A 72,089-nucleotide genomic window follows, 5' to 3' on the forward strand; every position below is an offset into this window, starting at 1 on the left:
CACAAATCATCAGCTTATTTTAACATCATCAATACTTGCTAACCGTTACTTCTGTTGTCTGGAACATACTTTGCAGAGGACTGATGTAGTTAGAGCTCTGCTTGCTACAGACACACGAGCCTGTAGTTTCCTCATTTGTCTTCCCTTTTAAATACTGGTTCTACAAGACCTACTCTCCAATTATATAGTGACAGTCCTGTATTAACAGAACCCTTAAAATATTTTCTGCCACACTTGCACACCTGTCTTCATAATTCTGGATGGATGATCAAGTCTCACTGGAGTTTACCAGACAATTTCAACATTTACATCCTCAGTCCCACCCCAAGTGTCTGCTGCAGGAGCCGCGTCAGGAAAAGCTACTGACTTCTGAACAGCCACAGTTCAGGAAGGAAACTCCCCCTTGCACAGACACCTACCCAGAATTAGTACGTTTCACCATCTGGAGGTGCTCTTTGAAATCTTTCAGTTAGCTTCATGAAGTTCCACCATTAACAAGCATGTCTCCATTAGTAAAGTCAGTCTTAAGAGCATCCCTTGAAATATTCCATCTACAACAGCAGAAGCTCCTCCTCTCCAATCTACCTTCCACAGTTCAATACACCATTTTGTTTGTATCCATTCGCTCATGAGAACTAGATTCCTATCCTGGCATTTCCTGCCTTTGATAGAAGCCGTGCAAGAAGTTAATGATGTTCTGAGTCAGCACAAAGCACACTGGCTGGCAACAGTGCATAGAAGATAAGAAGAGTATTTGTCTTTGGAAGTACCTTTTTATTTTAGTGTTAAGTGCATTGTCAGATTCAAGGGCTTTTTTCTTTGTGTGAAAGAGATCATTGTTAAACCTCACATGCTTTTAGGTTGCATCTGTCAGACTACACTACTGTATTAATGCCAAGCCGTAACTCAATTAGGACCTTACATATACCTTCATTTCATGTACATGCTTTTTTTGCAGGGCAAGCTTAATACAACTCCTAAAGCAGAAGAGGTTGTAAAGCTGCACAACTTGTCAAAACACACTCAAACACTTAACCTGAGGTCTGCCCTGCCAATGTGCCTCTTTTGGAGGGTTAAAGTGAAAGATCAATTACAGACAATTACAGTTATGCCAGTTAGAGGCATAACTTCAGATATGTCAGGGATAAGCATGCTGGTTGCCTGTACTGATTCCAAAAGACTGATCACCTCTAAGCCTGGGTGACCTGGAAGCCAGACAGTCTCAGAAGCACAGCAAGGTAGGTCAATTCACATTATACCTACTGAAAGAGAAAAGTTATCACAGATGTGCTGTTTTAATGCAAGTTTTGAAGTAGTTCTTAATAGCTGAAAGAGTGAGAGACATCCAGCCTGGCTCTGTATTAAAGGCTGCAAAGGATTCAGTTCTAGAACACACATTGAGGGGAAAAAACACAGCACACAGTCACCAAACACCACCTACATACACATTCGCAGAATTATTTCTGAGGCATTCTGAGGACAGACTTCAGATCAAATACCTACTTTTAAGAAAAATGATATCTAATGTTTCAGATTCAAGGACTTGGTTTTAACTGTACATGCAATTAACTGAATATTTTAAGGAATTACTGCCCTTTGTTTTTTGTCAGCAGTGGTTTGGGCTAGCTAGCATTTTAAATGGACACAAATTTTCTGATCACTAGTTACTGAATCTAAGTTGGCAGGCAGTAACACTTAGTTCTACAGAGATAACAATATTCAAATCCAACTGCATGAACACGTCCAACTGGTTTAAACCATCCATGAACCCCTTCAAAACACACATTATAGCCACAATACAGATAACTTATTTTCAGTTACTTGAAAATGGAACAAGATAAAATGATTCACTGGGATCTCCTAATGAATTGCTCACTTTTAATCACAACTGTCCAGGCACTGGTATATATCAGTAATAGAAAAATTAAAAGGTTAAAAATAGTGTAGAGTTTAGCACAGAAGGCAACATTTGAATAGAAGCATATCATTTTAATTTGCTTTGAAGTTTAAAGCAATCCAAACAAAAAAGTTACCTATATAAATACAGAGTAAATGCACATTGTTTACAGCCAACTACATGTAAGAATAATAGCAAACCTCACGCGAGCATTGAAGTATTCTCAAACTGTCATTTGTGAGTGTTTAGCTATGACTCCGAGGGCATAATTACATTCACATATGCAGGGTAGGCAGACTCTCCTGTAGAACTGAACTTACATAATTGAGTCTTAACCAGACAGAAAGTTGGAAAAGAAAAAAAAAAAGAGTAATACATTTACCTAGGCACACTTCAGTGTTCAGCTTGTTTTCCAAATTTAAACAGGAAGCAACATTTATAAAGGCTCTCCAATCTTTTGTCTCTGGAAGCATTCTTTTAAAATGCTACAGGTCTGAGGAATGTTACAAAAACAGAATAGCAGAAACTGTCATTAACAAACATCTCAATTGGAAAGGAATTATATGGAGTGCATTATGTAAACAGGGAACTAGACAGGTGCAATGTCAACAAACAAATGCACAGGTTGATGTTTCAGTTACAATTAAAACAACTAAAAAACCTCCATAAATCCCTAGTGTAAACCTACTTTAAAACAACATAGGCTAGTAGATCAGAAGTTCAGACAGAAACAGCAGGTCTATCAGTCACTTTAAAGGCTAGGCTCAGCTCTCTGCCAACACACCACAACTCACCTGTTTTCACACAGCTCTACAGGGACCAGATGCATAAAAGAGGAGCTGAGCAGTGTGACTGCATTGACTAAGTTATTTTTTTTTTTTTTAAGGACTTCCAAACTTGGGCCAGCTTGCCATGTCCCCCCAGTACACTGCCACAGACACCCAGGGCCCACCAGTGCCCTGTAACACAGGGAGGCAGCCACCCTGGCAGAGGGGCTCCTTTTCCCTGAAGGATGCATGCTCCACTGCCATCTCTTGACTGGCTCAGGAAACTGTAATCTCACAGCGTTTCCCACGTCTAACTGGTTGCCGAGTCAAAATGAACAGCTTGCAATAACATTTAAGTTTCATCTCGGCAAGGGAAATATGAACAAGCTAATTAATTACTGTGAGCTTTTCAGAGATCCAAGATCTTTGCCTCTAGCACAAAAGTGCGATGCATACACTACATTCAAATATAAATCAAGATGACCATCTAAGTTATGAGAAAGTTTAAAATGCACTCCTTTCAGTTCTGTCATTAAAGATATTACTGAATGTAGCATCTTCTTATTCCCTTTGACTTTTTATAATAAATATCAAGAAAACTATATAAATAATTTAAAGATCTTTGGGAATATTTCAGAGGTAACTTTGTACTGGTAGTTTAAAAATAAAAAAATCCCAAGAAACTTTGGGTTTACATTTTATGTAAAACAAACCAAAAAGAAGATCACCCCTGAAGTTTAAAACATTGCTTAAACACCCATTAAAAAAAATGGAATAAGCTGATTGTCTACTTTTAATTGTTGTCTCCCATATGCAATTTATCCTTGTTAACATTTTCTGTTTATCAACTCCAGGGGGTCTGCTCTCACCCAAAGCACGCACATGGTACCCAGTGAATTAATGGGAGATGAACATGTAACCAAGGGACAACATATGCAATAAACAGAGGAGAGTAACTCTCATGAAGCCTAGGCTAATCCAAGTGTTAATTGTATTCATGAGCTCCAAAGCCAAATATCATCTTTGCCAACTTATATTTTATCTACAACTGAATAATCTGGATGGCCTGAAGAGTAATCCACTTTCTACAGAACAGAAGTTACAGTAAGTAGCTATTCCTGCACTTGGCCGAGTTATCTGAACAATGGCATCACAGCGAGACTTAGGTCAGAGTCATGAATACTCCAGACTTTTCCTAGACAGATCACTAGAAAAAAATCCACTTTAGAACACAGATTTAGGCACTCCCCTTGCTTCTTTAAAAAAAAACCAAATTCAACTTTGGTCACATCACAGACCACACTCTGTCTTCCAAAAGAGGTAAGATAACATTTTGCAAGGAGAAGGAAGTTAATACAGCTAAGCCTCCACTGCAAGGTCGCTGTGCAGACTGTAGGTGGCTTTTAGAAGGATGAACAGTCAGTACAGAGAAGTACAAAAAAATACTCAGATACTTTGACACTGCATGGAGAACATGATGAGGGTCAAAATAAAGGAAAACAAATGAGAAAAACCCAGACTGATTTGTTCTGTAAGCTTCCAGCTTTTACATACAGCTTACAGAACTACTGCAACAGAGATGCTATAGATCATACTGCATAAAATGTTTTATCCTGCACAGCTTACACAGAAATCAAACCACATGCTTTGTTTAAAATCAAACTGCATGTTTCGAAGGCAGTTTGACTACAGATAACCAGTAAGAGGAAAAAAAAAAGTCATAAGCCATAAGAAGGCCACAAAGTGCATAAGGAGTCGTTCATAAAATAAAGCCATTGCACACAATGCACAGTTTAAGTGTACTGAAGTACCACACTGGAAGAATTGATAGGACAGTTCTGTCCACACCAGTGTAGCAGCATTTATAGGAAGAAAGCAATTGTCTCCAAGTTATAATGATAATTTTCCTCCTAAGGATCCTGGGTACAGACTGAGAAGTACTCAAGGTGCGCATAAAAGATACCTGTTTGGAAAGCTGTAAAAGTTCTTGTAACATTAAGCTTCTGATTTTGACATCCCAGCTGTATGGTTTTAGAAAACCCTGTAAGTTATGACAGAAGAAACTAGCTAAGCCTCACTGCTGAATTCAATGCATTGTTTGGCAGTTGGCCTATAGAACAAAACCAATGCCTGAATATTCAGACAATCTGGAGGACAAGGTTATGCTGTCATTTGCAGTTCAGTACACAGGCTCAAAAGTTGGAAAAAGTGATAAAGCAATTACCAAGGGGAATGCTTACAAGAAAATCTCAGTTACAATTTTCCCCACCATTCTGCAGAGAGGCTGTCTGTACTGAAAAGACCTATCACAACCTCAACTGTTTCCTGCTCTCTGGTCACCTTAGCCATGGTGGTATGTGTTCTTCCCCTGTACTTCTATATAGGTACTGGTAATCCAAGTCAGGATTTGCCAGACCTACGGTAACACAGCTTGTTCTTAGGTGGCATGAAACTATTTGAGTGAATCCTGTTTTCACAAATGGTAGGCTGAACTAGGTGAGATTTCTTATCACATTCAGAATCCTTAAGAGGCTATGAAGTAGCACTCAGCAAATTCTTCCTTAGCTGTGTGAGTGACACAGACTGGCAAGGAGAACTGATGATATAGGAGAATATTTCATTAGGTCTCTCTTATGGAGGGGAAGTTCCAGAAAAGAAAAAGGATGACGCAGCAGAACTCAAAATCCACATATACCAGTATTAAAAGATTGATAACCTGAAGAGTTCAACAATCAGATCCTCTCTCACTAACCTACAACACTGCTTGAACTTTAAAAAAAAACAAAAACACGCACACAAAAAATCCAAAACACACCCCAAGTATCACCTTTTGCAGTGAAGAAATAACTCTGGTTCTGGGTCCCTGCGCCATATTTTCTCTTGAGGTAGCAACACAGAAAACTTTACACGCTGACTACTACCTCAGTCTCTTTATGTATCTTCAGAGTAACTGAATGGAAGTTTCAGGTATGGAAAGGTATGAACATACTGTCTTGCCCATTCTTCCAACAGGTTACTGTGCAGTAAACCAGAACAAAACAGACGCAGTTGAGAGCAATCACCAAGAGATGTGAATAAGGCTGCCCAAGAATATATTTTATGTCCCTGCCCCCTCCCGCACCCATCAGGTCTCTGATGACTGAATGGCCTTGTCTAGATTAACAGATGAAAAGAATGTCACGATTTTGCATTAAGAGATATATAAAGGCATTCCCTAAGGGGCAGTTCCCACTTGTCACATTGCTAAGAGACCATACAATAAGGCAGCAAAATTATTCATAGTTGCCCACAATCAACCTTCCGTTTTGTCCATAGCTGCATGTTCCCGATATAACTTTTCTTTTGCCCACCACATTGGCATTGACATTCAGTGGTCCACTCCAGTCGTTCACTCTTCCACCTTCTTCTAGGAAGCCCTGTCATGCTGCTATCCATCGAGCAAGTAGACTACCACTTCATAGGTTGACATCATGATAGCCGTGTTTGGAATCTGTCTGATCAGATGTGTAGTTAAACCTCGGTAGAGGGATCCATACCCTTCTTCACGCACAAGCAAAGACAGCGTCTGGAAGAAAGATCTGTATTTTGTTCCCTCTTCTCTTAGTCTTGTTCGTACAACCTCTGTGCAAAGAAAACCACATGTGGTTACATTCACCGCTTTTCACTATCTTTCCCAAAAAACAGTTAGTGATTTTACATTAAAAAGCAACCTTTCCCCCTCCCCAAATTCTCAATCTCAGATAAACTCTTCAAAAAATGGAAGAGGGAAACAAACATAGAAACAAACCAAGTATGTGTAAGAGGAAAATAAGTTAAATTTTAGGTAGTATTAAATATCTAACTAAGCAAGGAAAGTTCATTTGCTTAGTTAAAATCCAGAACAGGACTGTTTGGGCTTACATTTTATCTTGGAAGTTGCCACTAATGAAGCACTCAACCCATTAACAAACAAAATATACACAACTACTTTGCAGGAAAATTAAGTGCAACTGAAAACTAAACTAGACAGCGGGTTTTCCTAGAGGGGGGGACAAGAACGTGCTGACAAACTATGTGAAATCGCTGAGTATACAGAACTATTCCAAGTCAAAAAGGACCTTCTCCTGAAGTACTGTGGGCCATACCCTGGCAAATCCTTTGGAGAAAAAATAGTAATAAAAAAGAGCCTACGAAGAGGCCATCCTAGAAATCCACTTAAACCCACCTCCATTTCTGAATACTATACTGAAGTTGGCTCGCTGAATCTGACATGAAAAGCTTTAGCCAAAGAAATAGTTCTTTAGCACGTAAGCCAAAACCTGATACTTCCAGTGTCACTGGAAAGACTCCCTTTATCAATTTGATTCAGGCTCTCAGCTGTATGCACCCCACTTACCATGGGGATATGCTATTGATGTTGCACAAGTTTTGGAAGTGGCAGCAGCCATCATCATCCCAACAAAGTCTGAAGCTTCTTTTGCTGATTCATCCTCATTGTCCATGGCAGAACCAGTCTTATACTCTAGAATTTTTCTCTTAATACTCTCATAAATAACAAAATGAATAACAGTCTCAGATATGCCTGCGTAGGATGCTGACATTCCTCTGTAAAAGCCTTTAATACCATCTGATCGATAAACTTTTCGGACACATTCAAAAGCACTCATTCGCTTTTCTCCACGATTCCTAAAAAGGAGAGAACAAGACAGACATCAAGCTGGTGCACTTGAGACTGGAAAATAATTAAACAGTTTTGTTTGAGTGACAAGAGGACTTCGGAAACATCTCTCATTGATGCTGAGGGGCTCCAATTCAGACACGTTTAAGAACACACAAAACAAAGTGGAAGTATTGAAGGCCTTCAGCACTAAACACAAGGAAAGCGTTACACTGAATCCAAGCCAAACTTGATACGGTGACTAAAGAATAAGAACTATCACATAGACAAGTTTAACAGCTCCAGGCTTCAGTCTTACACAATAAAGGCCTAAATGCTTTCAAACAGCCTCCTAAATGAACTGTCAATGTCAGTGACTTGTGGAAAAAACCCAACCATTTTATTCTGCATAATGACAGCGAATTTATCCTAAATTTTGCTTCAAAAACAGCTCCACAGCATGGTAATTACAGCGGCGAAGAGTTCCAACAGCAAGCCTCACGGCACCACGGCTATCAGCAGACAATAGCATATCCAAAGGGAGCATACCAACCAATACAACACAGGCAACCATTCCTTGATTCAACTAAGCCACTGCTGATGTCAAGGAAAATGCTCATTAGACATGACTGTATCAAGCTATATTTGGTACATAAAATCTTACTTACTGCCATTTTTAGCTTGATTACTGAATTGAGTCGTGCATATTGAAATACATAGCATACTGTACACAGCTATGCAAAGCCGTTACAACACTGACTAGACTATGCTTTGCTGCAGCAGCAAGTGCAGGCACTTGAAGCACATGGATTCTGCCAGCAGAGGTCTCCTGAGTAAGCAAGTCAGAGTAAACCAGCAAATAACCTTGTAAGAAGTTACAGTAACTCATACAGATACTGTCAAAGCAAGACAGATAGTGGTAGCAGCTACTATATCAGTAGTGTGAGGCATTGCTTGATGGCAGAATTTAAGTCCTGATGGTTTGAAACTGCAATGTCAGGCAGCAATGGAAAAAAGGTACCAAGTACAACTAAGAGAAAGACCAGGCACATGTTGCTGCACGTCAGATCTTGAGTAAGCTAGGTGGCAGACACTGCCGAGATCTGGGGTGCTGGCACCAATTTGCTGACAGGCAAGGGGGGAAAAAAAAAGTCAAAGAACAGCTGGTAGGAAGACCAGCTGGACCTACAGCTGCAGCTCTAGCGGCACCCAGTCCCCATGCGTCCCTGTTACACCTAGACAAGTGCAATGACAAATTTCTGTAAGAGTTAGCTCTTCTGATGCAAGAAGGCCAAAGAAATTTCATTTTAGAAACAGAACACATGCCTTCTCCAGCTCTTACTGGGATCAGAGGAACTTTTAGGAACTTCAACAGAAACAAGATCAAGCCATGATAATCCCACAGGCCAAGTGTTTCTATGCCTCTAACTACTGAATTAGAAGAGCTGAGAATGCAGTATGTGCTAGACTAGCCCATGTAATTAGTGTCCTGCACAGTTGGAAGATCCTTAATTAGCTCTCCCACATGAACATGCTTGATAAAATGTACAGACAATGTTTACAAGAAATCTGGAATTTTCCCTAATTTCCTTAAAGCCCTATAGTTTAAGCAATTTAACCGATTAGTCAGTAAAAAACAAGCAGAGACACAAACACCATCAGGTTGCACATAACATCAAAACCCCCTTGGAATTAGCTGTGAAATTATCACCCAACCATATGATGGCATCACAAAAAAAAAAAAAACACATCCCAGAACTAGTTTTACTGTGAGATTTTAACTAGGGTCATCTTGAAGCTGCCAATATCCCTGCTAAAGAGAAAAAATGCTAATATGCACTTAATATAGAAAGCCCAACAAATCTCCAAATAGGATTATGTGGCTCATCCTAAATACATTTATTAAGGATAGCCACAGAAAGAATTTTATCTTGCATGCTAAGCTTTCAGTAAGGAAGTCTATAAAACGAACAAGATAGTTGCACTGAGACACTCGCACCACATCAGTCGCTCCCTAGAGTTTTACATAATGGTCTTTCTTCCTCCATATTTATATAAAATTCTATTTCATTACAAGTTTTATTATAATAAATTTCTGTAATTGATTCTGTAATAAGTCCAAACAACTTCTATTGACTCTCCTGCATTAGAACAATTCCTCTTTTTTGATCTATGAAAACAGTCTTTCTCTTTTTATAGGTTAAAGCTTACTATATGTAAAAAAATGTAAACCAGGATGTTTCAGGCATTTTTCTAAACTTTTGCTAAAATATTACTTCAGGAATGTTTAGCTCAACAGCTATAAACAAAGAATGTATCACTGACTGAAAATGTAAGCATATGGTTGGTAGAATGTTATTTTAGTGAGACTTAACCTTTTAATCCATTCCAGTTTGCTGGCCAGTATACCATAGTGCCTCAAGCAGCCTTAGAACACAGAGATTGAAATAAAGAAAAATGACAGTGTATCTTGTAGACAGAGGAGCACAAAATTTTCAAATTTAAGCTGCTGGATATTTAAAGAATCATTCCATTTTAGGGTGCAGAACAGATTCAGAACACGTAAGCGAAATCTTATCACAGCAGTGATATTTCCCATTGTTACTATACCTTGCATCGAGCTGTAATCGTGTCTTTACTAGCCAAATGGGATTAGTTGTTGTGATCGCAGTAAAACCTAAAATATTTAAAAAAAGAGTTAGATGTGATAGAATCACAACAGCAACTGCATCTAAGTTCGAATCGCACACAGTAAGGTACAGTGGATGCAAAAACTCGGACTATACTGATTTTTAGACAGTACGCGTTGTAGTCCTACACTGACATTTTATGAATCCATACAGCCAATAAACATTTAGCTTATTTTTAAAATTTTATATTAATACTGAGTAAGTTTGATTCTTAGTAAGAGACGTCCCATATAAAATAAGCCCAATTGTGTACATTTCTCTGCCTATCTAATCATACCAACCCTGTTTTGACACCACAGAACAGCAAAGCTAGCTAGACTAATACTAGCCAATTTGGCAAATGTATCAACAAGAATGCATTGCAGATACAGCTATAGCAATTTGAGATGGTATAAAACATTGTGTCAATTTAATTAGCTACCTGAAATACAATCCGAGTTTAAAAGCATGCAGACTGAATAAATACTACTTTTGGTGCAGTTAAAAGCCATGTATTACTGTAAGTTAAGAGACCTTTTAACACTTAACTATAAAAGAGCAGTTAAATTTGAGCACTAAAGTTTTATTTAGAAATCAAAGCAGAGATTGTTGGTTGGCCTAGGAATACTTTTACAAGCAGTCAGTGTTTAAATTGTTAAAGTAAATAGTATGACTTCTAACTATCCAGACAGACAGCAACTATTCAGGCTTGCGTAAGGGCTAGAAGTTAAAGCTTTGATTTTCAGTCTGCTAAAGAAAAAGAAAAGGAAGAAAAAGAGAAGAGGAAAGAAATTAAAAACTGAAAAAGAAAAGAAGTAAGAATCAGTCTTACTTCTGCACAACCGCGGAAAGAAAAAGAGCTAAGTGAGAGGCAGCTCTGGGGGGGGCGGGAAAAAAATAAAAGTAAAATAAAAACATCTAGAGTTGTAATACCACACATGCACCATTAATGAGGTGTCACGTCTGCAGGAGAGAAGAGGAAAAAGGGAAGAGCTGGAACATGGCCAGGCAAGAGATGATAAATTTAGACACTTGCTTTCTAAGTGACATACATCACTTGTATATCACTACAAGGACATGCTGCCCTCCTGCAAGGGAATGGACTGGGGTTGTGGGAAAGCAACAGTTACCTTGTTCAGTGCATATCTGGTGCACAATACTTATACAACAAACAGGCTATTGATAAGCTTGTTTATGAAGGTCATTAACAGCTTACATATATATATATTTAGCAGAACTGCTCGCATACATGTTACTTCTATTCAATCACAATCTAGGTTTACATTGCACACAAATGACTGCAATACTTAAGAGAAATGCCAGGGGATCTTAACTGCTTTAAAGTTTGTTCTACCCTCACCCCCAAATCTTAATTAGGTCATTATGATTTTCAACTACAGTTCTAAAGACGAACTACAAGGTTTAGCAGCTACTAAGATTTAGCTGTATTTCTGTGCCAAAATAGCAAAACCACATTAGAGATTTGTTTAATCTTTTGATTAAATAGATTTTTCAATTGACTCAAACCTCTTAACTAAATAATTTCCTCTGGTATATAAAAGGTTCAGGGTTGGCTTCCCCCCCCTCCTCTGCCCTATGTCTAGGTACACATATAGCCCTACATATGATGTGAGTGAAATCCTAACAAGACAGAACTGTTTTATACCTGCATTTCATGTAGGCAAGTAATTATGCTGAAACTCAAAGCATCAGGGAGCTACTCTGCCAAAACAAGGCACAGAAACTTTTTAAAACATACTACATCTGCAAAAAAAGGTTCTGTAGTTCAGTGCCCTTCTGATCTGTCACTTAATGCCATAGAACTCCACTGCTTCCAACAGCACTTGATGCTTGGTTGAACTAAACTTGTAAGGAAACATTGTTCTTGCATTTTTTTGTCTTTATATTAGAACCAAGAAATCTTTAAATTTTTACTTCAAATCAGAATCTTTCTATATCTATTGTGCAGTGAAGGGCACATCGACTGCAAATGCTTTTAAAGAAGGTGGGAAAGAATTACTGACTTCCTCTACAAACACCCCATTTTCCAGAAAATATTTCTCTCTAAGATACAAAATCAGCTCTTATATCTCTCCTAGTTCTTAGTTAGAAGTGAAGACGACCAAAAAAATCTTTTGCATTCCTATTTAAGTGGCATGCTTTGGAATTTTGGTACAGCTAGACTGTATGTTACAGCATTATCTGCTCAAGCCTTTCTCCTTCCTATTCAACCTCCCAAAAACCAGTCTCTGTCGATCCCAAATCTGGAACAGGAAACACATAAGTGATATCAGAGGCGGTGGTGACTATACTCATCCACTGCTGCAGCCTGATACTTCTAGGCAGGCTGGAAAAGAGTATATTGGAAAGTGCCAGTGAAGGGTAGTTGGCACAGGATGCAGCCTAGCCTGCCCAAACTTGCACTCCCTGGGTTGCTCTAAACATTCTTTAAGCATAACACCCTTAATAGTAGAGTCAGACACTTAGTGACATAACCAACTTTTTTTTAGGGCTGTCATAAGCCCAAACTGCATGACAGTTCATACCAAAGCTTTCAATTTAAAGAGCCTTTGATAATTAAGGTTTCACAATAAAATGACTATGGCTCAATTCTTATAGGTAACGTAGTAAATAGTGGAAGAAGAAAAATGAACTACAAGCTGAGTGATGCTGACACCAAGGAAAGCACTCCAAAACATGAAATATATCATTTGAGATCTTTGATAAGCTTTTATTTTTAAATACAGAAAATTTGTAGCAAAAGTACTTGTTAAAAAATAAGGGGGGGGGGCTTTCAACAACTGCTATGAAGCTTAAGTGTTTCCTTTTCCTTTTTTTTTCAGAAGTCTCAGTGAACTTTACAATGCTTTTCAATGTGTTGTAGCCTCAACAAAGATTCCAGATTCATTAGAAGTGTAGGCTAATTTGACAATACCATAAACCCCTGCACCTCACTTTTATTTTTGTCTACGAAATTGTATCCCACTTTCAGACAGAATTGTCTCAATCTACTTTTTCAGCTATACCAGCTACTGACAGGTAAGATCCCAGGTATTCCTATTATGCATCATATTTCAAAGGTTAGAGGGTGGTTTTTTTAATCTACAAGCCAATGTAATTGATAAAGACACATATGAATATGGAATGCTGAATTAAAAATCCAAAGTAGTAGAACAAAAACAAACCAAAGGAGAAAACAGAAAGACAGATAGATTATATACATATTAAAAAGAAAAAGAAAAGAGGTCTTTGAAATAACGTGGCAACAAAGAATATCAGCTGCAGCATTTTAGAGGCAGCTCTGGGACACTGAAAAAACCAAAAGGCCTTGTTTAATCCAGTAGGGACTTTCAATTAGCCAGAGCTAAGTAAGGTAGCAGCTATCAGTGAAAGGCATTTTTCACCTTCCCCTGAACTGCACAGAAAAAAATAACTCTTAAGAGTTAAGGAGAAGTGATGTCTTTGCACAATGCACATCATCTGAGTTTAAGATAATGAAAAGTGAATTCCCCTTATTCTGTTTATTTAATAGATATTACAAACCCAATGTGTGGTTCTTACACTAGAGGCTGCAAGAGACGCTCAGTTCAGTACTCACGAGGTTTAAGTTAGTCCATATTTCTGCAGGAAGTGACCTGCGGATGGGGAGCATGAGATGACACGATCTCACTCTTTTCACGGGAGAAATGTACAGTAATTGCCTAAAATAGACACAGGCTTTTCTGTATCATAACAACAAGCAGTGACCTCATCAGACACACGTGTACAAATCGAATCCCATTGGAAGGATTTGTGAATTAGTTATTGTGAGATCTAACTGTTTTCAGGTAAAAGTTTAGGAAAAAAAGAAAGAAAAATAATCAGAACAGGCCACAGATATCAAAATAGTTGTGTAAAATGCACTGAGTACTGAAATTTCTGCTCATTTGCAGCAGTTCAATTTTATATCTCCGAATACTTACCTATAGATCAAATTTACGAGTGAACCCTCCTCCTTCCCCACTCCCTCCAAAATATCATTCAAAAAAAGCTAGCCTTATCTTAGGAATGAAAAGATAGATGCCTTATGAAATCAAACTTTCTAATATCAGTAATCAATGAACTAAATGTGCATTTCATTTGGTATTAAGTAACTGTACATACTACTAAAGTTACAAAAGCATGGTAACTCTGTAAGTAATAAAGTGGTCCCAATTTTTTTTTTAATAGAAGTATCTACATTTGAGTTGGTTTGCCAGTAGAGTTCTACAGAGAACAGCAATAGCATTACAAGACAAAGTAGTTCTGCAGCAGATTTGCAACCACATTGTCTGAATGAGGCTACAAATCATTAAAAAGGCAAATCAGAAAGCTATACAAGAATCAAGTATCTCATTCAGTTCTGTTTTTATTCTCTGTGGCAAAAAAGGCTGAGTAAGTGCAACAAGAAGGCAGAGTTTATAGCGAATCTGAGAATTTCGCCTAACTTAGAAACGTACAGAGATAGACTACCTTCACACAAGCAAATGCTCTCATATTATGCTTCAGATATATTCACTGTCCAGGTTTGCAAAAAAGAACCACATGATATGCCGAGAAGTAAGCAAAAAAGATTGCAGAGTATTTCTCCATGTAAATACACAGATATTTTAGGTATGAAGGTGATATGAATTATATGCTGGAAGCTAACACACAGCAAGATAAAAACATTAATTTCTAATTGCATAAGGCATCAGTTACTAATATGTAGCTTAATTCATCCTCCTTGGGATAAAACACTTACTAGAAGAATCTTAATGAAACCAAAAATACATGTTTTATCTTGAGAAGGAAGAATCAGGCCTAAAACCAAACAAAAATGCTTAAAATACCGTACCTCAGCTTCTCACACCCAAAAATGCCATGTGCATAAAGTTAGTTAACAATGAGATCATCTAGTCTGAGATACTTACGTATTAAAGTACAAGTCAACAGTCTTTAAAGTCGACTAAAGTTCACTACTTACAGTACTTTCATAAAATATTACAGCAGATTTTTTTAATTGTGTTTTTGCATAGTTGTGTTTTGCAACCTACAGGAAAAGCTTTATAAGTGCAAACATCACCTCATGCTCATTAGGTATTAGAAGTCTTTATGTAACAGAAAGGTCATATCCAAACAACACCCCTCCCATTTAAGACTGAGTTACTCAATTCCTTACTGAAACCAATGGCAGCTGCAAAAGAAAAAACCAATACCGATTATTTTTTGCTAATTACTACAAGTGTTTATCCAGTTTGCCAGTTCAGAAATCTGAAGTTCCAAAGCAATTATCACGATGATCTTCTGTGTTAACCTGTTTAAGTCAATCAATTAAGAGCTCACATTTGATCTTGTCCCTGTTAACTTTGCCATTTCCTTAAGTTGATTTGCAGCATATAGCAATACAAACCTTGCAGGTAAAACTGTTAATAGCTGGTTTAAGTGCATTTTCTGAAATATATTAGAATTACAAAAACAAGGTTAGCACGTTCCCAAGAAAGCACTGTTAATTTTAACTACAGTCCTTTTCATATAAATCAGAATACCATGAGTACTGAGTACTGGGAATTAAAGAACCTTCTTTTAAAGGTCTTCCAGAGACTATCTGCAGTGTACAGCGCCAAGGCATTTAAAGAGAGAAAGCTGTGACCTGCAGTGTGAGCCTGCACTGGACATTCAGTTTCATTGGCTATACAGTTTAGAAATACAACTGCAGAACTAGGTAAGTGTGAGAAAGGTAACAGCCACAGAAGTTGTTCAATAGTAAGACTTATGTACAAACATAGAAGAGGCCAACAGCAATTAAGGCTCAAATACATTTACCCCAGTCTCCTGCAGTCATTAAGTACAAATGCATAATACCAGCCTTCTGGAAGAGAAGCAAGTTAACAAGCAGATACAGAACCCCTTGACAAACTACAGTGTGTCTGCAAGCAATTGGGAAAAAAATCACTACAGCACATCTCTGTAAGTGTTCTTTTCATTACAGAATGAGGGCAGTAACTTCAAAGATAAGGAACATTCTGAACTTTCGTTTGTCTGCAGCACTGCGTGAGTTACATAAGTTGTCTTCAATTGAAGATAGACTTGTTTATTACCCATACTTCCTCCCTTCTCCCTACCACCACCCCTAAATTTAAAGCCATGTTTTATCCCCTTGACAAAGCACGGAAGACCATTCCTTTTCCTTGGAGCAATTAACTGATTAGGATGAACTTTTCATGAAATTCCCTTCCATCCCATTCCCCATGCTGTTCACCTACAAACAAAATACACATTTCCAGGTGATAAAAAAATACTGCATCATCTGAGCACCTTATTTTGCCCATTTAAGACAAAACAGCTCTCCTAACATCTCTAAGATTATGAAAAACTGCTATGGCATCTCTCACATGTTAGATATGAGCATTAGTATGTTATTTTAAGTATATAGCTAACGTCACTTATTTTCTACACTACATAACAATTTCTTTGTAAGAGATTATTAGCAACTATTAAATAGAAAATTAATCCTATTGATTGTTCTGACATCACCTTTGGAAGTCCATTCCAGATTGCTAGTACTCACATTACACATACTATATGTAAAATTTGAGAGGAATTAGAAACTTCAACAGGCTACCATAAAACTGTCAGAAGTAATCTGTGAAGTGTCTATGACCTACACAGGAAACACTTTTGAAAAATCTGTTTTTGTGTAGGAAAGACACAGGCAATAATAGGTAAAGTGTTGCTGGCCCAAGTTTGATTTCCCCAGCACAACTCTAACTCAGCTCAGTTGCCTTTAACTCCCCTTGTTAATGATCCTAAACAACAGAACATAGAAGTCAAGCAATAAAAATACTGGTAGATGCTAAATTATACCAAAGTTACACTGCAGATACAGAATAACAATTTCCAGAAATGATAACATATGAAAACTACATGAATCTGCTTTTCTATGTCACTTTAGTGATACAGCAAGCCTCACAGACTGGTATTTGAAGAAAGAATGAGGAGGTGTTACTTATAATTTATACAAGTATCTGCAGGCGTATTTCCGAAAGACAAAAATAAGTCAGATATACAAAGCTGTAACAGAAAGTGATGGTAAAAAAACAGATTAAGAAGCATTAAACTAGAGTTCAGTGCAAACAATGGTGTTTATAGCTTGCAGAGCAAAATGTTACTGTTTAGAAAGTTTGCATTTTACATTTCATAAACTCAGAATTGAAAAAGCAGGCATGCAAGTTTTCCGGGAAAAGACTACTCACACACACACAATCTTCATTAACACTAAATGCAAAGCTTCATGCACATATTCTCCAGATAGCTTGTTTAATGAGAGGCCAAAGGAGGTAACCACTACAAAAACAGATCATTCAATCACTAGAACGTTTTCTGTTCTGCTTTTTGCACATTTATTGCCACCTCTCATTTGTAGATATGACTCTAGAATGAAGCTAAAAAGTTACAGATCCTTACCTGCCACACCAGCTGAAATCATGTGTACCTGGGTAGAATCTGGACTGAAAATATTGTTCAGTTTTTCCTTGCAGTTTGAGTAAGCAGCAAAATATATCGCTCTAAAATTAGAAAAAATCTACGTTATGTTACATTTCAGGTGTTGATATCCTTTAGGAGCAGTGCCATTAACTTGATCAACTCAAGATGATCTTGGTTCAAGTCTTACTTCCTCAGTAAAAAAAATTACTCAAGGAGTAAGTCTTGCAGAAGTAGTAGGACTACTTTAGGAATGGAAAAGACAAAAAAGGTCATCCTTTACAACTTTTTCTTCCAGAACAGCTTCAACTAGTTACTGAGGGGAAGGACAGATAATTAGAAATACGGCAGTGACTTTTGTGACACTAGGAAGTTTAGCCAGGGAAACAAAACACTGCCAAACTGAGAAATAAGTATTCTATATTTCTTTAATAGCAGATCAAATTTGTTCTAATGGGCTTAAACTCATTTCAATAGCACAGGCATGTAGCTTTTTTCTAAAGCCAAACAGCACACTTAATATTTATAATATTATTCCAGCATTTAAGATGTAAACATTGGTAACCTGTGGTTATACTTTCTAACTTGCAGTTATAAACACATATTTTAAATGCTAGAACAGCTGTTAGGCTGCGATCCCCATTTTGTTCCTTTAATTCTGTATCGAGAATAAACAGATTTTTTCTCTCTGAATACACTAATTTGTAAACTCTTACTACATTCAAGTCTGTGACAGCATCAAAACAAAGCTAGACATAATTTAACATGCCAATACAATAAAATATGAAAAATGTTTCCTTCCTAAAAGCTAAAAACTTATTTTCAGCACACCTAAAAAACACATTTAAGGTTCTAACTGTTTTGTTGGTTTGGTTTGGTTTTTTTTCCCCTCAACTTACAGGCACCCCTCTACAAGAGAGAAAATGAACATGCAAGTTTTCATGAACAGAACATTAGCCTCATTAGCTGTGCAAACATGTTTTTCTTTATTACAAAAAAGATAAAGTGCTTGCTTCATGGGCACAATTTTGAAAATGGAATCTGAACTAAGTTAAGTATACTGGATGTGTTATGAAACATGCTTCCCTACAGCTTATTTAAACAAAGAGCTGCTGTTAAATCCACTTAGCCAATATTTAATTGAAATGAAGTACTGGATGAAAACCGAGTCAGCTGGAGGGAAATGAGGATGTGCTTATGAAATAAGACTTCACACACTGTCGAGTTGACATTTTTAGTATGGGGCAGTAATGGGGGTTGAACAATCCAAGTATTTTAGCTGGGGGGAGAAGGGAAGGAAATCAGAAGGTTTAACATAATATTTACCATCAAGCAGGGTTTTTGCTACTGAGGGTATTTTTAATAGAGGATAGTCACTTATAAAATTTTATACATTTTTGTATAAAAATTGCCATTAAACAAGTAATACATTTATTGAACATTCAGAGTAGACTGGACTAACAAAAGTACAGGCTCTTCAGATTAGGAAGGGCTGATACCCCACTGATGCCAAGAACAAAGAACGCTACTGGAAATACTACAGCTTCTCTAAACAACAATGCTAGATTAGTGATCAGGAAATACCTCAGGTATTCCTAAATCCTTAAAAAAATCTGCTAAAATGAAAGTACTCCAATTCCTGAATTAAGTTTTTCTCTTACTCTTGGTAAAATTACTTTGGTGGGTAATTAGACAAAACTGAGACCTAACAGAAGCATAATATAACAGAAAGCTTTTTTAGGGTAAAATCCAGTTATTGTTTTCAGGATGGCTGGCACGCACGAAAACTCCTTTACCACAGCTCGTTACGTGACACACTCTGCCAGCTTGGCACAGGCCGATAGGAATAACGGAGGGTGGGGAGGAGACACCACGGCCGGGCTCTGCTGTACTCCCTGCAGGAACGGCAACTTGCTGGTACCACAGCTGGGAAGACGAGAAGGTGCCTGCTACTGAGCTACCAAGCGTGGTGAAACTGCTTTCCGTGGATGAGATGATCTCATTGTAACGCTAACACACGCCTCCATCCCAAAGTTACCTGCCTCCAAGGTACCACCACACCTCACTGGGCACGCAATACCAATCCGCAACAAAGATATGTACGACTAATCACTAAAGCTCCACCTAAATGTAACTGCTCTTGGGCCAAAATAACTCCAAAAGGGGGGAATTGCTGTCTGCGCTCCCAAATTACCAAACTCCGATTTAGTGTTTAACTATGTACTAAACATTTCGGTGCACATAGTTTAGGTCAAGCTGATCCAGCCTCTAAAGTCATCGAAACTGATGACTGAAAGGGCTTCTGATCCCAAGGGAGTCAACCTTGGGAAAGCAGATAAATGGTGTTCTTTTCCCCATCTAAATTATGCAGAAAGAAGCCTCCACGTGAGAAAGTTCTGGCCAAGCTGCTAAGGTGGAAGTAGGACAAAGGCAAAAGTGGTGGTGGGAGACTGCAACCTCCGACTCAAACGGCACACGCACACGGCGGCCCCCCAGGGAGGGAAAACCCCGCTCGGAGAGCCTGTGCGGCGAGCAAAACACATCAGCAGAGCAGTCTGAGGATGTGCACTGGTTTGCGCTAGAAGCGAGAAACTTGTCACCAATCCTGTGCGCGGTGATGAATACGTAACGTACCATGAAGTGTAAAAAGTAAGGAAAGGAGGGGAGAAGGCAGGGGAGACTCCATCCTCACTTCTGGGATCAGTCGACGGGCTGAACCCGTCTTCTCCCCTACAGGGACTCCCGCCGGGCAAGAACTTTGTTCTATGGCCAACCATGCCAGCTGTTACCAGGTGTATTGCTTCAAGCCTGCTTTGCAGTCTCTATTAGCACCGGCAATCTCTGAACCTTATTCTGTCACAAACTTGCATTTTGCATCACAAAGATCTTCAGCTGAAGCTCATTTTGTGTAAGTTGCCAGAGATCCCAGTAGCTGACAGAAGGGACGTGACTCGGTGACACTGTCAGCGGAGGTCCCCGAACAGGTCAGTCAAGTCACCCTCCGATCCAGCGGGCTGCCAAAACGCAGGTAGCAGACAGGCTGGTCTGACACAAGGGTCTCATCTGTCTTGGGAGACTGACTGACAGGCCGATCAAATACAAAGGGTTTGAGGAAACCCCCTTCTTAACGTGACACTCATGCAGGTCTACGCAACACCTCCTCTGTCAGATCTAAGTAGAAGATAGACCAATGCTGAATGGAAAGTCCAGTTTAAGAAGCATCCAAGACCTTAAACCAGAAAAGTTAAGATATTCCCCAGCTGGGTGTACAGAAGACAGGAATGTCTTCTCTTCAGACCAAAACAAACAAACAAACGCAGGGCACTAAATCAAGGGAAGAAGAAAAACTTTGTGGAATATGTTCCCTCTGCATAAAGTCTCTTCTCTTAAACAAAATAAAAGAACAAAACCAGGCCAGAAAACCACAGCATCATTCAGGACTAAGTAGTTATACTCGTTTTGCACAGCTTTGTCTCCATCCTCTTCCTTAGGTATTGTTCTATTTTTGGACTGTTTAGGCTAACACTTCTATGTAAGGGTCAGTTGAAACTGCCATAATCTGCGCTGTGTTCTGATTGCCTGTGTCGGCTGAATGGCCTAGAGTATTTGTGCTGATGCAGAGCAACTGACAGCAGCAATACCACTGTCAATTAGATCAGATTTACATCCTCATCTGCTGCACCCTCTGACACTGGCCCAGTACCCTTTGGAGTCCAACCCACAGCTGATCTGTTTTCTATTTTATACAGCTGTTAAGTGTGTCACCCAATCCAGTCTTGACCTGTTTGAAGTTTTGCAAGGTCTCCTTCTGAAGGGGTACAGTAGTCTGTGCTACACCAGAATTCAGGAAGACAAACCCGGTGTTTTGAGGCTACAGTCCCACAACTGCTTCCTGAATATGACACACTGTTGATTAACTGGAAGCTAAATCTACCTTTGCATTTCCAAAGGTACAAACTTCTTGTTTACATGTGCAACTCCTTAAGTGTTTTCCTTCTTAACTAGGCAAAACTCTGCATAGCACACAACAGTAAATACTATTATGTTAGCATACAGGACAGTAAATGCTGAGACAGCTGGCGCAGGGCTGTGGAACAGGAGCTGCAGAGTATATGTATGGCTCAGCTTCTCAGACTACTAATTACCCCAGGTACCAAGGGTTATTTGCTATGAAGTATTTACAACTGCAGATACAAAATCCGCTTCAATGAACCTTAAATCCCTTAAACAATGTATATCAACCTAGATTTCATCAAAATTGTTTACTGTATGCATTTGTAGTTACCTGGAAGGAGCAACGCCTACTAAATTAGGACCCAGGCCTCTAAACAGAGAGCGAGGACCTTCCTTTTGCAAGATCATCCTAGAAAACAAAAAAGTGACAATACTGTAACATTTATATCAAAATTAAGAAATGCACTGACCACCATAGCCACATTAATTTCAGCTTTACTCTGTGTAAAACTTCATAACTGACAATGTAGTACTGACCATAAAAAAAAAGTTATTTCCTAGAATCAGCATAAAATAAAATTCCATTATTTCTTGACATACCACACAAACCCAGGAACTAAATGTAGAAGTAACGCCTTATGATGTCAACACAAGTTTACCTCAAAGATAGGTAGACATACATACAGGTAGTTAGTTATCTGTCATTGGGAAGTCAAAGAGAGTGTCCTTTTACCAGGGAGACCTTACTATGCATGGAAATGTTTGCATTCTTGTAGGTTTGTACATCATTCAGTAGACAAAATTATTTGATTCTATTCCACATTCCTTTCATCTCCCTTTAGTTCCCAATGTTTGGGAACTTTCTTGGGTGGGAAGGACAGGGAGTGAGGGCAAGAGAGGAGAGACTTATGAAGGTACAGTTACAGCAAGTCAGACACCTTCTGAGAGCAGCTCAGCAAGATGTTTGCTCCACTGCTTATCACGCCCACCCAGGGACATCTTTTGCATTCTATTACCTACTCTTCCAAAAAGAAACCTCAGCATGGCTCTGTGTGTGCTATCCTGGTTTGATTCTACATGACCAACAGTACACTCAGTAACATGTCTGAAGTTAGAGGAAAGCAGCCTTTCAGACAGTCCTGCCTTCCACATTCCCATGAATTATTTAAATCCACTGAGCATTTATCTAGGAACCTACTCTTTGCTTTCTTCTTTCTATAGGATGCAGTGATTATTTTGACAACAGTAAATTGAAATGGAAGCCTCCAATGCAAGAAGTGACCCTTCCCTACGGCTGGCAAGAGATACCCCCCTATCAGTTCTGAACTGTGTGTTTGTACCCAAGCACTGCTGCTGTGCTGCAGAGCCAGTAGCTTTTCTTTTTCAACTCATTACAGGAAAGACAAGCCTTACCTCTTCATGCAAGGTAACTCACTTCAGTTTGAAATGAACTGAAAAAGCAATGTAACCCATGCAAAGAGCCACAGTACAGCCCTAACACCTTGTAGTACCAGCTCCACTATAAACAGAGCTCTGAAAAGACTTCTTCGGTGGCAGGGGTGTCACCATCCATCCATGAGGGATTTACAGAGAAACACAGGGATAGCAGCAGTGAACTTGAGGTCTCAAGTGAGGTATTACTAGTACTTAAGTGTTTGGAATACCTATCCCATCTAACTTAAAAAAAAAAAAAAAGAGTTGAAAACCATTATGCAGCAAGATACACGGGCACAGTAACAGGATAATCATTAGTGTTCCGTTTTAGTGAAATCAACTGTCCAGCAGTCTAGATGCTAATCAGAGATGTTATTTTTAAAAAGTGTGGTAGGACATGGAAGGAGACACAAGGACTACCTGCATCCCATTACAGCAAATTGCTCTAGCAATTGCTTTAGAACCAGATTTAAAGTTAAGAATTAACTACCTCACTGTTGCATAACAGAACTTTGTGCTTACTGATTTAGAAACACTGGCCAATACACACAAATAGTTCTCCTGTATATTTCTTCTTCAAAGAGACATGCAGGTTAACAAGAAGTCAATTACTCAATAAAGAAAACTACACTTGTATAAATGGCTGTTTTGTTTGGAATTTACTATCAGGACAAACAGGTGAAAGCCACATATAGTACTGAAGGAGATTCCAAACCTACTCTGATTTCCAGCAGCTGATTCACTACAGTTCTGCTAAATCAAACTGAAATTTACATTTGTTTTCAGTATGCAAAAATAAAATGGTGGTTCTGCACAGTTACCATCACTATTTAGGAATGCTGGTACATAATGTGTCCTGCTTCATGTCCATAAAAATTAGTTATGATTTCACTATGTGGGTAGTATTGCTCCATGGCAATAACTGGAGAATTGAACACATACTCAAAAGCACTTTGGAAATACAAATTACCTAGATGTGTCTGTCATCCTGAAAGCATTTCTAGTACTTACAGAAGGAATTATTCAGAAGAATCTTACCATATTCCAGAACTCAGCATGGGCACAGCATCAGATTACAGCAAAGCTGAACTGAATTAACATGACCTGCATACGCTTAAAAAAATCACTACTACCATCACATTATGTATTACACATGTATATATGCACATATACATGTACACAAAGCAGCAGGAACCTCAGTGTCTTAAGAGAAGCTTTGGAGTGACATGTATCAGATCTATTTGTTTATTCTGGATCTACAGCGTCCCAAGACCTGACAGAGCAACAGAGTTAGAAAGGTTGCAGCAGACAGGATTATAACGTTGGTAGTTACCGACACCCTTCTGCATTCACAGACACCAGCTGGAGGAGTTCCAGAGCCTACACTGGAAATAAGACAAACTCTTTGCATTAAAGAACAGATCCCAGAGCCTGCATTGTTTATTGAAAGCAGTAAATGCCAAATCCATGGTCAGAAGAGCAGCACAAATGCTCCATACAGCTTCAGCTAACCTGCTTACATCACACGGGGAAGCCTGTCTTCCCATCACCAAGACCTCAGGTGTAAACTCAGCAAGGTTAGTTATGAGAGGCATTCACAGCATGATATACACCAGATATTTAATAAGGGAATTTGCTTTTGTTGCCAGAGAATACAGTCACCTGTACCAGTTCTATTTCCTGACAGCGATGCCTTTGAAGTCACTCTGTTGACATTTAAGTTGCAGAAATGATTCCACAGCATTCTGTTAACTGAAATTCTGACATCAAGTAACTGATTCACTGTGCTTTTAGGCCGAGTATGGTAAGCCTTGGAGCACTGCACTGGATTTGGTACGAGAAGAGACAACCAAACTCTGAAACCCATGAGCCAGAAAATATCAAGTCACAGTAAAGGTATGAGAGTAAGAGGGATCCAGTTTGATTTCCCCACTAAACAGCCCTAGTCCCTTAACCAAGAACAGTTACATAAGGAAGAAATTCTTCACTCTGAGGGTGGCGAGGTGCTGGCACAGGTTGCCCAGAGCAGCTGTGGGTGCCCCATCCCTGGCAGTGCCCAAGGCCAGGCTGGACGGGGCTTGGAGCAACCTGGTCTGGTGGAAGCTGTCCCTGCCTACAGTAGAGGGGGTTGGAACTAGGTGATCTTTAAGGCCTTTTCCAACCCAAACTATTCTATAGTTCCATGACTTTTACTGTCACAGTCCATTGGCATGTCATTTGGCATTTTTTCATATTTACTGTATTTAAAGAACTTGAAGCATGGAGAAGTTACTTGGCCTCTCAGTTGTTTGATACTAACATTGAAGAAAACACATCTAAGCAAAGAGTAAAAGCAGAAGATACATATTCTTGTACCATAAACAAACAAATGTCTAAGAAGCAGATTTAACAAACTCAATAAACACCACAAAACAAGCAAGCCTTACCAGTTAAGTTCACCATAGACTACCTCTGCCTCAGTCTGAATTTGCTTCCTGGGAAGACCAAGTTATTGTAGGTTTTACGGATGAGTTTAAAGCATAGCAGGCTTCTAGCAAAGGGGCATATGAAAAAAACCATCTGTTCATCCTTCTATTCAGATAGATTTCTAAAGAGAAGATAAATTCATAACATTCAGGGAAAACACCGAAGGGCTCAACTTCCACCAAGAGAAGCAGATAAGGCAACTATTTTGGATGGAGCTCTCCTTTTTACAATCTGAGCACTTCCTTCCCACATACTTGTTCCCAACACACTCACCTATCATACTCTTACATGTAAAAAGGCTCCAAATTCAAACAGTTCCATAATAAGAACCACCTTCCATTCAAGAAGCTACCTGAGTACAACCTCCATTTAAGCAAATCCTATCCTCTAATCAGATTAAGCCAAAATCTGCAACTGCCAGAAGGGGCTCTGTACCAGTTAGTTCTCACTGATTAATTGGGGATAGAAGATTGCTGGTCTGAGTCTTATCAAATTTTTTCTAATGCAAGAAGCAGTAGTAGGTGCTTTTTGGAGGAAAACTCCCCTCATTCCCAAATACTGAAGGTACCTCCCCATAACTGGCAAGCTTGAGTCCCTCAGAGTGAAGTGAGCCCTGCCTGTGGTCTGTACAAGCAGTTTAACTGTGGCCATACAACTTTCCAGCTGGCTACTGAATGTCACAAGCACTGGTGGCAAGGAAAGGAAAGGCAGTCCCCATTCAACGAGGTACTACGCAAACAAAACATTCCAGATTATGGAAAAGTCTGGCCTTACCTAACTCTTACTGGCTCTAAAAAAAGAGTTACTTCCACCAGAAGATATCAAAAGGCTGGAAGGGTGTAGAATGATGAAAGCTGGGAGAGACTAAGAAACTGAGTTAATTTTCATAGGGCTTCTTGCCTCTATTTTCAGCAACATCTATGATTTGGACACAAAAGAGTTTAAAGTCTTAAACTAACACTTTTCCAGAATGAAACAGAGCCTGGCACTTAAGCATTACAGTGCTCCCAGAGAATTTTGGGGATGTAGTCTGGAGTTGTGAATTGTACAGGGTACATACACTCTGGGTACTTCAAGATACAAACCCAAGCATGAAGGGAATTTGGAAAAGTGGAATGTGGCAATAACAGTTAAAAGGCAAAATACAGAAAGTATCTCATGGCAGCATCATGACAGGCCTAAGGGTCTGAATCTTTCACATGGATTTGTTCAGCATCTCCCTCTTCCCTCCCCCAAATAAGCCAAAAACCTAGTAACTTGTACACTCACTTCAAACAATGGAGAGGTCCAGGAGAAACTCTAGTTACTCGGTTGACACTAGCACCATTCACAGTGTTGAGATGGACTTCAGAGATGTAGAGCGTCACAGAGGAGGACTGCAATCGTGTTTTCACAACTTCCAGTGGACATGTCAGAATTGCACCAACAGTACCGCCACATCTGCAAAAAGAAAACAGGATCATCACATTCTTAGAAAAGAAACTGAATGATACATTCACATAAGTAACATTCTACTCAACACAGTCAAATTGCAAAAGGTGAAGAAACAGTTGGAACATGTGACAATGCTGCAGTTATTTGTCCTTGAAGTCAGTTTGTTAACCCAACTTGGAGTGAAAATTTAAACAGAAGTAAAGTTTCCCAAAGTAGTGAAGGTGCACAGTCTTCAATATGTGTGGTTCAAATCTGTTCTGGAAAGTAGCTCAGTACCTGAAATGTTTAACTTCTTACAGTAAATTTTAACTTTTTAAAAAATATTTAGTGTCTGCCTGACTACCAAGTGCCAAATATCCTTAACAGCAGAAACGATTTAAGCACTACACATATAGGGCTACACGTTAGAACTGGTAAAAACTGTGGTGTGGCAATTTAATAAAACTAAAATATGTAAGATACCCTCTGAACTCCATTTGTATTCTGGGTATTGTACCATGAAAGCAACAATTCCCTGAGCGTTTCCCAAGTTCTGCCCTTTACAGAAAGACAGGCTAGATACTGTAGAGTAGAACCTGCAAAGACAAAAGAGCTTTAAATAGTTAATAAGGTGAAGACTTCCAGATTTTGTTTCAGTCTGCCACTCATTTCTGTGAGCAAGCCAAGGCAAGCCATGCACAACTTGTGCTGACAGTGGAGTTACTCCCGTTCTGCCAGAGCGGAACACAGCCAAGAACACACTGCCTTTTAGCAGTTCTGCTCAGAGGATTCTTCTGGTGCTTGCTCATAACAAATTTATTAGTATCTGCATTCCTATCTGTTTAGCTACAATCACATACAGCCTCTGAAGAAAAGATATCACATCCATGAATTCTGATTCCGAAGAAAACACTCAATTCCTTGGTATCACCATTACAGAAAAGTGCTTCCCTTGAATTTTTTTATATCAGTAATCTTAACTCTGCCAAATACCCTTCTTAAAACTATGATCAGGATACTATATGTACCCTTAAACAAAACAAGAAACCAAACCATAAAACCAAAAAAGGATTTAAATTCAAGCATTAATTAATGTTACTAACAACTCAGTCTGAAATTAGTACAAATTCTATTTGCATGTAAGTAATTTCAAAGGGCCCAGCACTCACTTCTCTGATGCAATAACCAGAGAGCTGGTGTTCAATTCTGGTAAGATAATTATCATCTTTTTTCTTGTATCATGAGACACTCAGACACCCCAAGAAACTTTCAATAGCTGTAAGATGGTTCAATAGTATTTTTTAAATAATGTCTTCCAACATGCACATGAGAGTTCAGTACAAATTAGAAGTAATAGCCAAGACTCAAGATCTTCTGTAAACTTTCATAGGAAGGTAGCTTTCAATAGCTCTTAGTCTGTTCACTCTCTTCCACTGCAGAGACGACCAGAAATAATGGTAGTTGTTAGCACAGCACTGCATCCTAAAAAACTAATCTGTTCTGCATAAATTGATCTGACTATATCAAACAGTTGCCAAGTAGGATAATGTTTGGTGATGCTCACCTAATGCTCCATTTAAGCCTAGTGACCTAGGGGTAGCCTATTACTAAGCCTAAAGGCATCTTGTCCCACCCCTAACTCCAACATTAGACTGAAGTCTACTCTCTTCAAAGTTTTAATTAAGGAAAGAAATAAAGTTTCTTCACCAGTCTGGAAAAAAGTAGTCTCACAGGAAGATGGAAAACAGTCTTTCAGTGTATGCTGTACACATGCAGTGACAGACTGACACAGCTTTTAGAGCAGTATGTTGAAAACATCTCCGAATAAGCAATACACTTGCTTACTCTTCCAATGGTAAGCTACAATGAGACTTTCTAAAATAGGAGTTGCAGGAAGAGACAGACTACATGTGCTAATATTTGTTTTAGCCAGTGTTGAGAACAGTAGGAGCCTGTAACATGTTAAGGTTCACAACATGAATACCACAGGTAAGCCAGCTCTCAAAATAACCTGTAATGGAGCTTTAGAAGGGCTTGAGCATCTTCAAGCAAAACAGCAAGCTAGTGTGTTTCCTGCAGTTCAACAGCAGACACTGCTGTATGGTAATATGCCTGCACAGGGAATGTAGGAAGTTGGCTTTAGAGTTTATTTCCTTTCTTGTGACCCCTCTGTTTCTGATGCCCTCAAGCCTACTCTCTTTAAGATCTTTCTGCATCTGATTTTGGACAGGTTACATGAGGGCTTGTTTTCAAGCAATAGTAATAGCAAGAGAAAGCACGTGGTATGATTTATATTAATGAGATAAATACTATGGAAGGGGGAAGAAAGGAGGAGGGGAAAAAAACCTTTGCCTACATTCTTCAACAGCACTTGGAATTTGGAGACTTTAATGCTACTGGCTCCACAGCCACACTGCACTGAAAAATTTTTCCAAAGTTGAAGATTAACGCTGACCTGGAGCTTCTATGCTGCATGCTGCCCTGCACCACACCAAATCACCACAAGGGATGGCTGACTGCAGCAGCGCTTCTGTCAGACATTCACTGTGGATGGATTTGAAATAATTCATTCAGCAATGGATTACTAGGGAAAAGGGCAGACGCAGCTGTTCAATGCCCGTTCTTTTTAAGTTGCCCTGCAGCAAGCGTTGTTCAGCAATAACCAGCTAATGTAACAGCAGCCAGCACTATTTTTACATCCATCATAAGGAAGCTAATCAACTGCCTCCCTTTAAGAGCTGCACACCCTTTATATGCGCCACATTTTGCAATTCAAGCAATTTCAAAGTTATAGTACTCTTGGCAGTTCCTTACTGTTGTGTCATTGGGTGTGGGCTTTTTTTGTTTGTTTCTTTAAACAGTTTAAGATGTCTCAACTGAACCTGAGAATATTTTGACTGTTTCCACTAGCGAGTTTGGAATAAAACTTTCCTCTGCCCCTTATCTTCAAGATCTCAAATTGCTACTTACAGATGAAGAAAGTTTTCTAATGCTACATGATTCTCTGTTGCTCAAGAAGGTCTTTGCAAAATCCCCAATTTCTACTTTTGTCAAAATGTGATACTCCCAGCCCTCAAAAACCCCCATATAACAGAGAAAGCATCTGGAACTGAAGTAGTGAAAAAAGTTTCCAAGTGTTGAGGAACCAGACCCTGCTCAGTAGTCACAAGATGCACTGAGTCTGAACTGAGCCACTAGACAGAAGCATAATCCAGGAACTATACCAATTTATCTAGTTCACTTGAACTTTAGGATAAACACTGCAAGGCCTGACAAAAACCTGTTTATGTGAAACTGTCAGTAAACATAGCTTGTAGGTAAATAAAGAGAGAGAATTCAATAACTATGTACCCTGTACAAATAAACAACTTCTAAAAGCATGACTACTGTTCCACCAGCATCAATGACAGTGTATTGTACTTAAAAATCTATTTCCAGCTTTGCTTATTTGACACACTACTAGAAATACCGTGAAAGACTTTCTTCGTGCTTCACGTCCTGGCAGGCCATTAACAGCCAGCCACCAGCTCCAACTTAGCAAAATCATTCTATAAATTGTCAGCAGAGTGCTGCCATCATTCCTGCTACTCCCTCACAGGCTCACATTAAGGGGGAGGGTTTTTTTAGTTTGTGGCATAACACAAATCAGGAAGTAGCACAGTTTGGAGAAACGTTTGTGGTGGGTTTTTTTTTAAGAGTTGGAAAATTATTAGATTTCTTCTCAGTAACACTAGTGGGATTTTGTAAACTAAAGAAATTTCTACTACCTAAAACCACTCTGGTTTTCAACATCTCCAGTCATATACTAGGCCCCAACAACTGTGACTTGCGAAAATACTTACTAATACTTAACTTTCTCCAGGATTAAATGAGTTTCCCTTGGCAGAGCGAATAGGTAAGCAAATACACTCCTGCTGAAAGTATAAACTGGAAGCAAAGAAAGGCAAAACCCAGGACACTCCCGTGTTTTCACCAGTTTCTAATGAACACTGTTCAGAAGACCACTTTCTCATCTTACCTATCCTAAATTTGACACCTGCCTGTAATAAATGTTTACCACAATCCTTTTTCAGCTTTGCCAAGCGAGTATAAGAAAAACTTGCAAAGCTGACCTTCATCAGAAACATCTGATCATACAACGGCATGAGAATCCACCTGTAGGTCCTAAGTAATTTTAAGAGCAGAAGAGCAAATATCAGTAGGTAAATATACAAAAATCAACACACTGGTAAACAAGGAACATTCAAATCCTACTACTTCTAACAGTCAGGTTAAAGAACAAAATCTGCAGCTTAATCTGTACAAGAAGGCACAACAGACATGACACACAGTGAAACAGAGGCAGAGACATGTAGTTATCTAACCCGCAGGATTGTGACAAACTTAAACCAGCAAAGCTAAGAGCAATTGTCTATTTGACATCTCTTGGAGAGAAGAATTTAGGAAGATGGCAATGCCCTCCTAAACTGCAGGTTATTCCACAGAACACCCATTAAAAAACAAACAAAACACCCAACATAAAAAAATATTTAATTTGATCCCTAATGTGCACTTAGAAGTCCATCATCTTCACCATATTAACAGAAAGAAACCTAGAACTATTTAGGCTTTAAATTTGGCTAGCAATTCAACACAGATACAGTATTGACAACTATTTTCCTCAGATAAACCTGTATTATTTGTGAGGCATCGAAAGGAAAGAAATATGCACATGCTTCAAAACCTAATCCTGTTCAGCATTCAAATCCCAGGTTCTATTTCCAGAGATGGCTGCACAACAAAACCTTCTTTAATTTTTACAGTTTTATGCTAACTGCTACAGAATCACTGTCTTTGTCCTGAGTAGTTATAGCATCTTCTGTTACCTTACACACACACCTGCCCTCCTAAGTAAAAGCAGGAACAGCTCCAGCATAGATGGGGGTCTCAACTGCAGCCACTGGACTGTCTGTAAGTGCTCCAAAGCAGATTAATACTCCCCATACCAATGCCAGCTGACCTAGGACTGAAACTGTCAGTGCAAAAATTTTTTTATTCCTTCAGATACATATTATGAGCGAAGGCTGCTAGTCTCAGACTCACCTTTCACAGTATTTGTAACCACAGCCTCAAAGACTCAAAGATAACCCTCGACCCTGTTATCTTGGGTCTACATTCATTCACATATTTTACCAGGTGTTTGTCTTTCCTGTATGAAAATGAAAGTTCCATGCAAATACTGGCTGCCAACAGAAAGAGCAAGAAAATGAGCTAAAATAGTCAAAAGAAACAAACCCCATACCATTTGCAAACGTAACTCTCCTAATGTCTCCACCACTTGCTGCAAATTCAGGTCCCAAATCTATCAGCAATTTCACAGAACTTTCTTACAATATGACCAACTTTCACATCAGCAGGTAAAGTTGCAGGTATTTTATTTAGTTTGGATATTAAGTTTACAGGATCCCTCTTCTGAGGGTATGTAAGGGCTTTAGCAAGTACAATTTTCAGAAACAGCAAGAATATCTCATTAGTCCTGAATTTTCAGGGTTTTCCTGTTATTGTACTGCTAAACTTGTGTATTACACACCTTTCAATCTTCAGTACTAATAGGATGACTAGGGGTACTAACAGCCAGAAACCCTTAACCTGCTTATTCAGCAATTGTTTCTCTGCTGAAACTTAGGAAGTGTAAGTTAGGCTAACAACCTTACACTAAACATACTAATGAAACTCGCTATTTCTAGTTGACAGCATACAAATAAAATTTCCCCAATATGCTGACATATAGAAACCTACAAGTGAAACCAGGGAAAACAACGGGAACAAGCATCACTGGGTTCCACTACCCAAAACAAACATCAACATGTACAGTGTAGCTTCTACTAGGAACCACAGTAAATAAATATTTACAACACTTGTATTAAGCAAAATCAGCTAAAAACATCAGCCATCTAGAAAGAAATACAAGAAACACCAGCTTCACAGTTTCTCAAGTACTGACAGCAATTTTCTTGCCATCTGGTAACCTCATGGAGCAAACACCAAGCTACTCAGTGCTTTAAACACACACTGTCTTACTCAATACAGAAGAGTATATGAACACAAAAATAACCTCGAGTATGGACAGGATGGTACTCACCTTCTCCTATGCCTTACAACAGGAAGACCTTGTTCTGAAAGACAGCCAGGGTTACGCTAGAAATATATTTTAGCGTAGGGGGGATTCTAAGTGCTTGGCAACTCACTTCAGGCTCAAGTGAGTATTTTCTGAAAGGGAGTAAGAAAAGCCCCTATCATCACACTACCTGCTACGTTAACTGTATCTTCTTAAATCAAAAAACTGCAAGGGTAATTCACCTTTACTTCATATATTTCAGCAGTGTCTGATCTTTCTAAACAATTCAGACATTTATTTGAAATATATTTTCTGAGTCTTAACTATTTCAGCCACTGCAGGGATTTGCCAAGAACCCTGGCCAGAGGGATTTCCATTACAGTTCAGTTTGAGACAGTTCTATAACCAGGACAAATAAACACAGACTCCTCCCTGTAGTCCCTCACATATTAAATTAGAAAACAGCCAACTTTCTGCAAGAAACACCAAGAGTAAAAAAAAAAAAAAAAAAAAGAAGTACACCTGGGACTGTCCAACCCTGAACTCCGAGAAGCAGCTGTCCACCTCCTAACCCAAAACAGTCCCTCTTTTTGCTGAGGAAACAAAACCCAGGCAGGTTCCCATGCCCTGATGGAAGTTTGTATGATACAGAATAACTGTCATAAGCTTTCCAGAAATTAAGAACAAATAATGAGAACTTGGAAATTACTTTTTTAGCCAAGACCTGAATATTCACTCAATGTACCAATTACAATTGCAAGCAGGCACATTCAAAACTATTAATCTTCCCTATAAAGCAAAATATTAAGGTCTTTCTACTACTTTTTTGCTGGTTTAAGTAGTCTAATACTAGAAAAAGCATGTAAGTGTGGAACTTACATACCTGAACTAAGATGTTCATTTAAAGCCTACATTTCAGTCACAAGACTTTGCAAGTTAAGGATACAAAATGTTCAATTGATTCTTTCTTTGGAACGGAAGAACCTGGGTTTGTATTGCCAACACTCTGTCTACAGTGGCAACAGTTGCTATTTGACTAAAAGATGGAAATACAGAAGAGATGCAAAAAAATCTACAGAAGAGATACACAAAAAATCCCTGAAACAGAAGAGTTCTGAGCAATGCAAAGTAGCTCAGAAGGGTGGGGGATAAAAAAATGCAACACCATCAAGAGTTTCACCTGAAGCAGAATTTTGTATCATGATCCAACACTACAGGTGTCCAGCTAGCTCCTGCTTCTGCAAAGACAAGATACTATTAACAAATGGAGTTGTGGTAAGGACACAGTTTGCAGAAACAGAACCTGCTAAATAGGGGCATCATGACAAAATCTGAGCTAAGCCATTTCAAATGTGTCACAGCATGACACTGAACTCCAGGTACAATATCGATCTACGCAGGTATGCACCCTGCAAATACTCTTCAGTAGAGAGTGAAGAAGGGCAGTTTTGAATACAGCCTACAAAACTAACTACATTTAAGTGTCTTTAGGTGACAGCAAAGTTACTGCATGGAACCAATTGCTTACAAATTCTATCAGTCAAAACCGCTTTTCTTGAAGGAATGTGTTCTTAAAAGTTAGTAACCCTTTTTTTATTAAAAAGGAATTCTTTATTTTTCTACCTTAACTTATTTCTTCTAAGTGTGATGCTCTTCTCATGCTATGAATTTTCTACTTCTAAATAGATTTGCTTTTATTTTTACATACAGAACTTCAAAGAATATCCTATTTAAAAGTCAAGAAGGTCCAAGCAGTGGGGGGGCAGGGGAGGTTTGCATGTAAAAGTAGTACTGCTTTGTTAATGTATTGGTTAATGCATGAACTAGGTCAGCAAAATCATTTAGATGAGCTTTCTTTTCCAGAAAAAATGCACCACTTCAATGATTGTACTAGAAACTATACTAAAGCCATTCCAAAATCAGCACTAAATAAATTCTTTTTAGACTTAAGAGTTTCTAGCATAAAATATCAGTTGTATTTACAATTAACATGCAGATATGAAACAGATAGGATTCTTAAGAATGAAATTAAAGCAAGCATTATTTTAATAAAACAAAGCAAATAGTAATTGCTAATTCCCTCATCAACACTGCCCCAGTGGCCAGCATTGCTAGTAGTCTATCAAACCTGTTGGAAAGGGATAAGGACGCAGAGACAGGAAAAAAGGAATGAGGGGGGAAAATTATTAGCAATAGGAAACAAACTCCCAGCGTAAATTGTAACAGCCCAGAAGTATTGTAGTTTGCCAGCTGCTGAATTGGTGATAAAACAACCTAAGCAGCTACAGAAAAATCCAAGGATGGCCCTACCTACATTACTAAAACAGCAAAGTCATCAGTTACAGCTTCATTACAGAAAGCAGGAACTGAAGATTGAACTTAGACATTGCAATAAAAAAAAATAAAGGGCAATTGAGATAATCATGCTCTTTCCACAGGTTCCAGTGAAACCTAAACGAAAACAGAGCTTCCTTCCTTTTTCTTTAAGATTCACAGATTAACGATCACTCCAGTGATCTGTAGTTCATCATGCTCGCGAAGAAGTCATGAGGTGACTGAGTAACTTTTCTACTGCTAAATGTGACCACATATACACTATTAGCTTTGCTGAACTGAAGTTACAGGAAACATGTGACTGGCACATAAGGAAACAGCATTCAGCCCTTCCCTCACAGTATAACCCTTGACCCAACTGGCCAGCAGCTAACTAGACCAAACTTCCCTGGGGAAAAAAAAAACAAAACAAAAAACCCCCCCAAGTTCAGCTGGGCAATCTTCAGCCAATTTTAAGTTTTGGTTTTATAAACACATCTCCATCATTATGCATGATTCTGCCTAGTAATCTCCCCTGTGCTGAGCTGTCAAGTTAAAGTGCTACAAGGCAGCACTCCTTCTACTGCTTTTCTGAATGCTTACAAGGATATGAAGTCTATAGAAAAAAAAAGTATGAACTATTACTCTTGGGCTTCCTGCTGCATAATCACTCTCCTCAATGGAGTTCCAGAAATTCAGGGGATAAAAAAGCACCCACATAAGCACTAAATTAGGCACATAACACTGGAAACCTGCAACGTGTGCCAGAAGCAGAAAGTGCTCACGTGTACCCAACTTACTCAGGCCTGGTCAGAGGAAACACTACTGTATTCTTCCATCTCACACACCCCAGTCCAGAGGCAGCAAGTTGATTTTGTCAAGGAGGAGCACAAATGAAAACCCAAACTTCAAGCTCTCTCATGGGATGACACCAAGTATGTTCTCAGCCTGTCTTTTCTCCCACTTCTACACAGCCGTGCTCACTACCCAAACACATTTTTAAAGTTAAGCTAAACAGGACCCCCAGCTTTCTCTAAGGCAGGCACTCCTCCCGCTCTATCTGTGGAGAGACCACAGGCTGTGGAAAAGCATACATCCCGTGCATTACAAAGCTTAATAAGATGAAGATAGATGAACACCTGCGAAGACACAAGAGTTACTTAAAACTAACCAAGATGACATATCTTTAGATATATATATATAAAGAAACTTTACTTCCAGCTATGTTCTTCCCTCTGATTTCTTCTGTCTTCATGGGCACAAAGCTATATGACCACGTCAAGCCCCACGCCTGAGCGGTACACACCAGAGCTGTCGAAATGCACCGAAGTCACACTGCAGTCCTTTGACACCAGCATTACCAGCCGGTCAGTTCTACACCGCCGAGCGGCGGCCAGGCCCGGGCAGTCTCTCCTGTGCACTGGGGCAGCCCCGTAGAGAGGCCTCGGCCTGTTTTCTCCACGGCTATTCCCAGATAAGGGGTGAACCCCTGGAACAGCGATTAGCGGAAGCGGGCTATTTTTAAGGGAATCCTTGGCCCCCGTCTCCCCCACGGGCCCACGTTACGGCCCACGCGCACACTACCGGTAACAGACGGCAGCAGCCGGGGCCGCGCCTGGCAGGCGCCGCACGCCCAGCTCCCGCCCCGGTCCGGGCCGCCGCAGCGCCCCGCCGGGCCGGGCACACAGGCCCACAGCGGGCCCGGAAGGGCCGCGGGGCACCGGCGGGAAGCGGCGCGCCGGGAGCGCCTCAGCGCGGCCTGCCTACCGCCCCCCGCCTTAGCGGCCGCAGCGAAAACCCCCTCTCTCCTGCCCTGCACCCCCTCAGCGCCAGAAGACGGGCGGTAGCCCCTCGCCGCGCTCCGGGGCCACCCATGCAGCCCTGCCGCCCCGCCACCAGGCAGCCACTCCAGGCCGCGGCCGCCACCCCCCAGGCCAGGCCGCGGCGGGCAAGCTCGGCAGCGGGACAGGACCGCGCGGCGGGCGGGCAGGCAGAGCCCACCGGGGCCATTTCCGGAGTTACAGCGGGGAGGAGGGGAGCTCTGGCGGGCAGCACCGACCGCACGCCCACCTGCGCCAGTACCCACGGGGATGGCAGCTAGGCGGGCTGCCCCACCTGACAGCCTGTACGGAGGGGCTGGCACCGCGCCCGCTCCTCCGCCGGTGTCACCTACCCGCCAGCGAAAAGATGCACCAGGGTGTCTCTCTGGCTCATCCTCGCCGCCTGCGCCCGGGCGGAGGGGAGCGGAGCCGGGCCCTTCCGCCCCGCGCTCGGCCGGGCCGCTGCTGGCGGGCCTCAGCATAAATACGCACCGCGGCCGCGCGGCTTCCTGCGGCGGCGGCCTCGCCCCGCCCCCCGCTCGCGGCCGCTGCGGCAGGCGCCGGCCGTGGAGGCCTTCCTCATACATATGCAATGAGCCCCCGAGGTAAACAGAAGCTGCTATTGCTTGGGGCCGGGCGACGTCACCGCCGCGCTCCGCCTAAAAGCTGGGCGAGGGGGGTGGTCCCCCGTCACTTTGGGGGAAGCTGTGCTTGTGGGAAGCTTATGCTGTGGGCTGGATTGGAGCTTAGGGCTTGTCCGATGTTTCTGGGGTTCTGGTGGTTAGTGCTGCTTTTTGGGGTCTTTTTCAGGTGTGGGGGTTTTTTTTGGTTTTTTTTTTGGTTTGTTTTTTTTTTTTTAGTCTTTGTGTGCGCCTCTCTGAGGGCCGCAGTCCACCTTCCTGAGGTTCGTACTAGCCCTGAGGGGAGCCCACCTGCAGGCCACAGAAAGACATATAGGGGCTTTAGCTTCTGTTTCCTCTTGGTTTTGTGTCGTAGGTCGCATCCTCATGTACTGAGGCGATGGGTCTCCCCAAAGAGGCACCCAAATGCTGGCTCCTTGGGAGCATTTCTGAAGTGAATATTGTAACTCATTGGGTGACTTTCATCTTGTTTTTCTTCAAAAATATAGGGTTTAGGGAAAACAAATAATGCTACACCAGAAAATGTTTTAAATTGTGTGTAAAGTTGTTGTCCTGTCAACATTTTGAAAATCCAAGCACCTAAAAGCAAATAAATTGCCAGCTAGGATCTTTGTCAGTGTCCACACACAAACAAAATTCCTTTGGAATATAAGGAGCTGCTTTGTAATAACACGACAATTTATAATCTCTGCATTAACAAAACAAGCATGTGTTTTGAAGCAGTCATTTCTTAAACTAGAAAAACCCAGATCTCTGAGAAGGTGAGCTGATGCGGAAGACACAAATAAGCTGGAAATGTAATGTGGAATTTTGGGGGAGGTGTGCAAGCTGGGTGGGAGAAGGCTTGGAGAAATGTGAGATCGGAGTGGGTGGGAAGTAGTTACATTGAACTGAGATAAGTAAAAATAGGACAATGATTTTGTTGGTGGTGTTCTGCGCTGCTACTCCATACAGCGTGTAGTTGAAGTTAGTGAGCAAATGAGAGAGAATTGTTCCAAAATAGAAAGACAGGCGAGACTTTCGGAAGCTTGGAGCATATGTACACAAGGCATGTTAAACTCAACATTCAGAAAGTGAGAAAGGATCCTGTGCAGCCTGGCACAGGATGTCACACAGGAAAGAGTAAATATATCCAGGTTAGCTAAGAGATAAATTATTTTGAGAGTACTGAAAAAACAGTGATTTTATTAAATGCTGCATGAAAGATGGTAGTATGCCGAATGCTTAGTTTGAGGTCATGAGTCCAATTTTTTTCCAATTCCTTCAGTAGCTTAAGAGGGAACAGAAGATGGGTTTTCTGCAGTCCATGTGATGCCATCCAGTGAACACATGTCCCGGTAAAGTCAAAAGAAGATTAAATAGCAGACAAAGACTCTGCTTTATTTTGCCTCTGTATAGGTGAACTCCTAATCTGGGAGCTATTAACTTCAGCTGGCACTTTTGGCTTGCGCTGTGACAAATGAAAAAACGTAATGAGGTAATTTTTGTGAATGCTTATTAAACAATAAGAATAGGTAGAGCTGTTGAAACACTTTATTCATGTTATTAGATGCTTTCTAATTAAAAAAATATGGGTTTTTAAATAGAAATTTAGATATTCCAGTGAAACATTTAAAAGGCGTGAACTAAAATATTTTCAATATTTATTAGGAGTCTGAAGCACTCTGCAAAATTATTTTGCAGCATTTCTTGGGAGCTGCCTTTAACATTTTCTTCTACTGTCCTTGCTAGGCTGAGCTTTCTGGCTGGACTGCATATCCCATGATGTTTGATGGATATGGATTCTTACAGTGCATTTCCCCTTTCATCCATCAGGAAGAGGTAAGTGGGGAGACAAAATGCCATGTGGGATCATACTTAAAAGCCCAGAACGTAAACAAAAGCATCCAAATTTCATGAGGTCCCATTTTCACAAGATCTTATTCACCCAAGTCTTTGTAACAATCTATTTTTTTTTCTGTAATTTTATTGCAAGACCTGGGTAACTCTTCTACAGAATCCTCTGTCATTTTTACTTCTTGATTCTTTAGAAATAATAATAATAAAAAATGTTCTGTTGCGTTTTGGACTTACTTTTCCTATCTGCTTGGTGTGGCTAAGGTGTGTAATAGGATTTGACAAAGTTGCAATAAGGAGAAAAATGCTTGACAAAAAAATTAACCCTTGTTTCTGTATTTTCTAGCTGTGAATTCTTCTTAGGGATACCATCCACATAGCATGTGCTGCACTTTTCATCTTCTAGTATTTTAACAGAAAACACCTTTTCTTAAATTTCATCAATGGCTTTCTGTGTAAAAAAGGAGCAACAGTAAAACTTTGCTACCTTTCCTCATACAGCTATTTTTTTCCTGCTCTTTTATGGCAGCTTAAGATGGGATAATGTATTTCTCCAATGCATTTTTCCATTAGGTCTCTGAAAATTGTATTTGTCTTTCTACTCAAAGGTACTGTGTTGGATTCTTGCTCTTATTATTATACTTATAATGACCCTCTATTTTATAATGTTTATATGACCACATTACACAAGTTTAAAATATACAAGAAATGAGATCAAAACTCCACATTTGAAACACAGATTTTGGGTAGTGATGGCTTTGTTTACCCTATAGTGTTCTTTAAACAAGCACTTGCTATCTTTTGCCAGTGCCAGGGTTAACCCTCATAAAACAATAGCAAACAACCCCCCTGTGAAATAATACTTGTACTAAGCAACCTATTTTGAAATATTTAACATTCTTAGATGCTCTGTTTATCCAAGTGATACGTTATTGCCTTTCCTGACCAAGCTCACAGAAATATATTTTCAAGAAACGTGAAAACAAGGTTTATTGTTAGATTCTGAACCATTTTAATCCACTTCTTTGTCCTTCTATGAAATTCTCCTGCTGTGGGATTAAATTACTTATTGATATCATGCTGTCATGGATGTATATATTACATGCTTATGTGGAGAGAGGGAAATTTGTATCCCCAGGGGACTCAAAAAATGCGTAGGATCCTTCAGTCTGACAAATTCCTCAAGTTGATGTGAATGAAAAAAATCCAACCAAATCCAACACAAAAACCAAAATCCCTTTCATGTTGATGAATGGAGAAATGAGGTTGAGGAACAGAAGACAGTGACACAGAGCTCACCTAAGGCCCCAGCTCAGGGAATATTATGTGAATAAAGCATGCTGTGTATGGCCTGTGGTGCTCCTGGGGTCTGGAGGCAGAAGCCAGCCACACTTTCAAGGCCTCATGAAACACAACGTATTTTTTCAACTTGCCAGCCCTTAGAAGCTGAAGAGTGAGATGGGAAAAACTAACTCCCTTGACTGAGGCAATCTACAGAAGTTGCTCAATAGACAGTAAGAGTCATAGTTGTTGTATGCTGCTTTTCTTCTTCCTAGGAACTACCGTTTCTAATCTCCTTATGCCTTCTTCAAATGACCATCCCATCTACCGTGCTCTGTTTCTCTCCAGTCATCAGGAAAAGCTAGAGGAGATGTCTTAAGGCATTCCATTTAAATGCATGTATCCAGGAATGATAAATTAAATTTTATTCTTTATTAAAAAATCAAAAATATAAAGATTAAGAATACTTAGAATTCAGGCCTATGAAGTTAAGGTTTTATTTGCTTCCTTTTGTCTTTCTAATACTTCAGGATCATATAGAAGAATGAATGAATGTAAAGTATTCACAAATTTATTGCCACCAACTTTATGTTCTCTTTTTCAAGTATTTATTTCTAGAAACTCAACCCATATGATCTGAGAAACAGTCAGAGCACATTTCTATTTGGTAGAATACAGCATATTTTCTTTAAATTCACAAAGTAATACTTTTTGTAAACGCACTTGGTGTGGGCTGTCCTCAGCATGCATGAGGCTTTCCTTTCTTTCTTTCAGAAGGAATAAAGCACAGTGTATGGTGCACTTCACAGGGAGCGAGTTCAGAGTAGAGAAGGAAGTATGCTTGCTGGAAGACACAGTATGCTGAAACCCATAGCTACTCTGTTGCAGAGCCAGGGTTTGTACAGAGTTACAAAGTCTGTATGCCTGAAGAGCTATCACAGATACTGGGTTTGGGGTTTCCTGGGAATTAAGTATTGGGAAGATATCCCGTTAGGGAATCCCAGCATTTGAACTTTCGCCATGTTCCCTTCTCATAAATGTCATTACAGAAGGAAGCTGTGGCTGAATTTTCCACTGCTTCCAGCAGCAACGTTATTAGGAATGTTATTTCTGATGTGTTCGTTCTTCATCTAAATACCACAGATTTTCATTTGTCAGTCATATATAACATTTCTGGGCCAGGGGTTATTCTCCTTCCTTTCACTATAAAATATATGGTACAGAACAGGCATGTCCAAAAGGTATTCCCTAGCACCTTTCTTAGCTACTTGCCTCCTCTTGACTACTCTTTAAATCAGCTAGGCAAAGTAAAATGCCTGCACCTTGTAGGGTAAGAATATGTACCAGGAGGAACTAAGATGGGCTTGAAGGTTCATGTATGTTCAAGTCACTGTCTGTGGTGAAAAGAACAGAGAACTTGTCTTCTTGCACAGACTTTGTTCAAAGTTAGGAACAGATTTTTCCATCTGCTCAGTTTCCAGTGGTCCCTTGAGCTGATGGAGTCCCTCTGTGTTTATCACCTGCATGTTTAACAGTAGCTTTCTGCTGTAGTGTCAGTTCATTTGCAGTGAATAGTAGTCAGCTGTGAAGAATTGCAAAGCACAAGGTAAGAATTACAAGCTAGGTTATTTATAAGAAGATGAAAAATAAGAATTACATCCAAGAGTTTTCCATTGAGGTTTTTTTTTTGAGCAGTAGGCATGTTTTCATCAATTTCTACAAAGGATTTACCAATCTTGTATCAAAACTTAAATACTGAGTAGTTCCTTTGTGGAGCAAGGGGACCACCCTAAGCTAATTGTAAATTTGGAGCTGTAGAGTGCCAGAGTCCTAGATCAAGAAGAGGGAGATGTAGGAGATGGTTTAACGAGTGTCAGAGGCTGTAGATGGTTCTGTGTGGTAAAATACTAAACAGCAGAAGTTACTTAAGAGCCTAATGCGGAAACTGGTAGGAGAAACAGAAGTGGGAATGGCTAAAGGTAGCTGGTACTGCAGGGGCAGCTGCAGCTCAGATGAGGCCTTGTTACAAGTATGCTAAGCAAGATAAAGCCCAAGGACTTGGCAGCAACAAAATGTGAGTAGGGTGTTAGTCCAAGGGGGAAAACTGTGAGCTGCTCCCACGAGGAAGACAGAAATGAGGTTTTAAATTATAGCTTTTTGTGCTTTGGAAAAGGAATAGTGGGTGACTAAGGCTTCCTATTTTCATATTCTTTTCTATGTTCTACAAAGTGCATTTTTAAAAGTCATTTGATTCATCATTTGTGAATGGATGAAGTACAGCTTGTTAAACAGCCGGCATTAATTTCCTTGTATGTCTGGCTGAGAAATGAGACTTGACCTAGTGTTTATTAATGACACTGAGAAATTGAACTGCTTCATTACTGCTAATGAAGACCTGGCAGAAAGGTTAAATTTAGATGTAAAGTAAGCCTTTGGGAAGAAACTGGATGGGTTTCTTTAGTACGTGGTATATGAGATAAAGATAATTTGTTTTGATTTTTTGCTTTTAAATACCATTTGCCTCATGTTTTATCTAGTTTGTTTCCATAAACTGTTCAAAATGGGGGGAGATGATGGTTATGCTTTCACATACAGTGTTCTTTTTCTCGCTGCGAATATGTTCAGAGAGCTTTTAAATGAAGGTTTTAAACAAAAGAATGTTAAGACATATAAACCCCAAAATCTCAAGACTGCCCTATAAATAATGTGTTTTCTGACTTGTGTGACTCAGGCTTGAGTGATAAATACCATCAGCATAAATGATGAGATTATGCTTTTTGTTGCCAGGAGTTGACCATGTTGAAAGTTGTGGATCTGGAATCATTGCAAGACATTATAAGGTAGGTTTTTTAGCTCGTAAAGTATACTGGAAGTAAATAAAATGAGTGGGGTTTTGCTGCTCTTTTGAAACGGTAGAAATGAATTTGAGTTATGGTCTAAAGTACAATAGTTGGAGGACCTCTACTCCATCCTAGCAAAAGCTGACCACTTAACTCTCAGAAATTAAAAAAGTGCTGTGATTTTATTAATACTCTTCTATCAATCTGTATATGGATAAATTTTTAACTTTCACAAATAATGAAGCAGAATGAGACAAGTCAGTTGTTTAACTGAAGCCATTAGACAGATCACTGATGGATTTAGAAATAGCCTTTTGACAAATACAGTCAGCAGGGAGACTGTGGTAAACAACTTTCTCTATACTTTGTGTAGGTTGCCTTTTTCTTGAGAATGGAGCGGTCTTTGTACCTTGAGGACACATACATTTTTATGTCTGTTGCTCAGTGGCTTGTTTATCTGAAGTTTATAGCTTACAAAATCACGTTGGAAATATCCAGAAGGTAAAGCAGAAGACGACAGGGAAAAAGGATAATATGTAGGGAAAGAAGAAGAGAGGAGCTGCTGATCTTCTTTAAAAACAGGGTGGGGAATATCAATAGCATGAAAATGAGGACGGGGAGAGTGGTATAGGTAAGACTGAGAAAAACAGAAGGCAGGATGATTTGCAAACAAAGAGTGAAGGACAGGTCATATCAGTACCTGGAGGTGCTTGCTGGGGAGGGTATAAGCCCTATGTGTTGAAAATGGGATTTTAGAATTGGGAACATCCAGATCTGGAGAGACAAGGAAGCAGTTAATTCTATTGTGCGTGACCCTTGTGAGAGCTGAGGAAAACATTTTGCAGGACTTAGGCTGTCAGTTTTCAAGACAGGTGTATTAAAACGGAATCAGGTGTACAGAAGAGCCATTCAGGTTATCTGGGAAATGGATGGCTTATCACATCAGAGAACACTTAAAAGATTTGGTTTGTTTAGTCTGGGTAAATAAAGGCTAAGACAAGGTATGATTGCTGTCTATAAATACATCAAGGGAGTAAACTACAGGGACCAGAAAAAGTAAACCACCGCATAAGCTAAAGGTCAATGTTAGCAGAGTTACCAGAGGTCATGAATAAATTCAAGTTGAGAAAAAGTGAGTGTCACGTGTTTTTTCACAGCACCTGGAGTCTATAATGGAAGATTTAAAGTACTGTATGCACGTTATACTCAGATGAGTCTCAAATTGTGAGAATATGGGTAGGTTACTCTATCAAGGCATTCCTCTTTTGAAAGAGGCAAATCCATCATGCGATTGTGTTTCAGCCCATCTCTAAAGCACAGGCTTCTGTCCTTAGCTTGCTTTGAGTGCGATGCGTAAACAATATCCCATGGATTGGAAATTAGTTTCCTGGTATGAAAATTTTGAGAGATTTGAGGAATTCAGTCCTAAATAGAATGAAGCAGAACTTCTGCAGTTTTTAATCAAAAGCCAGAAGGAAGAGCAGCTCATTTAGAAAAGGTGCATTGTCCCTGCCTGTGGCAGGGGGGTTGAACTAGATGATCTTTAAGCTCCATTTGAACCCAAACCATTCTATGATTCTGTTGTTCTGTGACTGCATAGGTTTTGTACAACTGGAGTAAAAACCAGGGAGCTTAGTAGTAGTGTGGTTAGTAACGGTACCTCACTGTTGTGTTTATTGGAAGAGGCTGGGTGTAAGTGGGGAGGGGGGATCACAGCAGTACATGTTGGTCTCTGTGGTCTGTTGGCCTGTAGGGTTTAATGTAAACAGCCTGATTTGGGCAACTGAGCAAATCCAACCATTTTAGATGAGCATGCAGGCTATAGAAGTGTTTTCAGGCCACTAGCAGTTGCCTAGGGAGTCAGCCACTCTGCTGCTTTCACTTGACAAATGTGGCTTAATAATTAATTTCCATCTGAAGGAGATGTTACTGCTTTAGCTTGTCTAGGCCTGGACAAGGAATTTGCTGACTGAGGTGTAAATTAGGGAGCTAAGCTTCATTATTGTTAATGAACCAATGATGGAAGTATTGCAAGGAGGCTTTGATTTTTCAGGAGATAATGCATCTGAAGTTTTGGTACGTAGCTGTACAATATAGTTTTTATTTCCTGGGTTGCGCCCTGGATATCATGCATATGACACACAGCTCTGTTAAAACCTCAATTTTCAAGTGTAGCCACCATAATTAAAATAAAAACTGATCAGCTGCTGCTACAAATGGAGGATGTTAAAGTGTTGTTAATAGGTTGTTTATCTTAACAAGGCAAATGTTGCTTCAAATATTATTTTCAATTTATGAAGTCTTTGTTATTTTTTGTAGGCTATAGAAATGCCTTGTCATGTTTCAGATTGTTCTGGCACTATCCTCTTTTACTTTCAGAAACTGGGGGGAACGGACGGACGGAGGGATAGGGGACAAAGTTTGTTTTTTTTAAAAAGGGTGTTAGGTTATCAGGTTGTAGTTGATTTTCTGCCTCTGAACAACCTGTGGGAGTGATTCCTTTGCCTAAAAAAGGCACTTATAAGGAATGGAAAGAACCTGCTTGTAGTGTAAGCAATGCCAGTTTAAAAGTTGTTTAACAGTGTCAAAAAGGAAACTTATAAGTTGATCAATTTTATTCAAGATTTTGAGGAATAGAGATTTACTTGACCTTTGAAAACATCTTAACAAGATTATGATGAGCAATTAATGGTAGCTCTGGGAGAGGCCATCAGGTCAAACATGAAATCCTTACTTGTTCGGGAGTTTATATAGCACATGTAGGATCCTGCAAGTTTGGGAGATACATTGCGTCCCTCTCTCTTCCTTTGTCAGAGCTGTTATTTCCTCTAGAGCACAAACTCACTTTTTTAAACCTGTTTTCTAATCAAACACAACCCAATCAAATGAGTCGCATTCCCCTAGTTCTTTGAAGATACTCTGGAAAATTATTTGCACATTTTTTGTAAGTTTAGACAGAATGAACCTCAACTAGTTGCATTCATATCCTTTAAGTCCCTAAGCCTTGGTGAAATTGCAGCTTCGATGAATTTGGTATTATCAGCCTTGTGGAAATAGCAGTGGGCTTAGCGATGTGTTACCAGTGAGACCGGATGGAGATGGTTTTGACAAATTTATCTTTCAAGCCTTGACTGGGTTGGGAGTTAGGTTGCTAGTAACTGTGGTGGGAAGAAATACATTTTTATCTGTGACAAATTAATGAGGGAATTTTATTGATTGTCTTGATTTCATGATAAAACATATGTCTAATTGGATGTATTTCTTCCCACAAATGAAATGGAAATTCTGTATTACCCAGCATGATTGGTGACCTACATTTCAAAACTCCTGTTTTTAATCATACTGTGAAATTTTACATCTGTCTTTTTAAAAAGACTCTTTTGAATTTTCATTTCTCAGAAGGCAAGAATTTCTGGCTAAGAATATACTCTTTATTCTTTTCCACAGTGTTCTTCCAGTTATAGTTGACTCTTATCTTAGTTTTAGTTTGCCATGTGAGCAAAGCAGCAGTCTATTATGTGTCCACAAAGCCCAGTCTGTGTGTGATTATGTAATACACATGTGCTTCAAGTATCTCTAAACAGAATTCAAATGTTCCTAAATCCAGCTGGGTGGTACAGTACTGCCTTTGTTTCCTGTTGCCCTTCAGGTTCTGAGGATAGATCAGTTGAAGTTTGATTCCTTGTCTGTGACACTGTTTTATCCAGACTAGTGCACAAGGTTGAAGTTCTGAGATATTTGGCCACGTTTTTACATGAAGTGGAGTCTGATGGGAGGTTTGCTGTCTAACTTGAGGCTTATGTCTGTTTTCCATTAAAGTACATGGTTTGAATTGTATTTTTTAGAATTTACTAATAGTTACTATAAATCAAGCTCTAGTTCCTAACAACCACCTCTCATTGCAAGGAAAGGAAGAGAGAGCCCTACTGCAATATTGGTACAGACTTAATTAAGAGACTGGGTGAGAGGAGCCTCTGTATTGCACCTTTATTTTCTTTGGAGGTGGAAAAGAACATCAGAGAAAAAAGGCTGAATTTTCGTGAACCCACTATGAGTCTGAATTTTCAGCAGTGGGTCCTAGAAGAGATGGCATGGATCCAGCTATGGGGCATACCCACCGCCTACCCAAGGGTCCTAAAGCCTTATCTAACCAGAGACCTGGGCCTTCAACCCTGGCCTAAGCTATATCACAGAGGTTGTACCTGTTCCCAGTCCTGTTCAGGAATTATTGTTTGTATTTCCCAGTTTGACCTTGGGTCTCACTTGTTGCTTTGCTTTTGTCTGATGGTCACTGGACTGTTGAGAGGATCAGTTGTCATCAGTCACCTTGGGTGCTGCGGGACTGTGCCCTGTGGGGGGGCTTGCTGCCCAGCCAGTGTTGTGGCTATCCTTGGCTCCCCTCTAGCCTTCCTTTAGGGAGCACCCTAGCTCTTACTGCTCCACCCCAGTGTCCTTAACAGCCTTTTACTGATTTTTATGGTGTCAATAGTAACGGTACTTAAATGATGAAACTCATCATTCTTGATGTTAGAATCATTCTCAGGGTAATTGGTCCTCCCAGGATGGATGTGGTCCATTCTGATATATAAAGAAGGGTGGATGGGGGAAGCATGCAACTTTTTTCAAGTAACTGTCAAATTTATATGTAGACCCCTGCATCTGTGGGATGGTGGTGGAGATATTAACAGTGGATTCTTATTTTGGCTTTTTCCTGAGATAAATGTTAATAATAGAATGGCAGCTTGTATTTTAGTGAAGTGTGAAGATGTCTTTTGAAGGGCTTTGTCTTCTAGTGTGAATGACAATACTTGGGTGGTTGGCTTCCTCCTTACAAAACTGAATTCGTAGTGTTTAGAGGCAAAAGTTACTGCCCATTCTGTAACAATTATTTCCAGATCAGTAGGCTAATGGTGAGCTGAATCTAAGACCGATATCTGCTGCTTCCTTCAGGTAAACATATCCTTAATTTAAGAATGTACCATTCTCAGAGCTTGGCAAGTAACAAGGATTTATCATGGTAAGAACAGTGATTGCCTGTTTAAATAAACCCTACAAAATAAACCCTCTGGGTTATAATCCAACTCCAGGCTGAGACATAAAAGCATTATTGATGGAATATGTCCAAACTGCCAATGAAATATGTGTGAAAAGCAGTTCAAAGTATACTGGCGAGCATTACAAGAAGAAAGATATGTGGCATTTACAGGAAACAGTCATTCCATATTATGCAAGAGAGTTACTGAAACCAATTGCAGTGATATATTTAATTTGCTTGGGGGGGGTGGGGGGAGTGGAGGGCGGAAATCCCGGGATCTCAACATATGTTAAATGTTAGAAGTGAGACTTTCAAACTTAAATTTAGTATGAACAGATGGGATTTTTGTTTCCTAATTCTGTGAGTTGCCTTTAAGAATTCCATCCTAGAGTGGATCTAAGACACTTCCCCGCACCCTCCCCCCCCCCTGTTTAGTCACATATTAGAAAGGACTGGAGATCTGAGGATACGCTGATACTTTTATCTTCCTTTAAGAATTTCATAGAACAGCAAATAAATTGTGCTATACATGTGCAACTTGCTTCTATAAAAATAATGAAAACCTATAGAAAATAAATCATGAAAACTGTCGGATTGCCAGTGAATGAAGATAATAGACTTACTCTGTTTCTTTTAAAAGACAGCATATAGAGGAACTAACAAAGGCTTGCTGATACATCATGGCAAATATTAACATATGCTTATTGAAAACTGTTCTGCACTTTTTGCATTCTCCTGCCTGTAGTTATTAATGAGATTTTCTAAAAGGAGGAACTGTGTTTTCAAAATCATAGGACAAATATGTCCTGAAACCTTTAAATATGACAAATTTCCCAGCACTGCTAGCTGCCGATGTAATTTCAGAAACTTAGTTTTACTTTTGATATCGTAATGGGTTGCTGTGGAAGTTAATATTCAGTCTCAGCCTAGTTCTAGAAAGAAATAGATAAAAGGATAATTTAGAAATATAGATCAAATTTTTTCCATATTTTTGTCACTGCTTAGAAGAAAAATAATTATTGCTTAAGCAATATGTTGCTCATATATATTTAAACAACACTGATGCTGATGATGTGATGAATGCTGTAAAGGAGCATGTACCATGATGTCAACAATATGCAAGCAGGCAGCAGTCTGTAAAAAAACCCAACTGAACAGCTACTAGGTGATCAGAAGACAGGCTTATGTTTCACCGGGTCAGATAAGTATATCTGCTATTTTGACTACAGTTCTGAGAATTTCAGTAGCTGGAATTTGGGTTGCAGTGTCAATAGAAGCTTGACTTCATTGACTTTAATGATCTTTGGCCCAGCACTAAACACCAAACAGATATTTTTTTTTGGTTATACCAAGTGACTTCTCACAGTGAACTGGAGGTGATGCAACTGTGTGTGAAGTACTTCAGTATGAATAAAACTGAGCAATCCTCAAACAATGTGACACTTCCAGTTCCTCAGACTCTACATAGAACCTAATTCACACTGAATGTAACCAGTTACAGTTCAACATTGGCTAATCTTCAACTGAAATCAATAAATCAGCCTAGACAGGGAGAGATTAGGCAAGTCAGAAACATGTACTGTGATGTTTGCTTTTGTAGTCTTTTTGAGAGGTCAGATAATGGAGACATCAATTAAAGCAGGATAAATATCAGGTTTCTTCCAGTGCTGTAGCCTTTTCCTTTCTTAAATGGGAGTGTGAATTTAGCTTCAGAACAAGCTGAGAAATCATTGGTTATGTTTATATCCAATATATCACAGATTTGGCCAGTGAAAACTTCAGTGTTCAAAGCTGCTTTATAGAAAGCAGTGGGTTTTTTCAACCTCATTCACTTTGCAGTGTTTGTTCCAATTATATCCGAATGACTTCAACATTCAGAGTGAAAGTTGGTTATGATGCATGTGTGTGTGAAGGAAGTACTTCAATTTGAATAAAACGAGCAAACCTCAAACAATGTGTCCCTTCCAGTTCCTCAGGCTCTAAGTAGAACCTAAGTGTACTATCTCCTAAGTGTCTTTGCGAACAATGATAATTTCTTCTGTGGGGTGAAACTACAATATTTATCCGTTGACCTTTATCATCCAGGCTTTTTCATGTAGACATCCTTTTTTCCTCCACTGCCTTGTAATCCAACAGGCTTGGTAAATACCATGGTTTCATCTTCCTCAGATGCGATTTTGTTGTTTGTATCTTTTTTTTTCAGGCCAGCCTTGTTTCATAGGCCCTAAACAATGACGCTTTAGAAGTGCCATCACTGAGGTAAAGTATATGGCTGAATCAGAACGTCTGCTGAGAAGTGGTTTGGCAGTGAGCTTGTCCTCAAAGCTAGAAAGTAGGCTGGCTGTTCTGATTTTAAGGGCCAGTAGTCTTGGGCTTGCAGAAGAGAGAGAAGTTCATGAGGGGCTTTATGGAGTTGCGTTCTGCTCCACAACAGATGCAGTCGTTTGTCTGTAGCTCAGAAAATTTACAGGCATCTTATTAGAAAAGCGAGCCAAAAATGCAACACTCTCTGGTAGTTGATGGTGATTTCTTACATTGTTTTTGATACCGCACAGTTATTATGCAAGAAGGCATAGCCAGCTGTGAGACAGATGGAGCCACATATGTTTCCACACCCAAGAGGGAGGTTTGTGTGCAGAGCTACAGTCAGGAATAAGGCTGAGTGAATGATACCAAAGGTTATTTGTGCAGAGATGTCTGGATCTGTAGATAAATTCACTTGGATTGTATGGGTGATTGGTTGTTTTTGTGTTAACTCTGACTATAATAGAACTTTTCTTGCATCAAAGCCTATAAAGTGCTAAATAGTGAAGAGGTACTTGGAGATTATTCTGGTCAGCATTCTGAATTCAAGAATATTGTGTCACTTGTGCATGTGGTCTCTTTCCCAAACTGGGGTGGCTGTGCCACCTTCCTCCTTTTTCCCATAACCAATGGCACCTTGCCACCACCACCACCACCACCTAGAAATGTCTAGTGTAAAAAGAGATGTCAGTTTCTTTTCCTCTCTCACTCCATGCAGCACTGAAAAGCTCTGCAAAACAAAATTAGAGTTGCTGCTGTGCTGAGCCTTCAGGATCAGCTGAATGTGAAGATCAAGTCTTTGTTTATTTGTGGGGTTGTCTTTTCTCTCCTAAATCAATCAGAGCACAGAAGAGTTGCAAAGACAGGAAAGCAGAGAACAGTCACCAGCCAGGTTTCTGCTTGCTCGCTGTAACCTCAAGTAGAGGGAAGAAAGTTTATTCAACAGTGCTCTGATTCCAGTCAGCAGCGCCCCTGGACACTGGTCACGGCTGTAAGCAGGCAGATCAGGGGGTGCCAGTATTACCCAGGACAGCTAGAGTATGTGCCATCTCATAGCCAACATGTATAAAAGGAGTGCTATCTTTTAGTGTGAGGTAAAGTTGTTGTTTGGGGGTTTTTTTTGGTTTTTTTTACAGTAAGTGTTCAGATTGTTATTCTCTGTTAAAACTTCCTTCTTTAATCTTTTGCCTTTTTGGAGACAATGGGGCTGAAAAGATTTGTCCATGTTTCAGCCTTATGAACAGCTTCTTATGCTAACACAAAATTAGAACAGTGCTGTGGAGAACTGAGCTCCCAGAGTGCATACAGCTAGGAGCTGTCGAGGGCTGAGCGAATGCACCAAAAATAATTTGCAGATAGGTATCTGGATCTTCCTAACAAATCTCCCTCCCCTGTTACAGTCAGTCTAAGGTACCAGACTGCCATTTCTTCCTTTTGTAAGGAAAAAAAAAAAAAATCATTGCTGGGATTAAAGCAAGTACAGAGAATTTCAGATGAGGGAGAAAGCCAAATGTCAGTAATCATAACAGTAAAGCTTCCATTCCTAGGCTATTCAGTGATTTCCAAAATGACTTTAAAAAAAGAATATAACATTTGAGGACAGATGTTTTATATCTTTTGTAATTTATCCCAGAAAAAATCACATACATATGATCTGTAATTTGTTTTTATTTCTCTACTATTTACCACACAAACTTCCTTGAAGAGATGTTAGTCTTTAGAAATACTGAGCATATCTTCAATTCAAGCTGAAATCAGAGAGCTGCAGACAACTGGCACTGCTAAAAAGCAGGCTGTGTTGTCTTGACTAAGACTAGTCTGCAAGGGGTAGATTTTAATGCTCTCAACAAAAGTAATTCTTGAAAGCGGGGACCCTACAGGCTGAGGGATTCTGCTTGGATTGTAAAACATCTTCAAGAAAACTTCCTGGCCAAATAAGATGTTGAAAATTATTTGAGGTGGGCTGTAAATATTAGCGTACCTAGCCTATTAGTGAGTCAATGCTGAAAAGTGGAGGCACAATTCAGGAAGATGAATTGGGTAATGGTGTGCCCGTTGAGCTGGGCACTTTGAGTCACAGCTCTACTAGAAACAACAACCAATGACCAAATATGAAGCTACAGATTCTGCTATATGTCATTACACACTGGGTGTGTCAGATGATTTGGGTGGTGTAGAGGGTCCTACCTTCTGTTGCAGTGTTGTCCTAGAGAACCAGCCAGCCAGACTATGTTTTTTTCACTCTATCCTGTAACATGATTTATTAAGTGTTTCTGAGGCTAGAAGGCCAGATACAATGCTGCATTCCCCTGTGGTAGATTAGCTCAATTTCTAATCAAGATGTGCTGAGCACTGTTTATATTGCCTAATACTACATAGACATTTTTACTGTAAGTTCTCTAGATATATGAAGTTCTGCCTACTTCAGGAAGAGCTGGTAGAAAGGTACATACCCAAAAGACATGATTCCCTTTATTCTAGCCTGTAACAGAAAAATAGAGGGCGAAACACCTCATATTTTGGCACCTATCTGTATTCTTGCTTTCTACCATTTTGGCTTCCTTTTTTTTACTGCTATGGTCCTGCAGTGACAGCAGGAGCTAGAAGAGCTGTCACATTAGTTCCCACTTGGCCTTCCTGGTAGTGGAGCTGCGTAGCTGTTGCACCAGCAGCAAGTCCCCCTGCTTGGAGCCTGCCCAGAAGAATGGGAAAGGCAGAGCAACTAGAGCTACTAGATAGATGCAGAGTAAGATACATCTTCAAAATACCAAACAGGGTATTTCATCCTAAATGTATTGCAATAGTTTTGCCACAATGTCATGGGAATTTTTAATTAAGCTTAAGGATGTAGTTTAATTTAAGCAATTTGGAGATTTGCAGTCAGCAGTTATGTCATCTGCAGTACTCTTCGAACGCTTCAATGGAAATAAGTTTGACTCTGAAGGCCATCTAAGGGATCAAACTTCATGGGGCAGTGAGAGAAACTAGCTCTTCAGAACTTACTCTGTCCTCTTTTGTGAGTGTGCAGACACTGGCAGCAGAGACAGCCAGTAACACCAGTGTGGCATTGCTCCTGCATTACACCCCTCCATAGACTGGCTGCTCAGTTTGTTGCCTCACAGTTTCCAGTATGTGCACTAACACCCCACATAAAGTGTGAGGTAGGTCTTCAGTTTTTAATCACAGGTAACTAGGGCAAGGCCGAGAACAGAAACAAGCCTTTGCAGTCTCCGTGCTATATGTATGGAGGGAAAGAGGCACTGTGGATAGTTAGTAAGCTCTAGTAGCTGAGCGAACACCACTGTGATTCTTGTTAGAGCTTTTGTTATACCAAACGATGTGCTTCCATCTTGAATGAGCTGAACCTTAGCTGCCTTTCTCCCTGTCCTAACATGCTGGTGAGATGTTAAACCACTTATATTCAGTTAGAAGGACCTACATGAAGCTGATGTTGACATTGCCACAAAAGTCTTGCTCAGCAGCTTAACCCCAGGGTCTTTAAAAGCAGGAGTTTCGTCAGCCAAGTGTGATGACAGTCACAATTAAAGTCAGTAACACCATTAGGGGTGAAGTATTCAAGGCTGATGAGAGGCTTTACAATCATCACCAGAATGCCCAGTTATTTGTGTTCAGTTACTGAGGGGATGTTCAAGAAACAAGGCCAAAATGGCCTTTTTACAATACTATGGCAGCAGTTCGTTGTGGGCACCGAGGAATGCCTGTGGAGTTAAACTTTGCTTTTCAGTAGCAGTTCTTCAGACGAGCAGGTTGGAATGATATTGCTAATACCGTCAAATATTTAAGATGAACTTCAGAAGGAAATGAGTGGTAACCTTTGGAATAGTTAAATTATGACCCAAAAATGCATTTGTCATTTGTATATGAAATACACATTTGGCAAAGTGTGTGAAATACTTACCATGCCATAGTGCAGGTAAGCTGAGCCGTCTACCACGAGACCGGTTCTGCTGGACAAGATTTTTTGTCTGGTATTGCTGAAAACTTCTTCTTCCTACAGAACTACAGTGCAGGAAATTAAAAAGCTATATCTGCTTCAAGACAGACTGCAGTGGCTGCTCTAACCATTTTGCATCATTTCCAGAAGGTGTAATGTTAAAAAAAAAAAGAACATGATACTGACAATTAGATATTATGCAGGCAGTCTAGCCAGTTAACTTCCAGCTTTGCCATACAGAACAGCAAAGGAGGAGAAGGACAGCTTTTAGGAGGTTCTAAATTTACAGAAAATTCAGGGAGAAGTGGGACAGCTAAGTTCAGGCCTGACACGCTGCCTGTCCTCTTTCCTTGGCATTTACCCTCAGTTAAAACCAGCTGGATTCCAAAAAGTGGTTCAGTGCTTCCATGACCTCGAACTGGAGCAGTTATAACTGACAACAGTTCCCTTCCTTGTATTTGCCTCGAAAAGCAAAATCCTTTTCCTTTCAATGATGTTTTCAACGTACCTAGGTATGTTGCTTTCATCAATATCAGTGGCTGTTTGTTTGCTGGAGCCCTTTGGACTCTGCACTACTCGTATTCACATGATGCTCTCACATTCCTCCTGGAGGCAAAAATGCATGTTCATGCTGCTTGAGAGTGGAAACTTACTGATTGTACAGACGTTGGCAGAAGCTCTTTTTCCAGTCTCCTGACAGGAGCAAAAAGACAGGCTGCATTTTTGCAAGTGCTAAGTTGATAAAAGCCTTCCTATCTCTGCACTGATATTTCTTCTCAACCTGTCTGTCCCTTCCTCCAAACTCATGACAAGTATGCAAAGCAAGAAGGCTTCTTGTTTCTGTTCTAGTCAGTGATGGAGGCAGAGTTTGGAGCAAATGGAGTCTCATTGTAATAACATTTGTTAGAGCCCTGCAAGTGGAACTGCCTACAGCAAGTGCGCAGATTATGTTTAATGTCTGACACATCCATTTATATTAACATGTTATAGCAGAAGATGGATGTGTTCCTGTGGATTCCCCAATCGAATTAACAGTGCAAACTGGCTTTCTAGTGCTTGGAGCTCTGTTCACACTCCTTGTTTTAACTCTATGCTAGCCACAATTAAGACTGTGGAGAAAACTGCAGTGAAATTGTGAAGTGGCTGCTCTCTACTGTTACAGTTCAAAAACTGCATGAACTTTCATTTTTATTGTAATACTAATTTATTTATTGCCTGTAGTGGAAGTAGATACCTGTGTATTTCAAAAGCTGTATCAATGTGTGGCTACATTGGCAGAGAATAGCTCAATGCATAGGATATTTTCCCCATTTTCCTTTTTCAAGCATTACTGCTAGTAAGCTTATTCCTACTAGTAAGCTTTAAGAAAGTGGTTCAAACACACCTGCTGACCCCGAAGCCATAATTATGCAGATGCTTATGGGGAAGGCTTGGTGAGTTAGTCCTGAAGGTTCAGAGCAAAGGCAGCCAGTTTCTACTTTCCTTCTATCACTTAATGCCCTTTTTATGAAGTCCTATAAAACATGCATTCCAAATGAGATATACCATAGGCTCTTACATAGTCAGACATGCAGATGGATCAGCATTAAAGGTATGTTTCCAAATGTTCATCAAAATAACCAAGACTAGTTTTCAACTTGGTTGTGATAAATTGTATTTTTGCAGGCGTGCATTTGCATCCAGTATGCCTGAATTTGTGATATACATAATAAACCTAGCAGAACAAAGCCTTAATGATCTGTAAGTGTGATACTAAAAGTGCCAGTCTGATATTTGGAAATTAAAATCTGAAAGCAGATTCTTATTATAATTCTTACAGGGTAGTAAGGAGCAGTGAAGAGCTAAGTCCAAGTCTCGCTAGGTTGTAGTGCAGTACTGAATGTAAATGCACTGTCACTAAACCTCTGATGGATATGAATGCCAAGGGAGAGGCGGATTAGTGCTGCACCATTAGTTATGTTGAGAGGTACTTTGAAGAATTTTGAAAAACTATTTTTGTTATCAGCAAAATCCATAAGCCTTAGGTTCAGTTAAAAGGTTCTGCTTTCCCAAGAAGTATTTAAAACTCTATTAAACACTGGGACCCAGCTTGAGCTTCCAAGAAGATAAGACAGGTGAGCTAAGACTTTTCCCCTCCTTGTCTTTTTGTTGTTCTTGGCTGCTGATTGGCCCTGCAGTGACTCACCAGCTGTTCCGCATGGGGAGCATTTGAGCTGGAAGTGAGTGAAGGACAGGTGAGTGGTTGGAGACTGTCCCCACGCTTGTCGGTCAGGTAGTTCCTCGCTTTGGGGAAAGAGTGCACAGCAACATGGGAACAACTGTGCTGTGGGACAGGTGGAGTGGTTACAGTTCAGCCCTGTATTAATGCAGAGAAAGAGGGTGCCACACTTGCTGGGGTTTTCAGCAGGACATTGACAAAAGATTGATTTGTTCTTCCGGATTTTTTTCCCCACTGTTGCAGCTTTCCCCTCTCCTAGCCGCACTCAGTCATTGGCAGGATGTCACAGCACATTCATGTATTATCTGTGCTGTATCACTTTTCTAAGAGGTGATTTTTCTCTGCAAGTGCTACCTCTCTTGAGAACCCCAAACCTTTATAGTCTGTAGTCATTTCAAAGGGACAGAATTGCCAGAATACGTGACAATGAAGAGGCTAGCTTAGCTAAAGTTTGGTAGCCTCTGGTTATAACCTCTGTAACACAAGCAAGGGGAGAGAAAATGTCAAGTAATGGATGGACAGAAAGTCAGACAGCTTGAATCCCAAGACGCTGTGTTATTGCTCAGGTTTTTTGTTCATGAGCATTGAGTACTTTCAGTTTCTTTCAATGGTTTATTTTTTTGTTGGCAAATGATTCTTGTGTTGTTTGCTTTTTATGTAAGAATTATTTTTTTAATGGAAAGAAGTGGGAGAACTTAAAACAAGTTCTTTGTTTTAAAATTTTTATGGAGCCACGGCCAATATGAAAGTGCTTTTCTTACCTGAAAATCCTGAGAACAAGAAAAACTCAGTGAAAATGGAGAACTCTTCAATGCAATAAGTGATGAGAACCCTTGTTTTGGTTAGCTGTTTGATTTCAAGAACAAAAAAGAATTTATGGATAACTGTGATGCTATGGAGACAGTTGTTTGAACTTTGGATTTACTAATACTAACAGCTTGCTGATATCCTTGGGAGGAAAGTCCTTGGTAGCAGTGCAAAAAAAACCAAGGCCAGTGCTTTCATCTGCGTTGGCAAAAGCTTTACTGAAAATATCACTACTGTGAGTACAAGGAGAAAGACTTGTTGTATGGTCTGCCTAGAAAAATAACAGATGAAGGAAGCAGTCTTCTGAGTCTGATATGGATGGAGTTAAGATTAGGATTGGGCACTTGGATTTGATTGCCTTGTGGTGTGGTGAGTTTCCTTAAGAGTTTGGTTGCATCTTTATGTAAAGCTTGTATTTCATTCTGAAGTTAGATTGTGCATTTCTTAGCAGGAGATATATCTTTGAGCTTATTTAGGAAAAGTGCACAGGGGTTTTGGAGAACAATCAGTTCAAAAAATTGCAAAATGGGAATCCAGAAGTCCTGGTTTAGGCCAGAAAAAATATTAAAGACATAACACAGGCTTCCCCTCTTTTTAATACGTAGCAGGACTTGGATTTGGCTGTTAGGTTCTGTCTCCTATCTGACATGCAACAGCTCTGAAGAAACTTGTTGTGTCGACAACTCATGATAAGGCAAAGCAGAACTTGTACTGGAAATGTTGTCTTTTTTTCAGCCAGTTATCAAAGTCCTTGCAGCTTCCCATCAAACATGTACTGAACATGGTGGTTGATACCCTGAATAACTTAAAAACAAAACAGCATTAAGACACCCACATGATTGCTTTGGCTAATGCTAGCTGTTATTTAATTGTAATGTACATTTCCCACCCTTCACCTGTTTCCCTTTCTAGTCTTCCATCTTGCTTTCAAGTTACTATCTGCCAGGCTTTGAACTGTGCTTACCAATTCCCTTTGAACCCAGCTTCAACTGGGAGCAGGCCCAACCTGTGGTAGAAAGGGTCTAAAACTAATCTACTGTAGCAGAGATGTATTTGACTAGAAGCAGACAAGGATGTGCTTTATTATGTATTAGGGTTTCATGCTGCCTTCCAGCAAGGCAGAGCTGAAAACTGTAGCCCTTTTGAAAGCAGTAATGCAATTATGTGTTTCATAAACGCTTTAAAAACCATCTAGTGAAAAACAGCCAGCTCTGTTGTTAGCAGCAGTGCTGAGGAAGGCACAAGACTGTATATTTCAAGGCATCTCAGCAGTGGAATGATTAAAACAACCAGAAACACTACCACCCCTGAAATTGGTGTGTAAGTCACATGTTGGGCAGAGAGCTACAAAAACATTGTAACAGTACCTTCTAGACATTATATATGCATTGGGTTAAAAATTAAGTTAAAATTTACTACTACTGTACTATTGCTACCCCTACCACCTCTAAGCAGATCTTATTTTGAGGGCCTAACAAGTGTAGCTTTTGGAAGGTTGTTACATGTTTCTGCTGATGACTAAATGTGTGGATAGGTACAAGCTCTTTGACAGCATATTTTAAGAAATCTGAGACATAATGCACAGCATAATATTGAAAAACAGTGGATTCATCTGTATTTCTTCTTTGCCTCAGCAAAGGTCCCTTTGAAAGAGCTTGAAAACTGTGCTCGCCAAAGTTCATCTGGAGTCCATGCAGTCAGCAGGATTGTTTCTGCTGACTTCATGAGCTTTTAATATAACAGTGCATATGAAATGGAATTTGTATATTTCATAAACGTTAGAGACAGAATTATCTCTACAATGAATCTGAAAAAATACATATTCTCTGTTAGTCTAACAGATTATTTTTTATGTAAAAATGGAAACTGGCATTCTTTTAAATAATCCCAAAGTTCATATCTAATATTAGTAACAAATTATATAACCCCTGTTGTGTGAGTCATAAAGAAATCTGGATCAGAGATGTCATTTTCCATATAATGGCTGCTTAGAAATCTTCCATTCATATGCTACCGTGTTTTTCCCCAGACTTTGGTTTAAACAGTGTAAACTTAATATCAGAATAATCAGATGTCACACAGGTTCAAACATCAAATGGATTGAGTAGTGGCTGGGATGAGATCAACCTTATCTTTTAGCAAGAAAAAAAGGACAAAGGAATGATGTGCAGCTTTATTGATTCTTTTCTGAATCCTAGCGCTTGGATTCCCAGGTGTTGAAGTGCTTCATCTACTCTAGTCCCAACCAGCTATCACACTGTTTGGCTTGTCTTTGCCCTGATAGAGCAGCGTGCAGGACAACAGCAGCAGGATGACTGCATTCTAATAACGAGGTGTGCTGGCACAGATGTCTGGGGTAGCTGTCTGTAATACTGTTTGCCAGGGTACCAAGTCCACACACACCCAAGCAGTTGTAGTCACTCACATTCTGTTTAATTAAACCAGAGCTCAGTTTCTCAAGTAGAAGAGTTAAATATGTGCATGACAGCACAGGAAAAAAATAAGCTTGCTGATCAAGCATATTTGAGTCATTAGGAAGGAAAACAAAAAGGCAGTTCATAAGCTAGCGATACTTCAGACAAATACAGATTTTATGTTAGATGTGTACAATGCTTCCTGCTTGCTTGGTTCTTTTTCCTCTACAGGTGAGATGTCTCAAATATCCTCTCATGAGAGGTGATACACAGGCAGAAGTTGATCAGTAATGCTGGGTGTAACTTCAACAGCTATTCTGATCTCTTCCTTTCTCACCTCATCCCATTTGAAAAGTCTGTAGGATAACTCCACAGGCAGGGAGGGATTCTGCTTCCTCAGAGAGGTAGGAAAAATGAACAAACCTGTTTGAACGTGAAACATAGCTGAAATGGGCTAGGTCTTGCATTTGGATCCAGTGCAGGTAGTGCTCAGTTGGTCATGAGAGTTTTCCAGTTAGCTGCAATATTTAAAAGTGCATCTAAGAGTGCTGTCCAAGGGTTATCAGTGTCAAACATTAAGCGTTTGCATCAGACATGGAAGTTCATAATTATTTTAAAACAGGATTACACTTGTCATGGAGAACAAAATCATTTTACAGTAGAGTTTGGGATGCGGAAGAGTCCGTAGTCTCTGGAAAGTGTTGGCTGAACAAAAATCACACTGCCGGCATTTGGGAGCATGTCAACATTAATGTAGATGTTTGCTGCACCTCAGGAGGAGATAGAATTGAAGCTTATGAGGCTCCATCACCAGAGGGAACTGCGTATAGGTGAAACAGAGAAATGTATGTGCCCACATCCTGGGTAACCTCATGGTGCAGCTTTATGCTACTCTGTGATACTATGTCTAAGCAAATCGGCCATGGTCACAGTTAAATGGACCAAGAATACTTTGACAAATGTAATTGGTAAGACTAAGTAAGCTCAACCTATTTATCCTGTCACAGAGGACGAATAAATATTTGCAAGTGTATAAATGGAATTACTTTCAGCTGCTCACAACTTAGCTCTGACCTTCCCCTTTCTGCAAAACAGGGTAGTCTAGAAGAGGCATTTGAAATCAGGCATTCGTATTCACAGAGCTACATTGACCGGTTTCAGACTCAAAACACACCTCACAGCATGAGTCTCCAAATGCCTGAAAAAAATAAAGCAAAACTACTTAAATTGTTTGCATTCACTTGGATGAACACCAGCATTTACAAGACAGGTGTTATTGCAGGTGTTTAACTAGAGGCATATGAACTGAGGCAGATGCAACTGCTTACTGAAAGCTTCCCTTGACTCAGTCTGAGATCTGCCTGACTTGCTCAGTCTTGGAATAAGTTAATGCCAAGGCAAGGAAAAAGATTCATTTTGGTGATTCAAAGATCAGCAGCTTGTGCTGTTTCCCTTCAGTTCTATGGGGAACAAGCAGAGAAGAACAGGTTGGTAATGTTGATATATTTCCACGGTGTATATGGTGGTGCTGTTTGACCAAAAAGAGAAGGAAACATAATAGTGTAGCTGGTTCTCAAAGTGTTAACAAAATAAGGTCCACACCTCACTGATCCCCAAGGGGACACTGAAGTTGCTCTGACAACAGCAGTTCTGCTTTCTGGTATAATCTCCTCTCACTGACACCTGGTTTTATTTGTATCACAAAGGTACTTTGTGCACAAAACGTGCTGCTGTGATGTCATTACCTGGCCACCAGGTTGGGAAAGAAAGCAACCTGTGATAGCAAGTAGGTATGGGAAGAAGGTGTTATTTCAGTTACATTTTAAGAGATATTTTTTTTTCACTCTAGTTCCCTGCTCTGTTCTGCTACAAGTCAGAAAGTGTGTTTAGTTTTGGGACAGATTCTCTTTTCACTTGCTCTAATCAACAAGTCTCATTCCAGAATTTGTACAGTGGCATAAATGGTACAAATGAAAGCAACTGCCAATTTTTGGACTTTGAAATAAACAAGGTGTGTGTGCAATCCCTGAACCTTCTTAAAGTCCTTTGCAATAGTTCCCAGCGACCCCAGATGTGTGGTTGTGACGTTCAGTTACTGTGTTAGTGAAGTTGGCTTCAGTTTGGAATACCACACCAGGGCAGCCAGTGTGCATTTAGCACTCTGTGCAGTGATGCTCAAGCACCACGCAGCCACCTGCTCACTTGCCCTCACCCAGAGGGACAGGGAAGAGAATCAGAAAGGAATGTAAAACTCGAGGGTTGAGATAAGAACAATTTAATAGGAAAAGCAAAAGCCGTGTGCACAAGCAAAGCAAACAAGGAATTCATTCACTACTTCCTATGGGCAGGCAGGTGTTCAGCCATCGCCAGGAAAGCCGGGCTCCATTGCATGCAACGGTTACTTTGGAAGACAAACCCCCTATTGTATGTCCCCCATCTTCCTCCTTCTTCTCCCAGTTTATATACTCAGCATGACTTCCCATGGTATGGACTATCCCTTTGGCTAGCTTGGGTCACCTGTCCTGGCTGTGTCCCGTCTCAATTTCCTGTGCCCCTCCAGCCCTCTCGCTGGCAGGGCCCAACAAACTAAGTCCTTGACTTAGTATAAACATTACCCAGCAACAACTAAAAACATCAGTGTCCTATCAACATTGTTCTCACAGCAGAGTCAAAACACAGCGCTGTACTAACTACTAAGAAAACTATCTCTATTCCAGCTGAAACCAGGACAAATAAGCAGTTCTTTGTGTTGAAACACTTTCATCTCAGAGTAGGACCAGCGTTGATCCTCCTCCCATGAGGCAGAGAAAGCTAACACATTAGGAAAAAAACCCCAGCACAAACCAAATAAACCCCCAAAATTAAGTTCCTTTTTCAATATGGTTTTATCTATCTTATTACGTTACATTGAATTAATGGAGGACAGTTAGTGAGCCACATTCTTAACTGTTGCAGATCTCTACTAACTTTGGAAATTATACCCAGTTTGCGGTGGTGAACTTGGCCTACTTGTACAACACATAATTGTAGATATGAATTTGGGTACAGTTGAAATGGGGCTTAAAAATGAAGCCATTGCAATTAATCAATCCAGTTAGGAAGATGAATATTCAAAAAGGCAGGATAATTTTATAACTGATGCTATGGGCCCTGCAAGCTCAAGGTAATTCGATTTCATGCTTCACTGCTTGCACCTGAGCTGTTGCCTAAGGGACAGCAGAATTTCCTCCAGTGTTCATAAATCCAGTCCTGGCTGGAGAATCTCTGGACAATTCACTTGACAACTTTCCAGCATTTTGTTTTCTTGCTTCATTGATATAGAACCTACAATGTTACAGATAATTTACTGTAGCCACCACTTTTGGCTTAAGAAAATTGGTTATGTGACCTTCAGAATTAATCAGGCCTATCTTGAATCTCAGAAAAATTCCTGTAATTTTTTTTTTTTTCTTACAGTAAAATAGATGTGTCTTTAAGAAAGGTTCTGAGTCTGGTAGAACAGTTCCTTTATGTGAAAAACATTCATCAGTGAAGGTTCATGCCAGCTCTGAGGAAAGCCATGCACTCGGGTACAGTATGGAAGAATGGAAACAGCAGCTGGTAGTGCTGCAAGTGCGAGGCATTGAGAAAATCTTGGAACTCGATCTCATGCTTATCTAGATAGTATCCACTTCTGTGCAGGTGAATTTTTGATTTCTTATATCCGGCTTCCTGAAAGTAGGGTCAGATTTCCTGAGATATGTAGAAACATGCAAAATGCTTGTTCTAGAGAAACTGAGAGCAAGTCTATTCAAAATCAAATCGGTGACACTCAGCATCACTTCCACAGGAGTAGCTCTCAGTCCAAGCAGTTGTATTCTTCTGTCCTTTTTTGATCTAAGTCATTAATAGTAAATACTGTAATTTATTTGGAAGTACAAAAAAAAAGGGAGACTGTTGGTTCAATTTTTGTTCAGGCTCCAAGAATTTTGTTACCCCCCTAGGAAGGTAGATTATATGGATTAGAGCAAAGAATCTAAAACTTCTGTATATTTTACATGTTCGGAAGAATTGTGTATAGACAACCTCCATTTATTTTGCTTGGATTTGTCCACAAAGAAACATGGAATGAGTAAAGTTTGAGATGTGTATTCCTCAGCTTCCCCAGAAGAGAAAATATTTTCAGGGAGACTGAAAAGGAAGAATTTTAGAAACCCCTGTTCCTTTTAATTGATTCAAGTTAATAAGATGATCTAATTTTCATGAAGAAGCTACACTAGTTTGAATCACTCAGAGGCAGATATTTGTCAGTCACTATTCTTGGAGACAGATATGCTACATTAGGAAAACCGCATAAAAACAGATAGGACAGAGAAAAGGAAGGAATTAGCAAAGGTAAAATATAAAGTCAATCTTATGCTCATGTGAATACTTCGCTTTTATCAAGCAAAGTACTAAACAATCCTCCCTGCCTTGTTAAAGAACAGAGGGCTGCGGTACTGGCTTGTAAAAACTGCGTGAACAATGTAGCTCTAGGAAATTATGCACATCTAGGAAACAGTACTGCACATCCTTCTGTTTAGTTTCCATTTTGTTTACCTTCTCTTAATTCATCTATGTCTTTGTGATGCAAACACCATAACTGCATGCTGTATGTACTTAGGATGTGGGCAAAGCAAAGATTTATATAGCCACAAAATAATGCTTTCAAAATGTTGGTGATTTTTTAAACAAAATATTTTGCACCTTTTTTCTCTTTATAATGCACTCAGAAATCAGAGTGCTAGAAATGTTGTTCATGCAGCTTTATTTGCTCTGAATCAGACATAGGAAGCAAAAAAGCATCTAAAGATTTACTCAGATTGAATTAGGCAGCAGTTGTGCCTTGTGTATTGTAGGCCCTTACATGACTAATTGGCAGGAGATGAAACAGCAGCTGCATTGTTGCTGTACTTGAAATGGCTGCCTCCTCGTGAGTGCCAGTGGTGAGACAAATTTTCTATCTCGCTCTTTCCCTGCAGGACAGTCCATTTGATGACGTATCTGGAAGATAATAGGTGGGTTTTGTTGAAAGTATCCCACATAAACAAGCCTTCTAGGTTTATGGCTGTTTTGTGGTGTTGCAGTAGCATCCGGTACTCTTTGTGTGAAGAAGTGGCCCCTGGACAACTAAATCTGCAAGTCATTTCTGTTTGCAGTCTGTCTTGATGGAGCTGTGGATCAGTTATCTCTCTGATCTAGGTATAAATAATACACTAGAAAAGGAGCTTAGTACCAGCAGTTCCTGAGATATCTGTCAGTGAATTATAAAACTCAGTGTTTAATTAGAAGATTAATGCAATCTCATGGCCAGAGAAGCTCAGAGTAGGCCATCTGAACGAGCAAGAACCTGTTTAGACTGATTTGTTCAGAGCACCACTCACAAAAGCATTGGTAGGGGAATTATTCTAGGAACACAGCTTTGTAAAGGGAAAGAAATCCCAGGGGCCTTGGAAATCAGTGCAGGGCCTGTTTTTAGCAGCTTCTGAAAACTGTTTGACCCTTTCATGGGAGTAACATGTATCTTATTGTCACAGATGCATTTTATTTTCTTTTTACTGTTACTACAGGAAAACAACTTAAATGTAAGCTTTACCGAGTTGAGCTTAACAGAACTTCATCTCAATCCAGTTTTCTTCCTACCTGTATTGCCCACACCTAAAACTTCATTCTAAATCATCACTCTAATCACTCTCTTACGCAAGTTGATTGCCCAGGGAGGACATGAGGGAGCAACTCTATCAGTTCCAGGCTGCTTTCCGTTGAGCAGAGATCAATGCATATCTCTGTTAAATAAGGTCTTGCTTCACGTGCTCTTTCTTGATACAAATCTGGAACATCAATCATTGCTTCTCTTCCTGCTTTCCAAAGATACTTGTTCCCTGTGATGACATTAATCATGGCTAACTTAATCTTTCAGGGTTTGAGCTACATCTCCACTCTGCCTACACAGATTCCCGTAAGGATTCCACAATTACAGACCAGTGATTTACTGAGAGTTTTCTGCAGCAACATCTCTGGTTGGATATTGGAAGTTTTACTTGAAAAACTGATGTACGGTTTGACTTAAAAACTGGTAGATGTTTCGTTATCTTTGGCCCTAGGATAGTCCTTCCAATGACCAATATATGCAGGTTTTTTTACTGTTATGTATTTACAATTATTCTTTCATTTTTTCAGATGCTATACATTTATCTATGTTAGAAGCCTCCCTGTTGACTTTTGTCCAGTTCTTAGAATGGAGAAAGGTTGCACTTAATCTGCAGCTCTGGATTTACTTTTACATGCTCAAAGCCTATATAGAACTTCATGTGTGGACCCAGAGAAACTAAATGTTTAAGAAAGGAAAATCAGACTAACTGAAAATCTCTATTGTTTTTACATTGATTATGGAAAGGGAGTGAAGAAACTATTCAATAAGGACTTGAGTGTTAAGATAATGAAAAATATTTTTAGGGAGCACTGGAGGAAAAATTTCCAGGATAGGTGATATGTATTGAGTTACTAATTGTGCCACATATTTCTCACTGCTTCACTTCTACCCATGAGTATTTATTGGCCAATCTTTATATAGGAAGAACTCTTTTTGAGGTGAAAATATAGGTGAATTCACATTTTTACTCAAGTATTTGTTCACCTTTTGATACTGCCAAGATGCCACACATTAAAGCTAATTGCAGTGGAGGCAATTTGTCTCTGGAAAATTGGATTTAGGGCATGGAGTTTATCCAGGTTTCAACAGCAGCACCAAATTTCCTAAGTCTGATTTTTCAATATTATTCAAAACTGTTATTTTTGTAGTTTCTGTTCCCTCCTTCCTTTTAAAGCAGTAGAAACTCCATGAAAGAATGGACCCTTTAAATATCCCAAGTAAGATATGCACAAGAACACTACTTTTAATTGACAAAACAACCTTTTCTCAAAGTAGCTGAGTGCTTACCAAACCCTGAAAAGACCTGCTACCTCACTGCAGTGCTTTTTAAAAACCTGCTTTACAGACTGGTGAACTGGAGCATGACAAGTTAAACCAAGGCCAGAGTAAACCACAGCCAAAAATAAACCAAGACTAGAAAGCAAGTTATGTTTAGATTGCATAAATTTTAGAAATCTGGACCCTTAATCCGCCTGTGTGCTAATTTCTGTAATGCACTTCCTTTTACTCCGTTAGGCTCTGTCAATGACAGTATTTGCAGCAGTGATTTGGAGTGGTGTAGAAGTGAGCTCAACAGAGGTCCAGTGCCTCATGGTGAGCTAGTTGACTTCAGCCCACTTCTCACATGGCTTGCATGCATTTAGAAAACCTGGGACTGGCCTAGAAGGGTCTGTGGCCTTTTGGTATATACTGTGAGAAGAGCTCCTGCTATTCTCTTTCTGTTTTGAGTTACCTAGAAAAGGATTGAGAACATTCTGGCCTTCAGCATGAGATGTTGCCTGAACATTATTCATGCATGTGCCTTTTGTAATTTAAAGTTTGCTTTTATATAGGCTGGCTTTTTGCATCTATCTCTTACGAACTATGCAATATATCTTATATATGCATAGCTGGTGGGTGGTTATAGATGATAGCAACAAGATGTTGGATATTTCCTTCCTCTTGCCATAGGTACTAAACTTCACTGAATGGGTATGTTTCCTCATTGCCAGTGGTGTGTGCATGGAAAGAAGAGCTCTAAAAAAGGGCGATTGATTTTTCAGAGATAGATTCTCAGAGGAAACATTTGAAATCACTACTCTGTGTGTTCCCAGTTCCACACGGAATCCCAGCAGCAGATTGGTTTCTTTTCTGTATCAATATATTTTAGTTAGGATAGCCAGATGTTTTAGTTAAAAGAAGTTTACAAGATTTTGCCATATCTGCATTTATAAATATGGCTGTGTATTTAAAACTTCTGTTACATGAATTCCAAAAGCAAACTTTGAAGAATAGATGGCAGGTTTGCAAGTGTTTCATCTTCTGCCTTCAGGGGTTATTACTGAACAAATAAAATGATCTTTCTTGCTCTACAACATGGCAGGTATCTCTTAAAAATACTTAGGGACCTGGGTGACTTGTGGATGAATTAGAAATCATGAATGCTTTTAGCACCTTGATGGAAGAGAGAGATAAGCAAGCTGACGAGTGGCTGGTTGCGGTATTCTTATGCCTTGTTCCTCATCCAGTTATTACTTATCTTCAGACCATATTGCCAAGCTCTCAGCCCTGTTGTTGATTTCAACAAAATACTGTCACAGGTCACTGAATGGCAAGGCAAGAAAGAACATTCTTTCCACTCCTTGTTGCTATTTCTGTCTTTCCCAGCCATTCCTCTAAGCCAGCGTCTGCTCCCAGTTGCACCATCTATATTAATGGCATAGCTGGTCCTCCACAGAAAGTCTTTTATTTTTCTACTAGTTACATAAATGAGATAAGAAGCACATATAGATATTTTAATGCCTTTACTGGGTTCTCAAGCACTTATACAAAACACTGAAGCGGTCCCTTGATCTTACTTGGTTACTAGACAGACTCAGATTATGAACTGTTTGAGGGTGGCACTTCTAGCTGTTGCCATTTATTTTGAATTGTGTTATTTGAAAATACACCCTTAGATCCTTATACTTCACTTCTCAGTCTTCACTCACATTTTCTGCTTCAGAGTTCAGGTTAACGCATGAAAATTGAGGTGAAATACATAAACAAATGGTAGGAACCAGCTGCTTTGCTTTCAGGTAAAGCAGACTTTTACTCTAGCTAGGAAGTGGATTCTCCACTGAGACTTGTCAGTATTGTTGAGTGTTTCAGATCTGCTGGTCCCGTTGCTGCTCTCAGACTGTGCTCCGTGCTGTGATGCCTAACTCCTGTCATTCTGTGGCAGTCAGTCGTTTCTAAGAAATTATTATAAAGTCCTAGAAAGAGAAATATTTTCATTTTAGGTTTATTTTTTAATCAAAAAGAAACTCAGAACTAGTCAGTGCTGGAGGTGATGTGTAAAAATGCCATGTCTCATTAATTTCTTATTATGTTGTAGAAGAGTTGTTCAGTAAGGATTTTACTGTGTGAGCTATGTTTCTTTAGTTTTAAAAAGTTTCTGCAACTTACTACTTTTTGCAGCAACTTTGAGTGCCATCTCATATTTATCTAGAATGTTATAAAAGCAGAGAGAACAGTTTTCCCCAGGAAGTATATGTATGATTAATTCTGGGAATTAATATTAAATTATCTCTCTGAAAGTGAGGTAATGGTCTTAAAATTTTCTGTCTGGGAAGGATCATCAGCGCAGGAGAAAGGCATGACAAATAACAGAATGCATCCCCCAGTGCTAAGCATGCCTCTTGGCTCCGTGTTGCACTTTGGGCCAGAGGGTGCTTTAGACACGTGACACAGTCCTGCTTGCTTTTCCCCTGGGCATCTGCCGGAAGAGTTGTACTTTAACCACAGTTTAAAATGACAATCCACTGGAAAATGTTCAGAGAACAGTTGTTCTCAGATTGCAGTGGTGAGAAAACCCTTGAAGGTGATGCTCAGTGAAAGTCTAGGTTGTCCAAATACTCGGGGTGGGGCGGATCTGGAGGAAGGAAAAATCTTTCTTCATTTATTGTGGCCTTTAAGCAAATATTTAATAAAAGCATGGAAGGGGAATATCCTTCCATGTGTGCCAATCTGATTTAGACTGTTTATGCTGCATTAACAGATAGGAGATTGTGCATAGAAGATCTGTTTATTCATGACCTATTGATATTTCAGGCGTTAATTCATTAGCAAAGAACAAAGACCAGTACACTGAAACTATTTTCCTGAAATTCAGACGCAGGCGTACACCCCAGAGGGCTTGTGGTTTATCTGTTGTTATACAAGAATTTTGTTCTAATTTGATAAGTCTACAATAACTGGAAAACACAGACATAGGATCCCAGGCTAAAGGAGAGATGATATGGTTTCTAAAGAGACAGTACTTTTTTTTTTTTTCCTTCTCCTTTTTCCTTTTTTTTTTTTTTTCCTGTACCGCTATTAACTGTTTAGTATTGTCTAAGTTTTGGGACTATATTCTTTTCTTATTTGCGTAATCCTCTTGCTTTCTGGAAAGTTTACGTGCTTTGAAAATTCACTTCATGTTACACATTTTTGGTCAGGCTTTTGTGGAGCAGTTATATGAGAACTTCTTGCCCTCTAGTGGTGATGTAAGACTGGGCTCAGACGTTGCAAGAGCTGTTAAAAGCAATTTGCAGTATTGAACCACTGAAAAATCAGCTGGATAGATCATCATCCTTTGTGAGCTACGCTTCAAGGGTCAGTGGGCCATCGAAAAATTTTTAACTACAAGTGATTATTTATGCAAATAATGAAAATTGTTCTGAAGTGTCCAAGCAAAGTTTTTCAGTATTCATAGTAATAGTCATCGTTAGTTATTATTATTAGTGATAGTGTTCTTTGTAAAACAAAGGCAAAGGCTAATAATAAATGCCCTTTAAACTATTCCAGAAAACAAACAAGTGTACTACTTCAGTGTTATAATAAGGCTTTAGCCTGGAAAAAGAGAAGTTTAACCAAGTTCTAGAGATTTATAAAAGCTTCCTTTGAAAAGCCTTAATCTGTGAGATTAATATGTTAATTTAGAATAATTTTAATTATTAGTTGAGCTCAGAGTTCAGCTACTTTACCCTGGAATGTGTCTGTCTTAGTATTTTTTAACATCTCTTCATAATCGCTCAGGCATTAGAGAAACTACAGGATTACTGACATGCTCTTTGCCACTGATGATGCTTTTGGCTTCCAGAGCACAGAGAATTCCCTTTTGCTTATTCCAAAATATTTTCAGGCTTAAACAAGTCAGAGAAATGAGTTGCTGAGCTCCTGGCAAGCTGTCCATTAATCAGCTCCTCGGTAGTGCCATGCCAGTGTAGAGACAAGAGCTGTGTCTCAGGAGCTCTTTACAAATTGTGGTGGGTGGGTGCGTGTGTTTCCTGGATGCACAGCTGAGCGCCAGCTAGTGTGTAAAGGAAAGGACGCAGATGGAGCACTGACGACGCATGAAGTGGTTGCAGCGGACCACATATGCGGTCACATAAGTAATTTCCATTTACAGGCCTGGCAGTTTGTTTGCTGTGCTGGGTGTTTGCCTTCTCAAGGGGGTGTACAGGCTGCTAGTTCAGTACAAATTCTCTCTATCCAGCACAGGATCCCCCTAATCCAGGCCTCCCTAAAGAGAATCTACAAAGAACTCATGGGACATCTGCACAGAACAGAGCAGATGAAACTGCAACCTTTTAAAAAAGCTGGTTGAGCAACCACTGTAGGAGGTTTGGGCTTTGAACCTGGCAGGGGGTCGCAGCACAAATTGTGCTCTTCAGCCCTGTGCTGTGCTATGGAGCGCACTAACCACAGGGAGGCAGGGCAGGCAGGCTTTAGTTATCGCGGAAATTATTCAGCATGTCAAGCGTTTCTGCACTCACCACATCCTAAAATAGCAAAAGGTTGCTCCTGTGTTCCTATTAACGGCATATTTCGCTTGTGCATTTAAGACACAGAAAAGTGATCAGATGTCTGTGAAACGGTGAGAGATGGGGTGGGGTTGCTTCATTTTTCTTAAGCGTAACTGAACTGTAGCTGGTGTGCAAAGGAAATGACACAGATGGAACAATGGTGATGTACACCGTGGTTTTTAGGACACCACATAAGCAGCCCCATTTATTAATTTCCATGCCATGACCTTCATTTAAAATTTACATGCAAGGATAGGCAATTACAAAGGGAGCTGCAGGCTGGGGGGAGTTCCTCCCCATGTGCTTTTTTTCATTTTTAAAACTCTCTGCTC

General features: G+C 39.8%; 1 protein-coding gene across 1 annotated transcript; it reads right to left on the reverse strand.

Annotated features, from left to right (window-relative positions):
* Window positions 1–1,858: 1,858 nt before the first annotated feature.
* SLC25A36 (solute carrier family 25 member 36) lies at window positions 1,859–37,469 on the reverse strand. Its single transcript, XM_055723285.1, has 7 exons — window positions 37,302–37,469; window positions 26,575–26,745; window positions 21,737–21,814; window positions 17,434–17,534; window positions 9,911–9,977; window positions 7,040–7,329; window positions 1,859–6,285 (listed from the first exon to the last, which is right to left on the reverse strand). Exons 1-7 carry the CDS (start codon window positions 37,340–37,342, stop codon window positions 6,092–6,094), a joined length of 942 nt encoding a protein of 313 aa, XP_055579260.1. The 5' UTR covers window positions 37,343–37,469; the 3' UTR covers window positions 1,859–6,091.
* Between the last annotated feature and the right edge of the window lie 34,620 nt (window positions 37,470–72,089).

This window comes from Falco cherrug, chromosome 11, assembly GCF_023634085.1.
Source record: "Falco cherrug isolate bFalChe1 chromosome 11, bFalChe1.pri, whole genome shotgun sequence".
NCBI lineage: Eukaryota > Metazoa > Chordata > Aves > Falconiformes > Falconidae > Falco > Falco cherrug.

Bases quoted from the DNA above. Each gene is read 5' to 3' on its own strand.
- SLC25A36 (XM_055723285.1), bottom strand. From the start codon at position 37,342: ATGAGCCAGAGAGACACCCTGGTGCATCTTTTCGCTGGCGG. The intron at 26,746-37,301 runs GTAGGTGACACC...TTCTTTTTGCAG, and splicing joins GTGCATCTTTTCGCTGGCGG to ATGTGGCGGTACTGTTGGTG. The intron at 7,330-9,910 runs GTATAGTAACAA...TCTCCTTTTTAG, and splicing joins CGATTACAGCTCGATGCAAG to GAATCGTGGAGAAAAGCGAA.